The 60,948-nt window shown below is 52.3% G+C and overlaps 3 protein-coding genes, 1 long non-coding RNA gene and 1 other non-coding gene across 7 annotated transcripts; 4 read left to right on the top strand and 1 right to left on the bottom strand.

Moving 5' to 3' along the window:
- Window positions 1-2,369: 2,369 nt before the first annotated feature.
- On the top strand, window positions 2,370-18,909 carry EHD2 (EH domain containing 2). The gene is made up of 6 exons (XM_036885451.2): window positions 2,370-2,494; window positions 4,326-4,783; window positions 5,312-5,409; window positions 9,029-9,441; window positions 14,722-14,886; window positions 17,179-18,909. Exons 2-6 carry the CDS (start codon window positions 4,380-4,382, stop codon window positions 17,728-17,730), a joined length of 1,632 nt encoding a protein of 543 aa, XP_036741346.1. The 5' UTR covers window positions 2,370-2,494; window positions 4,326-4,379; the 3' UTR covers window positions 17,731-18,909.
- LOC130680923 (uncharacterized) lies at window positions 8,447-11,608 on the bottom strand. 2 transcript variants are annotated; one of them, XR_008993960.1, is made up of 2 exons: window positions 11,515-11,608; window positions 8,447-10,257 (listed from the first exon to the last, which is right to left on the bottom strand). It is a non-coding gene; the product is annotated as an uncharacterized LOC130680923 (long non-coding RNA). The 2 variants fall into 2 exon arrangements; XR_008993961.1 differs by having other exon boundaries at window positions 8,447-10,251; window positions 11,515-11,597.
- A 1,556-nt stretch (window positions 18,910-20,465) lies between the features above and the next one.
- NOP53 (NOP53 ribosome biogenesis factor) lies at window positions 20,466-29,137 on the top strand. Of its 2 annotated transcripts, XM_036885591.2 has the most exons (13): window positions 20,466-20,712; window positions 21,171-21,235; window positions 22,700-22,808; window positions 23,505-23,704; window positions 24,106-24,176; window positions 25,232-25,327; window positions 26,656-26,760; window positions 26,852-27,040; window positions 27,408-27,583; window positions 27,784-27,850; window positions 28,535-28,611; window positions 28,711-28,767; window positions 29,077-29,137. In XM_036885591.2, the coding sequence occupies exons 1-13, from the start codon at window positions 20,489-20,491 to the stop codon at window positions 29,081-29,083; spliced, it is 1,443 nt and encodes a 480-aa protein (XP_036741486.2). In that variant the 5' UTR covers window positions 20,466-20,488; the 3' UTR covers window positions 29,084-29,137. The 2 variants fall into 2 exon arrangements, with proteins under 2 accessions (XP_036741486.2, XP_036741487.2); XM_036885592.2 differs by lacking the exon at window positions 29,077-29,137 and having other exon boundaries at window positions 28,711-28,771.
- LOC118912675 (small nucleolar RNA SNORD23) lies at window positions 27,897-28,007 on the top strand. Its single transcript, XR_005024866.1, has one exon. It is a non-coding gene; the product is annotated as a small nucleolar RNA SNORD23 (small nucleolar RNA).
- Window positions 29,138-44,368: 15,231 nt separating the features above from the next.
- On the top strand, window positions 44,369-48,589 carry SELENOW (selenoprotein W). The gene is made up of 6 exons (XM_036885594.2): window positions 44,369-44,553; window positions 45,967-45,991; window positions 46,072-46,125; window positions 46,287-46,361; window positions 46,460-46,558; window positions 48,256-48,589. Exons 1-5 carry the CDS (start codon window positions 44,507-44,509, stop codon window positions 46,538-46,540), a joined length of 282 nt encoding a protein of 93 aa, XP_036741489.1. The 5' UTR covers window positions 44,369-44,506; the 3' UTR covers window positions 46,541-46,558; window positions 48,256-48,589.
- The last annotated feature ends 12,359 nt before the right edge of the window (window positions 48,590-60,948 follow it).

Below are 60,948 nucleotides of genomic sequence, written 5' to 3'. Positions count from 1 at the left end.
TAGAATAATGTCTTTAAATGCATCAAATAAAACCCACAGGAATACAAAGGAAACCAATGATATTTAAACACAGTTATCAGTGTCTTAAAAAAGCCCCACACGTCTCTGACAGTGGACAGGGCCTGCTGCTCCAAGGTGTTAATTAGAAAGAGGCGGTGGGCTGGCCGGCAGTACGTACACAGTCACTGCAAATCTCCAAACAACGGCCATGTGCTGAAAACATCCACAGTCCCGCCCGGTGACAGTGACACAGTCCTGCTGATACTATCATGCTTCGTTGCTCCTGTTCATGGTTGACAGAAACAATGAAATCTCAGTGGAAAATCCAGATGTCACTTTTTTCCATCCAAGTTCACAGTTCCTCCTGATTTTCATGAGGACACACAGCAGGATAAGGAGCCCCGGGGTAGAAGGGACAGCAAAGCTCTGCTGCCAGGCAGCGCAGCTCAACTCCATGTTCTTCCACTCCTTGGGCCAGAGAGACTCTGCTTCCCTGTACCTCAACTTCCCCATCTGAGACATGGGGTTCACAACGGTAACAGCAATCATAACAGGACCTTGCCTCCTAGGGGAAAGGGAGGTGATACATGGCAAGCTTTTAAAATAGGGCCTGGCTCCGAGCAGTAATGACATGAGTTATCGCCAAGCTCTCAGCCTCTTCTTTTATATGTACTATATATGCCATTATATATTATAATTACGTATACCATACATTATATACATATACCACTTTATGTATAATATATATAATATTTATATATATATATATTGGCTTTATGGAGGTATTTCACAAGCCATATTGTTCACCCATGAAAGGTGTGCAATTCAATGGCTTCAGTATATTTGCAGAGGTATATTTACAACTATCACCACATTCAGTCATAAAACATTTTCATCACCCAATTCCAGACACTGTTGCATTCAACCAATTAAATATTTCCTGAGTGCCCGTTGTGCCACCAGGCACCGTTCTGGGCACCGGGGCAGCAACAGTGAACAAAACCGTCCTGAGTCCCTGCCCTCCAGGAGCTGACATTCTTGCAGACAAGTTACATTAAAAATAAATGCTAAAAATATATTTTTTTTAAAGAAGTAAAAATAAGGGGCATAGGTATTGTGGCTGACAGTGATAAGGGCTAAAACAAAAATGAAGTGAGGGAGGAGTGACAGGGCAGAAGGGTCATGGGGTAGGGCACAAACACCCAAGGGAAGTGGCTCTGTGAAGCAAGACAGATCAGGAAACTGAGGCACTGTCGCTTCTCTGGGGTTCTCTAGCAAGCTAGTTGCAGGGCTGGGTTTGATATTCAAGGCCTTGTGAGCTCTGAGGCCCCTGCTGGGGGAAAACCCTGGCTCGGACCTGGATGCTGAGTGTGTTTCGCAAGCACCTGCTATGGGCCAGGTGCGGTGCTAGGCCTGGAACAATCTCTCTGTGTTTTCTGAATTCACTTCCCCAGAGCTCAGTTGTGTCATCTGTAAAATGGGGATAACAATACCTACTTCTCGGAGATATTCTGATACCTCAGGAAGCTAATATGTGTAAAGTGCTTAGAACGGTGTCTGCCTATAGGAAAATGTTGAGGATTAATTCAACAAACGTCTAACCAGCCCCTTTGGTGTGTCAGACACTGTGCTAGGCTGGGGACACAGTGGGAAACCACCCAGTGGGAAAACCCTGTTCTTGAGAGGGAATGAATCACTTAAGCAAGGAATGCAGAGTATGTTGGGTGCTGATAAGAACTGTGGTAAAGCAGCGATAATGAATAGATGATGCATTAAACAGGGAGATCAAGGAGGGCTTCTCTTAGGAGGTGACATTTGAGCAGAGACCTGAAGGAGGGGAGGGAGCAAACCATTTGGATGCCTGGGGGAAGGGTGGTCTAGGCAGAGGGACAGCAAGCGCAAAGGCCCTGAGGCTGGAAGTTTGTTGGTGCGTTGGAGGAACAGCAAGGGCGCCAGTGTGGCTAGAGCAGAGTGAGCGAGGGTAAGGAGGAGGTAGGTGAGGGCAGAGGGAAGGCAGATCCGGCAGGGCCTGGTGGGCCCTGGCGAGGGCTTTGGCTTTTACTTAGTTCTAGAGAGGGTGTTGTGAGCAGAGGAATTTTATGAACTCCCTTAATTTTTCAAATTATTAGTATTATTATTGCTGTTGTTTCTGCTAGTATTATTCCCATGTTAAGAAGGGAAAAGAGAGCGGGGCGTGGCCCGACGCCCCAGGTGGAGGCGGGATTTGCACCGGGGATCGGAAGCCCGCGTTCTCTCCATCTCTCGAAGGCGTCCTGCCACTCTCCACCAGGGGGCGCCGGAGGCCGGGCGCCCGGTTTGGGGGTGGGGGGGCCTCGTCCCGCCCCCCCGCCCCTCCCTTCCCTCTTCTCGGCTCCCGGCCCCACCCGGCTCACAGCGCTCCGGACGAGACCGTGAGCACAGGCCGCTCCTCGGGTGCCTCGGATCCCCGCGGGACCCCCGCCCAGCCCGGCCCAGCCGCCTGCACGCCCCACCGGTGAGTGGCCTCGACCGCCGCTGTCACCTCCCAACCCCCGCCCGCGGAGCCCTAGCGCCAGCCCTGGCTCCCGACTATGCCCCTGCTCCCCGAAGACCCTCAGTCCTCGCCCCCTGCGATGTGTAAAGGTCTCCCCGGTGTCCACAGTAAACTCCCCAAACCTCCCTGTCTCTCGCACTGCTCCCGGCCCCCGCCAGTCTGCAGCGGTGCCCTCCACTCTGCTTGTCCCCCCCAGGCCTGCCCGGTTCCCCAGACTCCTCCAATCTGAACCACTAGCCCCCAACCCCTCCTCCGCCCCTCCTGTCTGCCAGCCAGAGGAGGTCCCCTCCTTGGGGTCTCCCTCCACCACCCTTGTACATCTCTGGCCTGCTTCATTCTTTCTCCCACCCAAAAGCTCCTCCCCTGCCTCACCAACCCGAGCCCCCCCCAAACATCCTCCTCTGCAGATGTCCCCCCGACCCCTCCCTGCCTAAGCCACCATCCAGGTCCCACCTCTTACCGCTCCTTTACCACTCCAGCACTCCTTCCCGACTCTGTTTCATCTTTTCCTCTTTTTTAGAGTTATCATTTTGATTTTATAGATTTTAACGTATTTGATTTGCAGTTATTTTTGATGTGTAAAGAAGCATTTTTGACCAGTGGGAGTCCCCTTCAAGCCAGGTCCTGTGTCCCTGTGACATGCATGCCCCATCCGTCTCTGAGCACTTCCCCACTAAATAATCCAAGCTCACTTGTTCTTTCCCCGCCCTGCATCCCTAACCAGCCATTTCTCCAAGAAGCCCCAGTTTCTTTTAGTGGAAAATGGCATTTAGAGACTCTAGTCTGTCCAAAGCTGGATCTATGAAAAGATGGATATAATCATAAGCATCTACTTAGACTGATCAAGGAAGAAAAAGAAAAAGACACTAATGACCGACATCAGGAATGCGAGAGAGGACATCACTACAGGTCCTACAGTGAATGAAAGACTAGCCAGGGGACATAGAGAACACAGCCCGTGCTGGGAGTCCCCCTGCAACTCCTTAGACCTATGATGCAAGCACAGGCTCTGGGGTCCCAGCGGGAGCACTTCCTAGCTAAGTGATCTTGGGCAAACTGCTGCCATCTTCTTGAGCCTCCATTTCCTTGTCAGAAAAGTGGGGATAATACCAGCGCTACCTTACAGGGTTGTTATGAAGATCAAATGAGTCTGAGCCGTGTTCATCCATACATTTCGCAGCTCCAGGCATTATGTGCACATACCATCCGCTTTGCCTAGATGCCCTTTTCGTGCCAAATATTCAGGGAGCAACTCAAAAGTTAGCCCACCCGGAGCTTGGCTGATGCTGTGGTCAGTTCATTATGTTCCCACTGGTGCCCACAGGTTCACTGTATGTCATTTCCCAGGCGTGACTGACTGCTCGGTGCCCAGGCCCTCTCCTCGCCGGGGGCTCTGAGTGGGTGAGGGCTGGTCTCTGGCCCGTTTCTCTGTCCATTGCTCCCGACGCATGGAGTGATTTCAGTGAAAATGTGTGAAATGATGGAAGCAGGGAAAAGAGGAAGAAATGAATGAAGACATGAATGAAGGAATACAGGCGGCCTCTGCATCCTTTCGGCTGTCCATCCCACGGCCTTCCACCACTAAGCTCCCTTCCTCAACCATTCCACGGTTCATCTTCTCTTCCTCTAGCAGGACTAATCCTCCTCCTCCCCCATGAGCCACCACCTCCTGCCCCCCACCATCGATGCTCTCGCCCCTCCTCCTGCCGCACTGTTCCACCTGCTGCTTCTTTTCTTTCTCCTCCTCCTCCTCTGCCAAGCCGTTCCCCCAACACTGTCTGTTCCCCTGCAGGCACCTCGCCCCCTGGCATCTCCCCCCCGCCAACCCAGCAGGCCTCGTGCAGCCATGTTCAGCTGGTTGAAGCGGGGCGGGGCCCGGGGCCAGCAGCCCGAGGCCATCCGCACGGTGACCTCGGCCCTCAAGGAGCTGTACCGTGACAAACTGCTGCCTCTTGAGGAGCACTACCGCTTCGGGGCCTTCCACTCGCCCGCCCTGGAGGACGCCGACTTTGACGGCAAGCCCATGGTGCTGGTGGCCGGACAGTACAGCACAGGCAAGACCAGCTTCATCCAGTACCTGCTGGAGCAGGAGGTGCCAGGCTCCCGCGTGGGGCCCGAGCCCACCACCGACTGCTTCGTGGCCGTCATGCATGGGGACACGGAGGGCACCGTACCAGGCAACGCCCTTGTTGTTGACCCAGACAAGCCCTTCCGCAAACTCAACCCCTTCGGGAACACCTTCCTCAACAGGTGTGCGGTGCCAGCCAGGGATGCATCTTCCCGTCCCTGGTCCCCATCTCTGTCTCCTCCCGGCTTGTGTTTCTCTCTTTCTCAGCCCAGTTCCCTTATCTCTACCTGACCTTTCCCCTTCCTGCCTCTTACTCTCCTGCCTTCTCTAGGGGAGCAGGTAAGCCTGAGCCAACCTGCCTGGGTTCAACTCCTGTCTAGCTGGGTGGCCGTGGGCAAATGACCCAACCTCTCTGTGCCTCTCTTATCCTCATTTGGAAAATGGGTATAAGCATAGTCCCCACTCCATAGGGATTTGAGAGCTAAATGAATCCGTATAATGTGCTTAGAATAGCACATGGCACAAAGTAAGTGCTCAGTCAACATCAGCTCTGACTTTCATAGTTATTATTCTCTGTCCTATTGCTCCTTGTCTCTTTCAGGGTTCTTCCCTTCTCTGTATCTGATTCACCCTCTCCATCCTGTTCCCTTCTATGTGCCCTGTCCCCCTACCTCTCCCTGCACTGACCCCTGGCCTTCCCTCTGCCCCAGGTTCATGTGTGCCCAGCTCCCCAATCAGGTCTTGGAGAGCATTAGTATCATCGACACGCCGGGCATCCTGTCAGGCGCTAAACAGAGAGTGAGCCGCGGTGAGTGAGGCCCGACTGCCGGGCTCGGAGGGGGGCGGCCCAAGGCCTCTGCTCTGGCCTGGCCGGGCCCTGGGTCAGCTGGCCCTGAGCTGCCTGGGAGCAGAAGGGAGGTGATGGAAGCTGTGATTCCGGTGGGGGCATGGGGGGGCATGGGGGCAAACACGTGTGAGTGGGTCGCCGCTGCGCATCTGCATGTCTGGGCGGGTCTGAAGGTTAGAGGAGGAGAGATCAGGAAAGAGACAGAGAGAGATGCACAAAGTCAGAGACAGCGAGACTGAGAGACACGAGACCCAGAGAGGAGGCTGGGCCGGAAGGGAGGCCCCGGGCCTCAGGCGAGCTCCTAGCTCCAAGTCTGGGCCACAGACGGGGCTGAGAAGGGGTTGGGAGGGGAATCTGGGCAGGGGCCAAGGCTGGCCTGGAATTTATAAACAGCCGTGCAGGGGGAGCAGTGGGGGGTGAATTCCAGCGGGCCTCCGAGTGAGCCAGCCCAGCCCGCTCAGCAGCTGCGCCCCCACCCCCACCCCCAGCCCAGCACTGCGTCCCGCCCGCAGGGCCTCCGAGGCCAGCTACTGGGGCAAAGGAGACTGCAGTGCGGGGCAGAGGGGACTAGAGGCTGAACCACGCGCGGGGCAAGCGCGCCAGGGCCTGACGGTGTTCCTGGCTGTGGCCCAGCGGGTGCGCCCCCCTGGGAGAAAGGCAGTGGTTGGTGGGGGGACGGCTCCAGCCCCGGGGAGGCAGGAGGCTGTGGGTGGGTGTTCCTGGGACACAGCCCCAGGGCTGGGCCTGGGAGAGTGGGGGAGGGGGCACCGGGTCTCCAAGCCTGGGCAGGGGCTGCCTGTTGGGGACCCCAAGGCAGTGCAGAGGGGACGGAGTGGAGAACGGGTCTCCTTCCGTGCAGTGGGGGTAGACGAAGAGGAGGTCTGTGCCTGGCGTCTGGGAGTCTGTCCTGGGGTCGCGGCTGGGAGGATTCTGTGTGACTCTGAAGGACCCGGTAGGCTGGTGGACCGTGCATTGTGTCTCTGTGTGTAGCTGTATTGTTAAATGTGCGTGTGTGTGTGTGTGTGTGTAAGGGAGTCCTTGGTGTAACTGTGTGAGTAATTCAGTGTGTGTCTGGGAAAGTGTATAATTGTGGGTGTGACTCTGTGGCTATGGGTCTGTGTGTGTTGGGGCTCTGCCTGCAGTTGTACTTATGTATGTTTCGTGTGGCCGTGTCGGATTCTATGGGCCTGAGGGGATTTTGTTGGACTGTGTGTGTGACTGCATGTGATTGGAACTCTGTGTACAGTTGTGTGCTTGGTGTGCAAGTGAGAGTGTGTGTGCACATGCAGGAGTGTATCTTTTGTGGCACTGTGATTGTATCTGTGTGGGTCCCTTTGGATCTGGAAGGTGGTTGGAGTTGTGTGTGTAAATCGTGTCTCTGCAGGCGGGCAGGAGTGCTTCTGAACTTGTGTGTTTATGCTGGTGTCTGACTGTTACTTTGTGTATGTCTTGGTATCTTTGTGATTGTGTGACCGCCAATATCTGCAGGTGGCGAGCAAATGTGTGTCTGGGAGTGTGCATCTTGTAGCGTGTGGCTCTGAGTGTGTGTGTGGGAGGAATGTGTGGCTGTCTTCTTGGGTAGTATCTGTGACAGCCATGTGTGTGATGGTAGCATAGTGGGGCCCTTTGGCAGGGTTCAAATCTGGGCTCTGCTGTTTTTAAACTGCCTGACCTTGGGCAAGCCAGTGAACTTCTCTGTGCCTCAGTTTCCTCATCTGTAAAATGAGAATAACAGTATCAGCCCCATAGGTTGCCCTGAGGGTTAAAATTAAATGTCAAGACATGCAAAGCAATCAAAACAACATGTGGCACATGGTAGGAGCTATGTAACTGCTAGCGAAGACCACTTTTCCTGTCTGGCTGCCTCTGTGCGCCTGGGTTCCTCTCTGCCACGTTCCCATCCCCACGCTGACTCAAGCTCTCTCCCTCGGTCCCTCCCTGCATGAGACACACTTTCCGAATCCTGGCTGGTGTGTGTGTTTGTGTAGACACTGGGTGAGGAAGAGGCCCCAGCTGCCGTCCCCCTGGTAACCCAGCCCTTTGTCTCCCCCAAACAATGTCCCCTACCCCCTCCTCGTCCAGTCCCCAGGGTCCACAAGGAGCCTGCTTTCTCCTTGGCAGGACGGGCCCAGCACCAGCTCCCCAGTGGAACGTGGGGGTCCCTGGGGCTCCTACCCTGTCACCTCCCACTGATGTGTCTTGAGTGGATCCCTTGAGTGCTCTGTGCCTCAGTTTCCTCATCTGGAAATCGGGGTCATAAAAGTTCCTGTCTCCTGGGGGTTGTTTTGAAGATTCAACAAGTTGCATCAGGGAGAGCATGCAGTGATGTCAGGTGAATCAGCAAGGGCAACTCTCTCTGCCAGCTAACCCCTCACTCCCCGGGGAGCCACTCTACATTACCTCCTCGCAGATGCCCTTCCTGCTCCCCCAGGCTGGGCAGGTGCCCCGTCTCAGCTCCTGCAGCTCCCTGGGCTCCGCAGTCCCAGCCCGACTGCTCTGGGGATGGCTGTGTCCCCAGAGGAAGGTAAGCCCAGTCAGGACAGGACTGGGCTGCCTGAGCCACCGTGTGTCCCAGTACAGCACAGGCTGCTCTGTGGATGGTTGCACCATGACTAATACTCTTTGAGCACTTACCACACACCCAGCACTGTTTTCTTTTTAAACAGTTTTATTGAGGTATAATTTATATGCCTAAAACTCATTTTAAGTGTGCATAGTTGAGTCCAGGGACTGTTTTAAGCTCTTTATGTATTAGCTCAATTTATATTATTTTAATCTTCACAGTTGTTCTAGGGAAGTAGGTCTGTCAGGGTTTCTGTTTTACAGAAGAGGAAACAGAGGTTCAGAGAGGTTTCCTACTTAGGGTCACAAAGCTGGGATTCAAACCCAGGTTTTCCAGACTGCCAAGTTAGGGGGTCTCAACCATTCCTCTGTGCTCTCCCAGGCATCACTCGTTAACGAGTGAATAAATGAATGAATGAACGAACAAGCAAAAGGGTGAATTGTATGCATGAATGTATTAGGAAAGGAATGAATGAATGAATTCAGGAGCCAGTTGTTGGGATAGGTGCTCCCCAAAGGCCAGGACCTTATTTGTGTTCTCTGTGGTGGGGCCTGGGGCACAGAAAGCTCTCAGTAAATATTGTTAAATAAACTAAAAATGTTTAACACCTGCTACGTCAAGAGCATAGCCAGGGCCAATGTGATCTCTTTAGTTGCTGCACTGTGGGGACACCCCACAGGTCCTGGGGAGAGGCCAGGGTGGTGGAGGCATTTGGAGGACTGGGGAAGCCATAGAAGCACAAGGAGTCTGTGAAAACTTCAGTATTTTAACAACCTGTAGATCCAGGGCAATACACACTGCTGATACCTGCCTGGTGAATGAATGGAAAAGGGGGAGGAAGGATTCCGAAGGTTGGGGTCCAAAGCAGTGGATACACACTTGGGTCTTGACTATTCTGCATAGACAAGGATTTTGATAGGACAACCTGCCCATCTGTACAGTCCAATATCAGTGCAAAGGACTGGCTACTTCCGGAGGGCAGGAGGCTGGGGGCTGACCTCTGCTCTTTGTGTCCAGGCTATGACTTCCCAGCCGTGCTGCGCTGGTTCGCGGAGCGTGTGGACCTCATCATCCTGCTCTTCGATGCGCACAAGCTGGAGATCTCTGATGAATTCTCAGAGGCCATTGGCGCCCTGCGGGGCCACGAGGACAAGATCCGCGTGGTGCTCAACAAGGCAGACATGGTGGAGACGCAGCAGCTGATGCGCGTCTATGGGGCGCTCATGTGGGCGCTAGGCAAAGTGGTGGGCACGCCCGAGGTGCTGCGCGTCTACATCGGCTCCTTCTGGTCCCAGCCCCTCCTTGTGCCCGACAACCGGCGCCTCTTTGAGCTGGAGGAGCAGGACCTCTTTCGTGACATCCAGGGCCTGCCACGCCACGCTGCCCTGCGCAAGCTCAACGACCTGGTGAAGAGGGCCCGGCTGGTGCGGGTGAGCAGGGGTGGGGCGGCCCAGCATGATGCAGGGCGGGAGGCAGGGCAGCTCTGGCCTGTCCTCTGGGCCTCCGCTACTTGGCTGCGGTCACTGACTTATCAGCTCTCCGATTAGTTAGTTCTCTAATCTAAGAGTGTTCTCCAAGCTGGGCCATTCTGGCAGAAGGTGGAGGGGCTGGGGAGCAGAATTACATGGAAAATTGTTCCTCTGCCGCTGCATTTCTTTCTGTTCCCGTCTCCCTGTCTCTTTTCTGTCCTGTTACTCTGTCATTCATCTCCCACCACCAATCAGGCTGTTATCATGTCCTCCTCTGCTCTCACCCCAAGCAGGACTCCTGGCTCACTCAGCAGAAACCAAGCCCTCCGTGTGGCCCATGGCCGTCCCCTTCCACCCTCTACCTGCCTCCCTGCTTTCCTCTTCCTTCCCTCCCTGCCTTTACAGCTGGCCTCCTCAGCCCTACCTCAGGGCCTTTGCCCTTGCTGTTCCCGCTCCCTGGACACTTCCCCTCTTGGCCCATCTCCCACCTGGCTATCCACAGGGCTCACTGCTCACCTCCTTCATGTCTTAACACAAATGTCAACCATCAGAAAGGCTTCCCTATCCTCCCTTTTTGTGACTATATTCCCCCAAACCCGCACCCCAGAACCTGTACCCTGCTTCATCTCTGTTGTGCTTTTCTTCATTGCTTTCATCACTGCCTGGCCTTATGTTATCCATCTGGATGTCTGTGTTTCTGCCTGTCTCCATTCTCATTTATGTTCCAAAGAATCCGGGATGTTTGTTTGAATTTGTTCATTGCTGTATCCCCTGCACCTGGAACAGAGTTAGTGCTCAGTAAATATTTATTGAACACATGACATTGAACAAACACTCCCATTCAACAAAATCTCTGTGGCTGGCCCTGTGCCAGGTGGTACTGGGGACATAGTAGCAACCAAGGCAGTCCAGGGGAGGAGACAAACCCGTCCTCAGACAGTGATAACCCAGGGTGGTAAGGGCTGGGACTGGGGAGCCCAGGGGGAATCAGGGAGGGCTTCTTGGAGGAGAGGGCATCTGAGCTGCAAACTGGAGGACGAAGAGAACAAGGAGGGGAAGGGATTTTAGGTAGTGGGACCAGCAAGTGCCTGGAATGGAGATGAAGCCATGGCCAGTTCAAGGAAGAGGAAACATGTCAGTGCTGAACCCCGTGTAGACAGCGTGATTAGGCTGGGGAGGTGCACTGGGGTCAGATCCAGAGGTGCGGCCAGGAATCTGGGTTTTGTCTCGAGAACGGGGAGCCATGGAAGGGTTCAGGGCAGGGGAGGGACCGAGTCACAGAGTGCAGCCGCCCTCTGTTGGGTGGATTCAAAGGCCGTGAGACTGGGGCTGGAGACGAGAGAGGAGGCCGAGGGCAAAGCAGCAAGGAGGAGTCGGGATCGGGACAGGGCCTCGGGGCGGGGAGGGGAGCACTGGTTTCAGAGCGGTTTTGGAGGCCGAACGGAACATTCACGGGGGAGGCTGCCAGCGTGGAGGTGGGGCAGGAAGCTGGGCGGGCCGAGAAGGCTGTGGGGGGTGGAGGAGCCCGGGGCGCCTGTTTAAGGAGCAGCCGAGAGGGGGTGAGTCAGAGTCCCCCCCAGGCATCCTCCGTGCGAGGGAGTGGCCTCTCCGAGGCCTTCAGAGAGGAACCCACCTCTGCCCGGCCCCCGTCTCCTCACCTGCACCCCTTTCTCGGCGCCCTTCTCCTCCCGTTCTTTCCTGCTCGCTCTCTCCCTTTCCCTCTGCCTCTCTCTCCATCTCTCCATCTCTCCCCACGCCCGTTCACCCTCCCTTACTCTCTGTCCCTCCATTTCTCCCTCTCTTCCCCCACCTCTGTCCCGCCCCCCGGCTCTCTCAGCCTCCCCCCGGGGCACCCTGGTCCCCACGGACCCCGGCTCCTCAGGCCGCTTGGAGGAGGCAGCCAGCGGCGGGAGCCGGGGCCGGGGGGCGGCGGCGGCCGGACACCTGGAGCCCCCGCCCGGCAGGAGGTGGCTCCGGAAACCCGGACAAACCCCGGAGTCCGGGACCCGCGCCCCGGCCCAGCCCGCCTCCCACCTTATCTCTTCCTGGCACCTTCCCCCGCTTCCTCTCTGGAAAAGCCATCAGCGCCCTCCGGCCTCCCTTCTTCAGGGTCCCCACGGAGGAGCCCTCAGGCCCCGCCCTCTCGCCCCATTGGTCTGCCCTCGCACGCCCCGCCCACAAGCCCGACCACACCCCTGCACTGATTGGCCCCTCAGGCTGACAGACCACTCCTTCCCCTTCCTCTCGCAGATCCATCTATGGCTCCCCATTACCGCTCAAGGCCCATGGTCCACTGGGATCAGCCTCCCTGCCCTTTGCCTGTCACCTGCTCATCCCTCACGATGACCCCTGCCACAGTTGGTCCAGCCATCAAACAACAGCCCACACTTTACCTCCCCATGTGCTCTCCCCCCAAACTACAAGCCATTTCTGGATTCTTGTAACTGCCCTTCTGTGCCTCAGTTTCCCTGTCTGTACAGTGTAGGGTGTGGATGAGTCCTTTGGCTCTGCCCTTTGTGAAAGCGATAGATGACGTAAGGGGCGATTTCACCATGCTGTAATGCTGGAGGCCAAGGTCTTAGGAGGGTCCGATTCTAAGGAGGCCAGGATGCCCTGAACCTTCACACTGAGCTGCTTAGAGGCGGCACAATGACGTTCCTTCAACAAACAGTTACTGTGTGTCTACAACACGCTCCTGTGCTGTCCTAGGCCCTAGGGATACCGCAGGGAACAAACCAGGTAAAATTTTCTTCCCTTGTGGAATTACTTTTAATGGGGAAGTGGGTATTAAAGAAATGAATCTGTAGTAATGTATTTTATGTGGTAAGGATTATGAAGAAAAATGAAGCAGAGGAAAGGGAAGCTGGTGAGGAGCTATTTTAGGGACATCAGGGAGGGTCTCCTAGAGGAGGCTGTATTTGAGCAGAGACCTGAAGGAGGGGAAGGAGTGAGCTCTGGGGGAGACGCTACCAGGCAGAGAGGGAACAGCAAGTGCAAAGGTCCTGACGCAGGGATATGCTTGAACAAGGAGTCCACGGTGGTGGAAGTGGGAGGAGATGAAGATTCAGAACCAGCCAGTGGTCACCAGAATTTTTAGCATTCTAAACCTATGAATCATGAAAAGACCTTTTTAATGAGTGCTTTTGATGGAAGATTTAAGACCGTCTCATGGTAAAGTGTTCAAGCTCTGTCAAACCCGCTCCCTCCCAGCCCTGACCCCAGCAGCTCTCAGGTCCTATTCCCTAGAGGCAACCCCTATTTGTAGTTTCTTTTGTTTTTTTTTCCAGATGTATTCTATTTTTACTTAATCATGTACAGTTAATTATTGAGCTTCCTATTAAAAAGTAGGACATACAAATGCTCATCATTCTGCTCCCCTTCTTTTGTTTTTTGATGATTTAGGAGATTCGCTCCCAAGTTCATTGGCTTATTCCACAAATATTTCTTGAGTGCTTTCTGTGTGTGTGGTGCCAGAACTGGGGACAGAGGGAAGAGGTAAGGTCCCCGCCCTCCTGGAGCTCACATTCTGATGGAAGGAGACAGGATAAGTTAAACACCAGATAAATAAAGTAATGATGAATTGAGATAAACATTGTGAACAAAACAATAAAAGTGAAGATAGAAAATAATTGGGTGATGGTGGTTAGGTCACTGCTTCACATAGGATGGGCTCTGTGAGGAGGAGACAATACAAAGAACTGAGGTAGCTCTCATGGGACCTGAGCAGAGTTCCAGGCAGAGTGGCACATGCAAAGGCCCTGAGGTTCCAAGAAGGTTGGCATGCTTGTAGAAGAAGGAAGGCAGGAGAGGAAGCTGGAGGAGTTGGTGGGGAGAGAGAAAATTGGATGAAGCAGTAGGAACTGAATCATGAAGAGCAGTGGTTCTCAAACCTTTCAGTCTCAGGACCTCATCATTACACTCTTAAAAATTATTGAGCACCCCAAAGAATTTGTACATGGATTAAATCTGTCTATATTAACCATACTATAAGTTAAAACTGAGCAAATGTTTAATATTTGTCTCGTAATATTAATTAACCAACAGTAATTATATAACTTAATATGTAGCATCTAATGATAAACGTTGAGTTATCAATAATTTATATAAACAAATATTGATAACTAAATTGTCATTTAAAATAACAAGAACCTACATCTCATGTTTTATGAAAATTAACTATTTTCCAAACAAAAAATATTAGGAAGGGACATGATTGTTTCACATTTTTGCAAATCTAATGTCTGGTCTCAGAGGAGACATCTGGATTTGCATATCTGTTCCTGCATTTGGTCAGTTACAGTATCACATGTCTCCTAGACTAAAGACTCCACTGCCCACTCAGGAGGAAATGAGGGTGAAAAATGATAAATAGCACCTTAATATTATTATTAAAATAGTTTTGATTGTGCAAACTGAAAGGGTCTCTGGGACCCCCTTGGGGTTCCCTGGACCACACTTTGAGAATTGCTGCTGTAGAGCTTTGTCAACTATGGTAGGAATTTTGTACTTGGATAAGAAGAAAACAGACTTTGGAGCAGTGTCTCATAGGCTGGCGTTTGCTCTTAAACAAACAAACAAAAAACCTGGCTCTGCCGCATGGAGATGGGACTGTAGAGGCCAGAGGGGAAGCCAGGAGACCAGTGGGGTGACTAATGTGTCTCCCCAGGTGAGATGGTGACAACCAGGATAGGGGTGATGGCAACCGAGGTGGAGGGAAATGAAAAAGTTAGGGGAGAGATTTAGGAGGCACAAAGAAAAGGCCTCGCTGATGGATAGGATGCAGCCAGGGGGTGAGAGGAGCAAACCAGGGCTTCCAGATTTCTGGCCTCACATGGGGAGGCAGAGGTGGAGGTACGTCTGTGTCCGGAGGTGCGTGTCAGGGAGAGTGACGCGGCTCTGGGGGCTGAGCCCGAATTCCACTGAGGGCGGTGGAAGGTGGGGCTGTCCAGGAATGTTGACGAGGAGATCAGCTCCGTGTCCGAGCTCGCAGGAGAGGCTTAGGCTGGTACGGGGATTTGGGAGAGGGAAGCCATGGATTTGAGATTGCCCAGGAGAGGCCGAGCCCTTCCAGCCTGGCAGCAGCTGCAGGAACAGCGCACATGGAATTGTTAGAAATGCAAATTCTCAGGCCCCGCCCCGGATCACATGAATCAGAAACTCTGGGCATGGGGAGCGCAACCTGTGTTTTACCAGCCCGCAGGCTGACTGACACAGGCTCAGGCAAGCCCTCGCCTCCCGCAGGTTCACGCATACATCATCAGCTACCTGAAGAAGGAGATGCCCTCTGTGTTTGGGAAGGAGAACAAGAAGAAGCAGCTGATCCTCAAGCTGCCTGTCATCTTTGCTAAGATTCAGCTGGAGCATCACATATCTCCCGGCGACTTCCCTGAGTGCCAGAAGATGCAGGTGCGGGGCTGCCAGGAGGGAGGTGGAAGGGGTCAGCTTCGGTGGGTGCTTAGATGGTGCCTCACAAACGGGGGGGATGGTGGGTCCTGGAAAGCACCTCTTGAAATAGTTCCCTGGGACCATGGTTTTATAAGTTAGGATAAGGAAGTGAAGAGAAAACTCAAATACCTATGGTTTAATTAAGATGGAAATTTTTTCTGTCCTCCATAAAAGCCATGGAAGTTGGTCCAGGGCTGGTTGGTGCTTTACAGAGCCAGGGACCCAGTCCCCTTCTGTCTTAGTTTTCCTCTAGGTCTGGCTTCCAGTCCCAAGAATCCCTCATGGTATAAAATGGCTGTGGAAACTCCAGCCATTGTGTCTGCATTCCAGCCAGCAAGAAGGGGGTGTGGGGCATGGTACAGTCTCTCTCTTTAAGGACACTTTCTAAAGCAGTGCTGTCCAATCATACTTCCTACAATGATGGAAATGTTCCATGATGTGCTGTCCAATATGGTAGCCACTAGCCACATTAAGACTGCAAAGTTTAGGTTTTGTTTAAATTTGATCACCACATGTGGCTACTATATTGAATGGGCAGTTTGAGTTGCACATGCAACTTGTGCCGATCTCCAGTTGTCCAGAAATTAGCCACATGGCTAGGGTTACCTGCAAGGGAAGCTGGGAAGTGTAGTCTATTCTCTAAGTGGCCAAGTGCCCAGGTAATGTTCAAGGGGTCCAGTAGTGAGGAAGAAGGGACAAGTGGATACTGGGAGACTGCTGGGAGGCTCCTTGCACGTCCAGGCCTAGGACAGTGCTGGGGAAGTCATTGTGTCTGGGTGTGGCAGCCTGGGGTAATGAAAAGCTTCTGGCAGTAGTGACCAAATGGCTACGGGGACAGAGGTCCAGGCCCAGGCATGGAGGCGGGGACCTGTCCTGAGATTGCATTAGGCTGATACTCAAGGCCTGTGCCCTTTGGGTCTGAGATGTTTCTAGCCTGAGGGACTATGATAGAGTGAATTTCATCTGGGCACTTAATAGCTCTGTGAATCTGGTCAAGTCACTCACCTTTTCTGAGCCTTAGTTTCTTCAACTGGGAAAACGGGCATCATGATAGAATTGACCGACTTCCCTGGGTGCTGGCTCAGCGAGCATTTGCAGTGCCCTTAGAACGGGGTCTGGCGTAGAGCTCGGTTGAGCTCCAGGGTTCCCAACCTTGGCACTACTGACATTGGGGGCCAGCTTCTTTGTTGTAGGGGGGCTGTCCTGTGGACCGCAGCATGTTCAGCCGCATCCCTGGACGCTGTGCACTAGATGCCAGCAGCACTTCCAAGTTGTGACCATCAAAAAATGTCTCGATCTTGCTGAAGGTTCACTGGGCTGGCTGAGAACTGCCAGGCTAGGTAAAAGCACAGCTGCTAATACTAAGCTGACGTTTACTGAGCACTTCACCAGGTGAGCTCATTGAGCCTTGCCGCCCCTCCCCCCAACAAATGAGGGAGGTGCTAATGTTATCAATCCATTTTATAAATGTGGAAACCGAGGCCCAGAGAGGTGAAGTCACTTGCCCAAGAACACACAGCTCCTAAGTGCAGAACTGGGTTGGAACCCAGGCAGCCAGGACCTGGAGTCCCTGCCCTTTTATGTCCTGATCAGTGGGCCTCTTTGCCTTGACTCTGGAAATTCATGTGAGGCTGTGAAATGGATCCATCTTTGCTGTAACTCTCCAGGCACAGGCGACTGAGAGCTGCCTGTGTGAGAGGCAGGGTGACCCCAAGCCCACCTTGACAGCTGCTCTAGCACAAGATGATGTCCTAGGAGTCCCAGGATCTCTAATTAGCCCTTTCTGTTGAATGAGGTAACAGCTAACAGCATCAGAAACTGAATTTTCTTAACTTGCATAATGGTGGGGTGCTGGCTGGGCGGCTGGAGTGCCATAGAAGGGGCGCAGGGCCTGGGGCCGATGGGTGTGCTCTGGAAAAGCTGTGGCTGACGTCCAAATACTGAAATCTTCCTCTACCACGTGTAAACGGCTACTGCTCTGAGTCATTGGAGGGACCCCAACATCCTTAGCACCCAGCGATTCTGGGGGTACGCCTGGCACGGGGCAGGGGCCTCTGAGACCGTGTTGGATGGGTCTCTTCTGAGCAGTGGGTGCCCCTGTGGAACAGGTTGTGCAGATGCTCACATACTTCTGCACCTCTGGGTAAAGAGCTGCTACTTGAGCGGCCCAAGTGGCCTGGTGCCACCAGAGAGCTGGGAGGCCCCAGGGATGGTGCCCCCTGACTTCTCCCCTCTCTGCCCTCCCCCCAACAGGAGCTGCTGATGGCTCACGATTTCACCAAGTTCCACTCCTTGAAGCCGAAGCTGCTGGAGGCGCTCGACGAGATGCTGACACACGACATCGCCAAGCTCATGCCCCTGCTGCGGCAGGAGGAGCTGGAGAGCACGGAGGCGGGCGTGCAGGGTGGCGCTTTTGAAGGCACCCACATGGGCCCGTTTGTGGAGCGGGGGCCTGACGAGAGCCTGGAGGACGGGGAGGAGGGCTCAGATGACGAGGCCGAGTGGGTGGTGACCAAGGACAAATCCAAATACGACGAGATCTTCTATAACCTGGCGCCGGCCGACGGCAAGCTGAGCGGCACCAAGGTCAAGACCTGGATGGTGGGTACCAAGCTCCCCAACTCGGTGCTGGGGCGCATCTGGAAGCTGAGTGATGTTGACCGGGATGGCATGCTGGACGACGAGGAGTTTGCCCTGGCCAGCCACCTCATCGAGGCCAAGCTTGAGGGCCACGGGCTGCCCACCAACCTGCCCCGCCGCCTCGTGCCACCCTCCAAGCGGCGCCACAAGGGCTCTGCCGAGTGAACCAGCCGTTGCCTGCTGGCCCTTCCTCCCATTGCCCTGCTGTGGCTCCCCAGCTCAGTTGACTGCATGCACGCTCCCACTTTGGTCCTCTTGCACCCCATCTGCCCACCCTCCCAGCTGTATGGATGGGGGTCTCTCCATTCCCCCGCCACAAGACAGTGGGGCCCAGAGAAGAGGCAGGGCTTTGCTGCCCCTCCTTGCACCTCTACCCTCATGCACACTCAGGCACAGCACACTGACCCTAACACAGAGGCATCCATTCATATACCAGTCATTCAAATATTTATTCAGCACCTACTATGTCTGGATGTTCGAGCTCTTTCTAGGCGCTGCGGATTACAGCAAAGAGCAAAAGAGACACATATTATCCGCCCACATTCAGTCATCACACACACAGACACACACCCTGCCCTACCAGCTGGCCCCTCACTCTGAGCAGGACCCCTCGCCTCTCCCTGTGAGTGGCCGTGCAGTTGAAATAACCAGCAGACAGGACCCTTGCCCTATTTCCTCTTCTCCAGCCAGACCAGGACGCCCCGCCCCACCACTCTCAGGTCTCAGGACCACTCGGGATCTTAGAGGGGGATATAACCCCCTGTTTCCTCAGATGGACGACTTCTCAGCATCTCCCCCAGCTCTGGCCACACCCCTTTCTTCAGTAAGTCTCCTTAGAAAAGTCCCTTGCTCCTCGGTCCTCCTAACTGCACCCACTTTTAGGTATTTCTGTCCTCCCACCTGCCCTGGATTGAAAGCCCAGCCTGTGCCCTCCACCCCAGGCTCCCAGCAGCTGGTGATGTGCAGACAGTGAAGCCCAGCCTCCTCTGCCCACCATTAGGCGGTGTTTTTAAGTGGAGCGCCTACCAGATATAAAGGCTTCAGGGCTTTTGTCCCCTTTTCAGGGATGTTGTGGGGGAAGGGGTTCTTGGTGCTACAGCCCTCCCTCCTCTTCCCTAAAGGAACCTCATACCCCACCCACCCTTTTCCTGCCTTCATCACGTATCAGTGCTTAACCCTGGTGGGGGGGCGCCATGGAAAAGATGGGGAAGAGTGAGCAGCTGGGGACCATGCCCCCCTCCAGGGTGCTCGCTGGGATTCCCACCCCCACCATCCCCCCACCTCAGAGGGCCTGTGAATGGAATAGTGTCCCCACAGAGCAAATAAAGCCAAAGCTGCTTTCCACACAGGAGTCAGGCTGTCTTGGGATGCGCTTTTGGGGGGGAATCACTCTCTTCCCCAATCCCACTCTGCCCCGGACCTCTGGGAAGTACTGGTGGGGGTGTCCCCTCCAAGCTCAGGGGTCGGGGGTGGGGAGTGGCATGACTCAATGCAGCGCAGCCTGATGACTCAGGCCTGGGCTGGGGCCCAGACCGACATATTTTCCGAAGAAAAGTTACTCTGAGGCCGTCCCTCCGGGACATCCCTCCCTCCCACCTCCCGCCGCGGGGGCCTGGGAACCAAGCCCTGGGAACCAACCAAGTGGGGTGGTGTGTGCGGGCTCGGGCACAACGTGTCCCCGCCCGCCAACGCACCCCCACACAACCGGGGCACACAACTCCTCACACGTAACGCCAGGGACGAACGAGCTCCTCCAGGGGAGGAGGGGACGCTGCCCACAAGGACCACCAAGTGTGCGCACGCGCGCGCTCACGTCCCGGGAACTCCCGACCCAAGCTCTGCAGCGACCCGCTCGCGGTCCCACCGGCCACGCCCACGGCGCCCCGGGACCAAGGGCAGCGCTCCTCCCGCCCATGCGCGTCGGACCGGCGGCTCCCGGCGCCCCCTGGCGGGCACTCAGGAACTGGACGAGCTGGTCCCCGAAACCTCTGTGGGAGGTGGTCGGTGCTCAGGTCCCCAGTGCCTGTCACCTTCCCAATGCTCTGCGCAAGGATCCAACTGAGTTCCGCGGGGTGTCACCCTGCGTAGCACCGTCCCTCTTTACTTTTTTCTGTTATGAGTGGACAGTGGGATCTCTATGGATAGTTGCCAGCTGTTGAGGGCCTCTGAGCTTACTTCCTTATTTGTAAACAGCAAAGATGAGGTGATTCTAGTATGAAATCTCAGGGGAACGAGGCAGTTACAATAGCTAACATTTAGATGCCAGGCACAATCTTAAATGTTTTATGTATATTACCCCTCTTAATCTTCTGAATAATTTATAAGGCATATGTACCATTGTCATCCCCATTTTACAGATGAGGAAACTGAGCCACAGCTAAGTAGCTTGCCCAAGATTAATGATTCCGAGGCTGCGCTTCTCCGGGGCTCTAATACTGTGTGTCTAACGTTCCTCGTATACAATGTCCTGTGCTTCCTACCTACACATTGGGAAAGCTCTTTGATTTCTAGGATTTTAGGATTGTGACTTTGAGGGGCTAAACGTTATATGAGATTGGAGCGTGTCTGCTGAATCTGTCACTATTGGGTCTGACTTATCTACAAAAAACAAATTAAAAGATAATCAGCAAATGATAAATGAAAAATAATACTCGGATTAAAAGAAAATTTCTGGGTGGCCAGGAAAAGTGTTCGCCTAAGGTTAGGGCAGAGAACCCACAACCAGCAGCCGAGAGGAATCCGCAGAGAGAGGAGGAGACGTTTACCCTTTATCGATTTGGCAGTTCCCGGCCCTTTGTGATTCCCGCCACCTTACCAAGATGGCGGACACCGGAAGTGGGTCACGGAGAGGGCGGGGAATCTGCGTGCGCATGCCCCAAACTGGGTCTCAAGGCGCCGGCGACGGAACACTTTCTTTGGCAAGATGGCGGCGGGGAGCAGCGGTGGCGGCGGCGGGGACCGCTCGAAAAGCGAGGCCGATTCCGGCTTTCTGGGGCTTCGGCCCACTTCGGTGGACCCGGCGCTGAGGCGGCGACGGCGGGGCCCAAGAAATAAGAAGCGGGGCTGGCGGCGCCTCGCTCAGGAGCCGCTGGGGCTGGAGGTGGATCAGTACTTGGAGGACGTGCGGCTGCAGGAGCGCACGAGCGGGTGAGTGGGCGGGACTTCCGGCAGCCGGGTCGTGTTCGGGGGGGCCGGGTGCGAAGCCGAGAGTGCTTGAGGTAATGGTGTTCTGGTCGGCCGGGACCACCTGTCGCTGGCACCGGCGGGGAAGCCGAAGGATAGGCTAGGGACCCAGGGTGGGAGGCTGGGGGACTTGGTAGGTTACCAGATATAGGGCTCCAGTTAAATTAGGTTAAGGTAAACAGTAAATGCCCTTCTGGTATCCATACATCCCACGCAGCCCCCCGAGTTCAGTGCGTTTTAAATATTAAGCTCTGTAAACCTTCGGGGACGGGCCGTAACCTGGAGTGGTCCATGGCGGGCAGAGCGTGCTCGAATGAGCATAAGAGTAAAGTTGGGCTCCGAGCGGGTGAACCTGCTCCCTCCGCAGCATCTTGCACCCTCCCCAACATCTTAGGCTGACGTTCTGCATTTTCCTCTCGCAGTGGCTTGGTATCAGAGGCCCCGAATGACAAACTCTTCTTCGTGGACACAGGCTCCAAGAAAAAAGGTGAAGAGCTTTTGTGGTGGTGCGTGACCGGACACTAGCCCACCTCATGCTCGGAGAGGGTCTGTGTTATTGACGTGGCTTGGATGTCATATACCTGCTAAAAACGGTCTTTACTGTAAGCAAGGACTTGGAATGAACAAACAGTAGACTAAAGAGGAATTCGAAGAAGTCAGATTTTCTTGTTATCAGAAATCTCAATGAACAGAAAAGCTAGAACCAACTAGTTCTTCTGCCTTGAGTAGATTAGACATAGATTATTAGCATGTGTCCTAATAACTTGCAGAGAAACAAGTTAAGGGCATGCATTAAGAAGTCTTACCTGTTTTAGTTAATATATGCTTTGATAAGAACAAGGTGGTTCACTTAATGAGTAGTAAATTCATCTTAACCTGCTTGCTTTAATTTACTAAAATGCAGGGTGAAGAAGTGCTTCAGTGAGTAGCAGAATTTATGTCGATATGTAAAAAAACATAGACAATCTGCTTTAATGAGGGGGAGCAACAAAGCCACAGGGTCTGCTTTAGTGGAAAAGGTTATAGCTTTAACAGCAGGACACCCTTAAGGAGCATGTTTGAAATCAGTTAAGGAGTCTTGTTCTAACAAAAATGAGAGGACCTGTTTTAGTGAGCAGAAAAAGAGTGAAAGAACTTGCTTTGAGAAATAGGGGACTTTGAGGAGTAAGTAAGGCCTTATTATTAAAGTTGTCGACTTTCACAGAAGTGAGTAGATCTGGTATGTAAGCCAACACGGGAAGTCTGGGACCTATTTAGTGAGCAGGTGAGGAAGAAGTGAAGGCCTGTTGGCCTGTGTGAAGTCCCCTGGGGAGTGGAAGAGAGGCAGTTTATGGATTCTGCTCATAAGGGAAAAGATAACAGTGACTGTGTGATCATGGTGCTTTATGCACTTGAAAAAATTCCACGTTCACTGTGACCCTCTGGGTTAGGCATCAATGTTCTCAACACGGAACCACAGAGGAGCAGAGTCACTTTTGTGAGGTCCCATAGCAAATGGAAGGTTACAGATTCTGTCCCGGGGTGTTTTGCCCTCAAGTTCTTGCTGTTTACTATCAGGCTTTAGAAGTAAAAGGCAGAAAACCCTCTGCGAATCAGCCATCTTGGATCCTGAGTGCAGATTCCGGGGCTTGTGCTGCCGAGATGCCTGCTTTCTTGTTGGCATTACTGGTTCTGTAGCCATTTTCTGGCTTTGGAAGCGCCTCATGTGCAGGGCTGTGTGGGTCTGACTCTGTCACCCGCACGGGGCTGCCTCCAGCTGGCCCAGGAAATGGATGTGTGGGGGGAGGGTGGGGACTGGGGCACTTGGACGCAGGACTTTGGGGGCCTCTTCCTTCAGGTAGGAACCTGGGGGCAGCCTGGGTTGTGGGTCTGAAGTGAGGGGGTTGGGGAGTTAGTCTTGGAAACTGAGGAGGCCTGAGGGCTTGATTCCTCTCCTTTGTCCCACTCCCAGGGCTGAACAAGAAGAGGACCAAAGGCCGGAAGAGGTCACTGCTTCTCAAGAAACCCCTTCGGGTTGACCTCATCCTAGAAAATACATCCAAAATCCCTGTCCCCAAAGAGTGAGTGTCCTGCCATCCCCGGCCCCTTCTTTTCTGCTGGACCCCAGCCTCATGCCTTTTCTCTGTAGCAGCCCCCACTTATTTCTTGGTCCTAATGGAGTTTCTGGGGAGGTAGTGTGGTAGGTGTGGGTTGCTCAGAAGGGAGGGATGGGGTCAGATTCGGGCTTTGTGGAGCAGATAGGAGGGAGTGCGGTGGGGGGCCAGGGTGTTCTGGCTGAGGCCGGCAGGGGTGGGGCTTGGGCCTGGCCCTGAGCCCTGACAGTGGAGATGAGGTGGGGAGGAGCTGCCGGCAGGAGGCAGGTCAGGCAGGGGCTGAATGACTGACGCCCTGATGGGCGGAGGTTAGGTGGGTGATGGGGTAAACATGGGAGGAGCAGTGGCTTTTCAGGGTGAAGCTGAGGTTGGCTTTGAAGTGGTGCATGAGGTGCCTGGGAGATGCTCGGCGCAAGCGCCCCAGAGCTGTCGTGTTGTTGGGCCTGGGGCTCAGGAGAGGCCGGGGTTGGCGATGGACCTGGGTGGTTGCTGGGTTGTTGGACCGAGTGCGGAGCAGGAGGAGCTGGGAGGAAGTTTGCCCGTCGGGGTGCTTGGGAGAGAAGGTGCTAGGGATGCGTGAGAGGGGTCCGACTGGGAGGAGCGGGGGGCTTTCTCAGGCCTCTCCCTCACCCACGTCATCTGTGCCGCTTCTCCCCAACCCAGCGTCCTCGCCCACCAGGTCCCCAATGCCAAGAAGCTCAGGCGGAAGAAGCAGCTATGGGAGAGGTTGGCAAAGCAGGGCGAGCTGCCCCGGGAGGTGCGCCGGGCACAGGTCCGGCTCCTCAACCCTCCCCCACCCAAAGCCAAGCCTACACCCCAGGACACCATCGAGCGGCCCTTCTATGACCTCTGGGCCAAAGACAGTGAGTGCTGTAGCTGTCACCTGAGGGTGGGGACAGGGCTGCCACGGGCAGTTGTGCCTGTCGCGTACTACACGAGCTCTGTGTCTGGGGGGTGCCCCGTGAATGTTGCTTTGATGATCTTCGGCAGTTAGGCGTCTTGGCAGTGGCTCTTTCCCCTTCATGCCCCCCTTTTCCGAGTGGGCTTTCCTGAGGGCCAGCTTCTGACCCTCAGCCTGGGGTCTCTTCTGCTTTCTGGACCCCGTCCAGCTGCTCTGTTGCCTGGCATTCAAAGCCCCTTGGGGTCTGAGCGTCAGTCCTTCCCTCGCCTGTGCTTCGGTGCTGCCTGTGAAAGCGGGAGGGAGCAGAGGGCCCTGCTGGCCGTGCGGGGGAGCCCCCAGCAGCCGCCCTCTCTGCCGTCACAGACCCTCTGGACCGGCCCTTGGCTGGCCAGGACAGCTTTTTCCTGGAGCAGACCAAGAAGAAGGGCGTGAAGGTGAGACTGAGTCACGGGGCCTGCGGCCCAGACCACACGAGTGGGGGCCAGGCAGCGGCTGGTGCTGGGGAGGGAGAGAACCCGGGGGTGGTGGGTTGGTGGGCCGCACTTTGGGGAGGTCAAGGACACGTTACTGAAGAGAAGCACTTAACTGCTGGGCTTCAGAGATGGGAGGGGAGAGCCTCCAGGCAGGAGAGCCGCCTGGGCAAGGCTGTGGCGTGGGGCCGGCCTGGGGGAGAGGTGGGTGGTGGGAGAAGTCCCCACAGAGCTGATTTTGGAGTTTGATTCTATGTGTTTGCACTGACAAGCCATGCGGTCTTGCTGGCGAAGAGGTGGGATTATGGGGGGGGGCAGGCACAGCAGTGTGGGACAGAAGGTGGGTGACCCAGGACAGAGTCCTTGGGTAGAAGCACTGGGACTGGCAGGTGTTGGGTGTGGGGAGGGGCAGGGGGCATCCTGGGTGACCCCTGGGCTTCTGCTGGAGACTGAGGGCCTTTGCTGAGGTGGCGGTCAGCCGGGCAGGGACGAGGAAAGGCCGGAAGCAGAGGTGCTGCAGGCTGCGCCGCCCAGACCTGAGCGTGCGCTGGACTCCCCCAGGGTCTTGTTCACATGCCCAGGCTGATGTGTTGGCCCCGGTGGACCTGGGATATTCTTGGGTGCTCCCAAGGGCATCGGGGGTCACACTGTGCGTGTGTCAGCCCTTTGTCGTCTGTGTTCTGCTCTGCCAGACACTGCAGACTTCAGAGGGACAGGCTGGTGACTAAAACCAAGACCCACTGTCCCATATGGGGTCACAGAGACCCTTCTCAGGAAAGGTGGCTGAGTCCTGCCTGTAGGGAGCTTGCCTGTCCTGGACATGCCCCGGGGTAGGGGTGGGGGGCCAGCAGGTGCCATCGTTCCAAATGCTGGATCCCAGGGGCACCTCCCAGCAGGAAGACTGTGGGCCACACCCAGGCCTCTGCTGCCTCCCTGCCCTGGGGTCCCGGTACTGAGTCTGAGAGCCTGAATGGTGGGGCTCCCGGGCCTCACCCTGCTGTGGTCTTGTCCTCTTCCAGCGGCCACTGCATCTCCACACTAAGCCCTCCCAGGTGCCAGCCGTGGAGGTGACACCCGCTGGAGCCTCCTACAATCCGTCCTTTGAGGACCACCAGGTACACAGCCCTGAGCAGGCCTCTCGGCCACCTGGCCACTTGGTCAGCGTGTCTTCTCCAGGCACTTCCTCCACGCCCACCTGGTGCTGGAGACTCAGCAGTACCCGAGACAGCCCTGGGCCTGCTCTCCTGGGGCTCATGGTGCAGTCAGGGAGATAGACCTGTTCCCAGAGAGAGATGACCAGGGTGGGCAGGGCTGGGCTGGGAAACTGGGGTCATCCAACCCAGCCTTGGTGGTCAGAGAGGGCATCTTGGAGAAGGGGACGTCAGAGCTGAGACTGAAGGTGTGAGGAGGAGTGTGCTCTGGGAAAAAGGGAGCAGATGTTCTAGGCAGGGGAACAGTATGTGCAAAGGCCCAGAGGTGAGTGAGACCGTGCTACTTTTCAGGAAGTCCATGGAACCTGGATGCAGAAGGCCTTAATGAACTCGTAGGAGGCCAAGTGAGACTTATCTAAGGGCACAGATAGTTTAGCAGTGGGAAAACCTGGCTGTGAGAGTCCCCGTGTTTGTTTCACAGACATCTGTTAAGCACAGGTGTGAACAGGGGACAAGCTCCCTGCTTCACGGAGCCCAGGTTCCTGGAGAGAAATCAAGGTCATTGCGTAGATGCAGGACACTTGAGTGAGTGCTGCTCGGCACCGTTTACGATGGGTGGTCTCTGAGCCCCCCGGGAAGAGAAGGCAGCCGATACCCAGGGTCTCAGTAGCAGTGCTGGGACGCTGAGTGTCAGAGGGGGGAGGTTGGCTGCAGCAGAGGAGGCTGCTCGCTGCTGTGTGTCCCCCTCGACTGGCGCAGGCAGCATGGGTGCCGAAAGACCAGTCACCTTTTTTTTTTAATTGCTTTACAGAGGTGGTAGGATTTGTCATGTGATTTTCCCATTTACATGTATGGCTCATGGTGTCCTCACAGAGCTGTGCGGCCTTCCCCACCGTCACTGTCGGAGTGTTTCCATGACCTCTGAACTACATGCCCAGCAGCCATCACACCCCGATTCCCTGTCCCTCCTAGTCTTGTGCAGCCATAACTCTCCTGTTTCTGTGGATTTGCTGCTTCATGTTCCATGCAAATGAAGCTGAGCAGTGTGTGTAAAGACCAGACTGTCCCCTGAGAGAACTGGCAGAGCAGATAGGAGGTTAAGGATTTGAAAGCCCTGTCCGGCTGCTTTGGGGTGGGTGGGGTGAGGCTGTGGCTGGGAGGCCAGGGAGAAGAGGAGGGGCCCGGACTGGGCGCTGGGGTTGGGGCAGATGGGAGGGAGGAGGGCGGAGGCTGTAACTCCCCAGGGGAGACCCCTAGGGATGGCTGCTCACCCCTTCCCCACCCCCTCCCAGACCCTGCTCCGCGCAGCCCACGAGGTGGAGCTGCAGAGGCAGAAGGAGGCCGGGAGGCTGGAGCGGCAGCTGGCCCTGCCTCCGGTGGAGCAAGCCGCCACCCAGGTGAGCCCCGCCCCTCCCCGCCCTCGGCGCTGCCCCGCCCTCCGGCTTGCCCAGCCCTGGCCCCTCACTCGCCTGGCCCCCTCCCCGCCAGGAGTCTGCCTTCCGGGAGCAGTGCCAGGGGCTGCTGGAGGAGTCCGATGTGGAGGAGGAGCCGGGCGAGGGCCAGGACGAGGGGCTCGAGGCTGGGGGAGCCGAGGCTTCTCCCACGCCTGTGCGCCTGGCCACCGTGGAGAAGAAGACGGAGCAGCAGCGACGGCGGGAAAAGGCCGCCAGGACGCTGGTGAGCACCGCGGGCTCCGGTCAGCTTTCCCTGCTCCCGAAGCCTGCTTTCTCCCCTCTTTGGCTGCTTTTCCTCTGGCCTGCTGTTCCGTGCTGTTCGGGGTCCTTGCAGCTGCTGTGTCAGCTGTGGCCTGTGTCCACTGCCCTCTGGGCTCAGAGGATGCAGCAGGGAACACGCTGTGCCAAGTTCCTGCTGCTTGGGGGCTCGTGTTTGGGGGTGGGGATCTGGACCACAGACCGAGACAAATGGATAAGGAAGGTCAGTTCAGAGAATAGCTGCTGTGAAGATGAGCAGCTGCCAGGCGGTGGCTTGGGATTGGCCAGGGGTGGCGCCGGGCTGAGCCCCCCGGCCTTGCCTGTCCCTGCAGCGGGTACAGCAGGCTGCAGTGCGGGCCGCCCGGCTCCAGCACCAGGAGCTCTTCAGGCTGCGAGGGATCAAGGCCCAGGTGGCGCAGCGGCTGACAGAGCTGGCACAGCGGCGAGAGCGGCGGCAGGCGCGGCGGCTGGCCGAGGCAGACAAGCCCCGCAGGCTGGGGCGGCTCAAGTGAGGCCCAGCTGGGGGCTCTGGGGAGGCTGGAGGGGTCCCCCATCTGGCACCTTCCTACCTTCACTCGGCCTGGCCTCCTCCTGGAGACCATCTCTTCCCCCCGAAGGCCCGCTGCTTAGCATGCTGTTCTGCACAAGGGGCCTTTGGACTCTGCCCTGGGCCAGCTGACCTGAACGCACTGCCCTCGTGTTCTCTAGGTATCAGGCCCCCGACATTGACGTGCAGCTGAGCTCGGAGCTGTCCGACTCACTCAGGACCCTGAAGGTACTTGCCCATCTAGGGTGATGTGATGCTCCCAGGGAGAGCCTGGTGCCCAGTGATGACCCCCATCCTTGCTCCCCGTGCCCCCTAGGGGCTATGGGTGACATCATGGCTGCCTCCAGGCTCGGCCGGTTGGGCTGATGCCTGGGGGCTGAGGGCACAGGGTCTTCACGGGTGAGGGGCCAGGTGATGCAGTGGTTGGAGCCTGTGACCCTCAGAAGGCCTTTCCCCACTGCCAGCTCCCAGCCCCATCCACTCTCTCAGACCCAGATGGGTCTCTCTAAAGCTCAGGACCTGCTGTGGCTCCCGAGTACCCCTGGCAGGAAGCCCCACTCCTCACCACAGCCACGGGCCGTGCGTGGTCTGGCCTGTCTAGGGTCTCCAGCCAGCTGTGCTGAGGAGCCAGCCACGCACCCTTCATCCTGTGACCCCGGCCCTTGCCTCTGCTGCTCCCTTGGCCCTTTGCCTCTTCTTCACCAGCCTCCTTCCTGTTCACTCCACACCCAGCTCCAAAGTGGCCCGTGGGTCACTACCTACCACCCCACAAGCCTGGTGCCAGGCTGAGTCCCTGGTGCGCATGAGGGCTTGGCTGGCCGGGAGCCTGCAGGGGGCTGAGCTTCTGCTTGATCCTGGCTGGACCCCTGGAGAAGTCAGGCCCCTGCTGAGGCCTCCCCCTCTGTTCCACAGCCTGAAGGCAACATCCTTCGAGACCGTTTCAAGAGCTTCCAGAGGAGAAATATGATTGAGCCTCGGGAGAGAGCCAAGTAAGGGGCCCCTGGGGCTGCTGTGGGGGTGAGGGTACGGGGAGCCTTCTTGCCCACTGTGGGCTTGCTGGTCGCTGACCTCTGCCTTCCCTTCCCCAGATTCAAGCGCAAGTACAAAGTGAAGCTTGTGGAGAAGCGGGTCTTCCGTGAGATCCAGTGAGTGGCCCTCCCCTCCCCTTCCCCTGCCAGGCGCGTTGATCTCTTGGCTGGGACAGAAGCACGACTCTGACCTTAAGCAAAAAGAAACGAGCTCTTCTTCCTGGTGGTATCCGCCAGTCCCAGGGCCCATCCCTTGGCCAGACGCAGGAGAAGGGCAGCCAGCCAGGTCACCTGAACCCAGAGTTAGGTGGGGAGGCCCCCATAGGGAAATGGAAGGGCCCAAACCAGAACGAGGGTGTCAGGTGGGTGAGGACTTGGGCCCCTGCTCCCCACCTGCACCCTCAGCCCCCTCTCCTCTGTCCTCAGGTTATAGCCACTGTGGGACAGCGGAATCCCCAGCCTTCAATAAAGCACCTTTTAACCAACACCCTGAGCCTCGTGTGCCTTTTCTCCCTCCTGCAAACAGCTTTTCTGTTCCCCCAGCACACGAGGGTGTGGGTACCAGGACCTTCATCTCCACCAAAGCCTGCTGAGGACACAGGGTGAGGCCCCTTCCAGCCGTGGCAAGGTGGGCGGCCATCCCGGGACTGAGGAGGGTCTCCCTCAGGCAGAGGAGATACTGTGGGCTGATTGCTGGGGCAGGGTGGGGGTGAGGAGTGCGGAGGTGAGGCCCACCTCACCTCTAGGGAAAAGAGCCCCCTTCTTTCTGCCCCAGGTGACAGGGGCAGTTCTTGGTTACAGCAGTGGTGTAACCAAGTCGCATTGGTGGTGAGCACCGACTGTGCTCTTAAGCAGGTGGATTTGCATTGAGCCCTCACTTAGGAGAGCTAGGATTGTATTAAAAAGGGGAGGGGACAGGGACATCAAAGGAGGTTAATTTTCCTCCCCTGTACCTATTTAAAAAGGATTTTTTAAGCCTTTCTTCTGAGGTAATAAAGGACTTTGTTCTCATCGAAAGTCATGAATATAGTACAGAAAGATACCAAAACACCATAACTGTCCCCCTTGACATTTGCCCTCCATTTCAAACCCACTCCCTTCTCTATTGAGCAGCTGTCACTGCAGCTCAGTGCGAATGATTCCACTGTGTTCTGTGTGCGAGTCTCTGTTATGCACAGGTACATGTGAGAATTGTTCTCTGCCTAAGGATAGTTCTGTAAGGTGCTGTTTAGTGCATCTTGGAGGGCATTCATTCCCTCATTCTTTTTCACAGCTTCATTAGATCCACCGTATGGGTGCTGTCATCTCACGTAGTCTCATCATGGTCCTTGTAAAGAAGCTGAAGGGAATATCCATCTGTGTCATTCACATGTATCAGCGGGACAAGTAGCTGGAAGTGAATGTCTAGGTCAAAGGGAAGGTGTATGTAGAAGGTCATTAGATGCATTCAGCCAAACTCCGTGTAGGCTCTGCTGTTTCCCCTCTGACATCATAGGGGCCCACTTGTTTGCTCATAGCTTTCCTACGAAATCTGTTTTTATTTTATTGTGCCTGATTACTAGTGAGGTTGGTTCATGAGATCACTGCTAATTTCTTATATGCCAGTTCCAACCTTTTGATCATTTTCCTTGTGGGCTGTTTATAGCATTTTCTTATTTATTTGTAGCAGCTCTTTATTTTTTTATAGCTCTTAAGTCTGTCATACATGTTACAAATGTTCCAGGTTGTTACTTTTTGACTTTGTAGATGGTATCTTTTGTCAGAAGAGTTCAGTGTTTTTAATTCTGTGTTAGTCTTTCTCTATTTTTTATTGTGACCTTTGGGAAAGTTGTTGTAAGACAAAGTATTTATAAAAAATAGAGCAAGCAATTTATAAAAGAAGTGGATGAAGGGAAAGACTCATGTCAGAGCCTCTCCCTTTCCCCTACATCCCGTAAATCATGACTTTAGGGAACTGCTCCTGATCTTCCTCCCTCCTCCCATCTTAGAAAGGATTGTTGTACAGACAAGAAAATGGCTGTTTGTGTATGTGTGTGAGGGAGGGGGCAGGGCACAGTAGGTGGAGGTGAAAGTGAAAGCCAGTCTGCTGAAGAGCCCTACGGCCCTGCCTCTGATCCACCGTCCATTCTGGGGCGGGAGCCTGAAGGGGCCTGCGTGAAGAGCAGAGAAACTTAATGCCCAGAGGTGGCCATCCGCACATGGGTCAGATACACAGCTCCCAGGGGGCGGGGTGGGCACCGCTACTCCAGAGCAAATCCTGCCGCCGGGGCTGCGGGAGCCCTCAGGAAGTTTGTGCTGCTTCATTGCTTAGGGAAATGCGTCTGTTCCAAGTTTCCCAAGTGTGCAAAAGGGTGGGTGGAGGGTGTCTGTGGCAAAGGCACATTTTTCACAGAAATTACATCTCACATCTGAATTTTAACATCAAAAGGAAAAAAAAAATTCTGAACCCTGAGGATTTGCAAGCTGAAGTGGTGTAGTGATGTCTGCGACTTCCTTTGAAATGCATAAACAATGGGGTAGATGAATGGACAGATGCCCAGATGCATCTCAGAACAAATACAGTGAATGTGGGTGGTAGGATCTGGGTGGTGGGGCATGTGGAAAACTGACTGCACTGTTTGAAAATTTTCCTAATAAGGGGAATATGGCACATTTGGGATTTGCTGTGGTAAATAAGTTCCCTTCCAAGACCCTTTTGAGTTTTTAATTTACTATTTTCCCCAAGGCAGATCTCTCAGACTGTAAAAGCTTCAAGCACTAAAAAATGCAGCTCTGTCTCTGGTTGTGATGGTTAAAATGTATTTACCAGGTAAGTAATGACTGAAAAAATGATGTATGTCTGTACTACCGAATGAGCATGACTTGACTGTTCAGAAGGCTGGAGGCCGTTTGTAGGCAGCAGCCTAAATTTGTTAAAAGCATTGGCTTGGGAGTTGGCATCCTGATTTCAAATCCCAGCCCTGTTGCATACATACTAGGTGTGACCTTGTGAAGGTTCCTCAACCTCTTGGTGCCTCAGAATTCCCATCAGCAAAGTGGACATGCGATAGCGCCTGCCTCACTGAATTATTCCAAGGATTGAGTCGGCACATGTAAGTACGCAGAACAGGTCCTGGCGCAGAGTAAGCCCCAGATGAGTTTGCTAGTAAAACAATGTTAGGAAAACAAAAATGGTTTTTTGAAACAAAAGTGTGGAAACTTGGCGTCTGTGCCAATGATTCCTCAGAACTGCTCTTACCTCTGACCCACGGATTGCACCCTTGGGAATGTGCCCTAAGGAAAATGGCCGGAAGTTTAAGGAAGCGCATAATGTAAGGCAGGCCCATTGGGGTCTGTGCAGAATGGGAGGAAACGAGGTTATGGACGTGGGCAGGCCTGGGCTCCGGGCAGGGAGGCCTCCGCGGCAGAGCGAGGGGTGGGACGCACGTGTGGTAACCGGGACGTGTTTGCCGTTCTGATCCTTTGTGGAAAACAGCAAACAGGAACCTGCCGCCATCCGCGCTGGAGCTTGTCTCACAAACCCCGCGCCCACCACAGTCAACTGGACAGTGGATTCCAGAGGATTCTCTCACTTTTTCCAGCTTCTCCTTATTTTCTATAATGGAGAGAACTTTTTAAAATAGGAATTCAAATTGGACGATTCCTCAAAATACGTAAACCAGCAATAGAAAGTGTCCAATTGGAGAACACAAAGTGGGAGTTTGCCAGCGGGCGGTCTACACTCGGATCTTTCACCACCGTTTCTGAGAAGGCCTCTTTAGGAAGGACTTTTAATGATGTGGGGGAACACTTGGGGTCTGCCTCAGGGAGGACCCGGTGTGGTCCTGACTAGTATGCGGGGTGAGGAGCGCCAGGCAGGGGGCGGCACGCGGGGCGCGCGCCAGTGCGGCGGGGCTGCCCTCGGGCGCTGAGCCGCGGAGGAGCTTGGTTTCCTTCCCCACGTCCGCTTTTCTGTGTCTTCTCCGCTGCCCCCCGTGTTCACCGCGCAGGTGCCGGTGGGCCCGGCTGACCCCCCCGCGCCTGGCCGCGCAGGCAGGAGGCAGCAGCTGCACCTCCCAGACGTCCTGGCAGCTGGATTCCGGATGTAGCCCAGGTTCCAGTGCGTCGACTCCCTCCAGAAGCAGAAGTGCCCCAGGGTCACAGCCGGGATGGGCGTTCTTGGGCCCAGCGGTTCCGGCGGCGGCCTCGGAGGCAGCAGCGCCCCCCGCGGGTGGGTTCTGTGCTGCCGTCCCGGGTGTCACTGCCGAGGGCCGGCGCAGAGCGGGCTCCAGCCTCCCCGCCCCTCATTCCCCTTATTAAGCCCCTTCCTGCTTAGAACTCCTCGGTCTGCAGTCCCTGCCGGAGACAATCATGCATTGTTCTTACACTTAGAAAAATCGTTTCAAAACAGATTCTAAGAGCTTTCCAAGGTGTGCATGCAAAGTTGACATGTTTGCTGTGTCAGCAAAAGAGATGACCCAGAGAGGACAAGGGGCTTACCCAAGGCCACACAGACTTGCTGAGAGTTAGGGTCCAGCCAGGACTTTCTCCATTCCAGTCAGGGAGCCCAGCCTTCTATGAAGGAGGCACAGACAGAAAGACAGACAGATGGCTGAGAACGCTTCCACCCCTTGTGCCTTACCTGCCCCACGTGTTCCCAGGTGGGGGTGGGGGAGCATGCCGACTGAGGATTGAAAATCCTCCATTGACCCAAACTCCAGACAGTGCTCCCATAGGTCCTCCAGGCCGGAACCTGGCAACACCATGTATTCCTCCCAGCAAAAATGTTTCAGGCAGAGGGGAGAGCTAGTGCTAAGGCCCTGGGCTTGAGAACTTCAGGAAGAGCAAGGGAGACCTGGGTGCCTGCAGCTAAATGAATCAGAGAGTGTGGAAGGCGAGGCCCACGAAACAACCTGGGACCAGATGGTGCAGGGAGGGCCCCTCTGGCTGCGGGTGGGGAACAGAGTGTAGGGGGCAGGAGATGAGGCTGGGAACCCAGCGAGCAAGCCTTGGCAGCAGAGTAGGCGGGGGGGTGGTGGTGGTGCTGGACCGGGGGAGGGGCGGAGAGGGTGGGGCACAGACAGGCTAAGCGCTGCTGCCTGCGGGTGTGAGAGGGTTGGGGGCGGGGGTCAAGGATGGCCCCCAAGGATATTCTGGGCAAAACATTTGGACGGATGGAGGTGTCCTCTACTGAGAGGGCATAGATGGTTTTGGAAACAAATTCCAGAAAGTAAATCTCTAACGCCTTCGGCTGGTGGGGAACTACAGAGGGAGGCAGACAATGGGTGAAAACTGAATAAAAGAGTGGAGGGCGCAAGAGTCAAAATCAGGTCAACTGAGATGGGGACAACTCAAGCGGGAGTGGGCTTGGCAGAGAAGTTCGGACTGGACTTTGGCCGAATTAAGGCCGAACTGCCTATTGGGCTTCTAAATGGTGATGTGGTGGAAGTGACTGGACTCCGGGGCTGCAGCGCGGGACCGGTCGGGGAGGGGCTGGAGTGGGCAGTGTGCGCGGCTGCCGGTGGTGCTTGAAGCGGCAGGAGTGGGTGCTGGCGGGGTGTAGACAAAAGCGGGAGGAGAAAAGAGAGGGAGGTGGCAGAGGGAGGACGCGAAGGAGGACAGCAAAGGGGACTCCGTGGAAGCAGCCGGGGGGTGGATGAACCACCCTGATCCCGCAAGGCTGGAAGTACCCCCAGAAGCAATGGCGACCAGGAGGGCGGGTCCGGGCATGGATGGCCGGGAACTTCCCGGGGACCCAGGACAGGGACGCCCCTGGCGACCGTGCCTGGAGTGGTCCTGCTTGAACACTAACGTCCCCGCGAGTCTGAGCGTGTGCCGTGTGGACCGTCAAACGCAGCGTCTCCCGAGTTCAAGGGGAAGCGGGGAGAGATGCGGGAGAGACAGTGGCCACCAGGGGGCGCCGAGAGCCGCTCCCGGATCGTGCGGGCGGCGCGGGGGGGGGGAGGGGTCCCCGCGCAACCCTGAATGCGCAGCCACCCCTGCTCGGGACCTCTCGAAGGGCCACCCTGCAGCACGCAGGACAAAAGCTAGACCTGGGGGGAGGGGGCGGTAGCGCTGCTTTCTGACTGGGCCGGAGAAGATCTGAGGAGGAGCCTCTCTAGGCCTGGTCTGAGGGGCTCCTGGGGTCGGTGGGGGGCTGCAGGATGGTACTTGAAGGTCCGGGCCAGTCGATGGGACTTGATGAGTATGCCCACTCTGGGGACAAGCTCCCTCCTCTCAGCTTGGACGAGGACCTCGCCCTGGCGGAGTGGCGGAGCGGCGAAGAGCAGGGGACTGGGATTTGGAGAGTTGGGGGGTAGGTGAGGGTCAGCGGGGAGGGTTAAGAGGCCAAGGATCCCATCCCCCGAGAGGCGTGTGTAGGTCACTGTGGGGCGAGGCTAGAAGATGCAGGGACCATTGCTGTCCAGGTCCTTGTCACTTTGCAGTAGACAAGGGGTGTCAGGGTCACTTTATCCATCCCCCTGGCTTCTCTGCCTTAAGCCTTCCCTCAAGAAAGACCTTACCCAGACCTTATCTTGCCAAGCTGAGGCCTTTCCCAGAACCCCTATGGACGCGCAGGCATCATTTCACCCATTCATCCATCAATGGATGGATCTATCCGTTACCGGGACTCCCAAAGACCAGGTTCTTGAGTTTCAGTGTTACAGAAATGAACACTGACTTCGAGGGAAAGAAAGCAGGTGGAGTTTATCGGACGTGGCTTGTATACGAGGGAGCCCATCAGAAAGAGAAGTCGGGCCCCTGGAAAGGGGATGGTGTGGGGTCTATAAAGGTCCAGGGGATCGGAGGCATGACAGTGTTGATCTTGATGATTTCAAGCCAGTAGTCTCTGGGTGAGGCACTACTTTGATGTTTAACAGATGTCAATTTATAATCGCAGTCTGTTAGTCAAAAGGTTTCCTTTGATGCCCTAGAACAGAGAGGCTTTCAGGAAAAAAGAATATTAATAAATTGTCACAAGTCAACCTAACACTCGGGCTTGATCAGGTGCTAGTCTAATCTATAGGTGACTAATTGTATAATATTACTTATTATAATATATATTCCTAATATATATTATAATAATGATATAATTAATCCCTTCTCTGAGAAACTTTTCTAAGAATGTGTTTTCAAATTAGGTGTGTGTCCCAAGATGAGGTTCTTTCCAAAATGGAGACCGTCTTGGTCTGCCCCTGCCTGCCTCATATCCATCCATCAGCCCATCCCCTTATCCATGCCGCCAGACAGAGTGTGCATGCTGCATGACTCCATTTATATGCAGTCCTAGAAGAGGCCAAACAAATGTATGGTGACAGGTCAGGACAGTGGTGACCTTTGTGGGGAAACTGATGCATGCAAGAACTTCCTGGGAAACAGAGATGACCTGTATCTTGATCTGGAAGGTGGTTAAATGGTGTTATACATACGAAAAATTCACCAAGCTGCACACTTGAGATCTGTGCACTTTACTGGGTAAAATAAAAAAAAAGAAAAAAGGACAGTCAAGGAAGGCCTCACCAAGGAGGTGACATTTGAGTAAATACCCATGTCACCAGTACCACTGAATGTGCCCAGGCTCCTCTATTCCTTGGTGTAGTCCACACTCAAAAACTTGCCCTAGCACCTTCAGGTTCCATATTCACCAGAATAGGTCACACCGGATCCCTGCCTCCTACCGTTTGCACCTGTGTAGGTGGCGCAGCATGCCCTCATGTAAATAGAAGACTGACAGCAACCTCGGTGGGACTTGGGACAAATCTGCCCCCATTGGAAGACGAACCCTTAAACCCTACTTTAAAACATTTAAAATCTGAAATATGCCTTTCCCTTAAAGGATGCCAATTGTTTCTTATCAGCAGGGCAGGTCAGAAAGAAAATCACCTCACCCCACCCCATGCAGCTTGCCTGAATACTGAGTGCCTGGTACTTGCCTAGAAAGAGATAAGAATTTTCTCAGGGAGAGAAAGATTAAGAATCCCTGTGCTAACAAATGCTTTAGCTGGCTTTCCTGTTTCACTGACAATTTTTACACAATTCAGTTGTTTTGAATATTTGTAAACATTAAAGTGAATGACATGTTTTAAAGATGCTTTTTATGAAAGTTAATGATGTTCACAATTATAACCATTGATACAAGTGACTCAACTACAAAGTCACTAAATATTTTCTTAAAGATGCATTTAGCTGATCAGTATTTACTGAGTGCCCGCTATGTACCACTCAGCACTTTAGATGCTGGGCACATCCCAGGGAGGAGGACAAAACAGAAAAACGTGGAGCACACATTGTAGTGGGGGAGGCAGTGAACAACATAAAAAAATCATAGTAAACAAAGACACAGAGAACGCCAAGGGTGTGAGTGCCATGAGGAAAAGGGGGTACAGAGGACTGGGGAGGGGCTGCAATTTTAAACAGTGTTGGGGAAGAAGTGACATTTGAGCAAAGATCTGCAGGACGATAGGGGAGGGCCCTGTGGGAAAAGTGTTCCAGGCAGAGGGAACAGTAAATGCAAAATCTTTGAGGTGGGTATGTGTCCCATCACAGATGAACCTGAAAAAACATTGTGCTAAATCAGACACATTATTGTAAGATTCCATTTATGAATGAAATGTCTAGAATAGGCGAATTCATAGAGCCAGAAAGCAGCTTGATGGCTGCCAGGAGCTGGGGGATGGAGGAGGAAGAGGGAAGTGGGGAGTGACTGCTAACAGGTGTGGGCCTCCTTTGGGGATGAAAATACCTTGAAACTAGAAAGACGTACTGTTTGCACAACATTGTGACTGTACTAAATGCCCCTCATCGTACATTTTAGCTTATGTGCATTTTACCACAATGAAAACACAGCTCCCATCTCCCATCACCATGATTTCCTATAAAAATGATGGCTCAGGACCATTTTAAAAATTAGAAAGAAGCTTTGTGGATGTACTAAATGCTACTGAATCGTGCACTCTAAGATGGCTAATTTTTTTTTGTGGTAGTTATGTTTTTTTTTTAAATTCATTTTATTATCATTAATCTACAATTACATGAAGAACATTATGGTTACTAGACTCCCCCCTTCACCAAGTCCCCCCAACAAACCCCATTACAGTCACTGTCCATCAGAGTAGTAAGATGCTGTAGAGTCACTACTTGTCTTCTTTGTGTTGTACAGCCCTCCTCGTGCCCCCCCATTATACATGCTAATCGTAAGGCCCCCTTTCTTTTTCCCCGCCCTTATCCCTCCCTTCCCACCCATGCTCCCCAGTCCCTTTCCCTTTGGTAACCGTTAGTCCATTCTTGGGTTCTGTGATTCTGCTGCTGTTTTGTTTCTTCAATTTTTTCTTTGTTCTTAAACTCCACATATGAGTGAAATCATTTGGTACTTGTCTTTCTCCGTCTGGCTTATTTCACTGAGCATAATACCCTCTAGCTCCATCCATGTTGTTGCAAATGGTAGGATTTGTTTTCTTCTTATGGCTGAGTAATATTCCATTGTGTATATGTACCACATCTTTATCCACTCATCTACTGATGGACACTTAGGTTGCTTCCATTTCTTGGCTATTGTAAATAGTGCTGCGATAAACACAGGGGTGAATCTGTCTTTTTCAAACTGGACTCCTGCATTCTTAGGGTAAATTCCTAGAAGTGGAATTCCTGGGTCAAATGGTATTTCTATTTTGAGCTTTTTGAGGAACCTCCATACTGCTTTCCACAATGGTTGAACTAATTTACATTCCCACCAGCAGTGCAGGAGGGTTCTCCTTTCTCTGCAACCTTGCCAACATTTGTTGTTGTTTGTCTTTTGGATGGTGGTGATCCTTACTGGTGTGAGGTGATATCTCATTGTGGTTTTAATTTGCATTTCCCTGATGACAAGCGATGTGGAGCATCTTTTCATGTGTCTGTTGGCCATAAGATGGCTAATTTTATGTTACGCAAACTCTACCTTAATTTAAAAGAAAAGAAAACCCCCAAAACTCAGAGGAAGTGGTGTGTCAGATTTGTACTGGAAAGAGCAGAGGCCAGTGTAGCTGGAGCAGAGTGAGGAGAGGGTGACATCAGAGGGATACGGTGGAGCTAGAACCCTTGTGGTCCATAGTGAGGACTTACGGTTGGTCCCTGGGGGAGCAGGGAGCCATGGAGGGTTCTGAGGGGAGGGCTTGAGCTGCCATCACTGGGGATGGGCACTCCCTGGCGGTTGTGCAGGGAACAGACTGTGGGGGACCCAGGGCTGGGCAGGATCCTTGAGTCCCAGCAGAGGGGCTGGCAGGGGGAAGTGGAGAGGGGTGAGTACATCCAGGATAGTTTTTGAAAGTAAAGCCGCCATAACTGGCTAATGTATAAGGAAAAAGAAAAAAGCCGATGGGCCCCAAGGTTTTTCGCCTGGTCTGGAGTTTCCATTTTGAGACAGGGAAGAAGGAGGGTCCCAGAAATGGGGAGGAGGGACTCGGGTCTGGGGCAGTTGCCCCAAAGCATGTATTACGTACGCAGTTGCATGTAAAAACGTGGAACCCAGGGTTGCATGTAAAAATCTCGAATTCAGGGTCTGGGAACATGCATTTGCATTACAGCCCCAAGCCCGTGGAAAGTGCCCATTCTCTCCCTGTCTAGCCCAGTAGAAGTTTCACTTCAGAGAGTGATTTCCTTCAGCCCCCTCAAGCCCAAACAGAACAGAACAGCGTGGGATGCTTTGTGCTTTAATGATTTCTTCCATATTCTTCCTCCCGCCTCCCCTTGGGGTCCAGTCAGAGTGACCAGGTGTGTCAGGGTCCCCAAGCCACCCCCGTGTTCTGGAATTTGCTAGAAGGCCCCACAGGAGTCATTATATAGTGGGTTTAGTATGGTGACATAGAAAGGGCGAAGTCTGGAGGAATCTGCGCACAGCGTCCTGATGCTGGGACCTTCCCGGGAGGGGTCACACAGAGCAGGCTGCCTCAGCGACAAACTGCAGCAGGGGCGTGTGATGTTCCTGCCTAGAGAAGCTCATTAGAGACCCAGGACCCATGGGGTTTTGAGGGCCCTGGTCCCACAGGCACACTCTGTCCAGCATGGACCCAAATTCCAGACTTCCAGGACAGCAGGTGTCAGCGTAAACCATACTGTTTTGTACAAACAGCCCAGGCACAGTGAGCCTCCTTATCATTTAGGGAAGTTTTATATTAGGGGAAGGAAATGTTTATCAGCCAATTTCCCTGATGCAAAAGGCAAGGGGCAACCTGGGCAACAGGCCTTTCTAAGGATAGCAGGCCTGAATCTGCTAAATTAACTGTAATCTTCACACCAACCTCCCTTCCTCCCCCTGATGCCTGAAGGCTAATCTTGATCTCCTAGAGGCCAAGCGGCAATGATTGATTTGAAGGAGATAAGCCGGATAAGGAAAAAAAACCCTAAGAACTAAAACGGAAGAGCTAAAACCAGCGCTAAAACTGTAACACTTAAGAAAACATAAGAGGACATCTTAGCCGCCCTACTGACGTTGATACACATGACACAAAAAAGTATGATGTATAATCAAAGAAAAAATAAATTGTATTTCATCAAAATGAAAATCTTTTGCCCTTCAAAAGACACTTGGAAAAATGAAAAGGCAAGCCAACAGACTGGGAAAATGTTTGCCAAACATATCTAACGAAGGAGCTTGTATCTAGAATATATAAAGAACTTAGTAATTTAGAAGAGAAGCAACCCAGTAAAAAATGGGCCTTCGCACAGGCTGGTCCCATGAATGGTGGAGACAGTCCTCCCCAAACAGGCTCAGTCTGCAGGGGCTCAGGGTCCCGTCCCCCTAGGGTGGGGGATGCGAGGGGCCACAGCCTCAGGGAGGCACACCTCACCTGTGCCCACGTGCTGAAGACATTCAAGAGCAGGAAGGGGTCTCCCTGTTACCCTCCAGGGCGCCAGATTGGACACAGAGCCCCAGCACAGCATCTTCCCTGGGACGGGGATGAGGAGAGACTGGGCCTCCTGGCCTTTCAGAAGTCCAGGCCTGCTTCAGTCCTCGGAACTTTCTGGGTCCCTGACACCCCCCCACCCCACCCAGTCTGCCCGCACCTTTCTCCATGTTGCCCATAGGAAGGTGGCTCAACGCGCAGGCTTCGCAGCCAGACAGCCAGGTTCAAAGCCATGCTCTGGGCTTTATGTGACCACAGGCAAGTGCCTTAGTTTGCCCATCCGTAAAATGGGCTAATCATAGTTCATGACTCTTTAAGTGCTGGCTACTCTTATTAATAATATAGCTGCTTTCCCTGGTCTATTTACAACCTCCCCACCCCAGCACTCCCCACCACCCTTCCCGGCTTTCTTTCTTTTTCTCCCCAACAGTCCCTACACCCTCACAGAATACATATTTATGTATGTTTTCCTGTGTCCATCTCTCAGATCATCCCACGAGCCCCAGGATTCAGGGACCACATCTGCTTACTGCATGTTCCCTGGCCCTAGGCAGGGCCCACTGGGTGGCTGTGGGAGGGAGTCCACGCGCTGCATAACTGAGTGGCAGCGTCTCAGTCTGCGTGTGTCTGAGGCATTGTGTGACTCTGCATGTGTTGTCGTGCTATGGGGGCCATGTCCAAATGTGCCAAGTGAGTTTGTGTGGGAGCGTGGCTGGGTTATTGTGTTAATGTAGAGTGTGTGTGTGTGCGCGTGTGCACGCGTAGCTCCGCTGTTGTGTGCCAACGTCTGCCTCCAAGTGAAGCAGTGCGGCTGCACAGTCTCACCGTGTGACTGTCCCTGCATGAAGGTGTATGCCAGCGTTACTGTGTCTCTTGCAGATGGACTTGTGTTGCTGTGTGTTGGGGAGCACACCAGTCGGCATTAACGGTCTTGTCTGGGCCTGTAACTGTGCTGTTGTGTATCAAGAACTGTGACCAAATTCGGTAGTGTGTGCTTTGTCTCTGTGTCCCAGGGAGCTGGATCCCAGGGTGACTGTCATGTCCCTGGCTGGATTTGTGTGCGTTACTCTCGCGTGTGTGGGATATGGTGGGGTCTCCCACCACGCGGCCGGGAGGGGTGGCTGCTGTCTTGTTCCCCACCTGCCGATGTGGTGGGGAGATGCCGCCTGGGCTGTTGCAGGGGCTCCTTATGTGGCAGAACGGAGGTGTGTGTTGTTGTGTTGTGTCTCTGGCTGGGTTGTGCCTTTCCTGGACGTGTTGTGTAGCCAGGTGAGAGCAAGCACCCTTGGTCTAGGTGTATGTGTTTGTGAGTGTGTTTATGAGACAGAGAGAGAGAGATTTCCAGCCCAAGAATAATTACTTATTCCTCCAGCCTCTCCCACTTATAGGCAACAGAGACCCCTTTGTTCTCAGTGCCGGAAGGGGCGTGTGTCTCTTCACTTGAGGCTCCTGGCAAGTTCTAGCAAGTTCTGAGCCCTCAGCCTAGTCAACAAAACATCCTCTAAGCTTCTGCTCTGTGCGCAGCCACTCACTGGGTCTGCTGGGCAAGTCAGTGGGGGCACCAGACCCCAGCAGAGCAGGGTGGTTGGGGCAGTGGAGGACGGCTCAGGGGGACCCCAGCCCAGCCCAGCCCAAGGAGCCGAGGAGGACTTCCTTGAGGACGGTATTGTTACAAGATGATTTTTGGAAAAAAAGGGAAAATTATGATTCATACCAGATCTAAAAGTGAACACATGTTAAAGATTTGACTTAACAACGGTGAGGTGTTACAACCAGGTCAAAGGAGAATCATTAAGGTATACTTACAAATCAGGAATACTGAAAACAAATGTTCAAATGGAGGCAAACCATTTGGGGAGGTCCTTTAGTCTGAATGTGTGGATAGACTGAAGATTCCTATGGCCAGGATTCTCACCTGGCCCTGCTGGGCTAGCTCCCTACACAGGTGTGGATGATAAGTTGTTATTGACTCCATATAAAGAGCCCTGCCCAGTGACCTGCGCTACAGGGTAGCATGGCTGCAGGAGGGAACCGAGGACAGAGACGCCCAGAGGCAGAGATGCGCTTGCTGCATGCACACTCCCTCTGAGTGGACAGGATTCTAGTGATTGACCTGCCACCTTGGGAATAAAGTTGCGTATAAACACTTTCACCCCAAGAAAGTTCCACTGTCATTTCTTTGGTCTCATTGAATCCATAGTAAACTTGTCTGGGGCTGAAACCCACTGGTAAGACAGTTTGTGTCCCCCCAGAATTCATGTTGAAATCCTCACCTCCAAAGGTGATGGTATTAGGAGGTGATTAGGTCATGAGGGTGGAGCCCTCATGAATGGGACTAGTGTCCTTATAAAAAGGACCCCAGAGAGCTTCCCAGTCCCTTCCACCATGTGAGGACACAGTGAAAAGGTTATGAAGTAAGAGGGCTGTCCCTTGACCATGCAGGCACTTTAATCTCAGACTTCCAGCCTCCAGAACTGTGAGCAATACATTTCTGTTGTTTATAAGCTAGTCAGTCTATGCTGTTTTGTTAGAGCAGCTCAAATAGACTAAAGCAAAGTTGCCCCTCCAACGAGACGGAATTCACTCACATTTCTGTAGAGAAGAACTATTTTGCACTGCTGTCACTCATCTACAACCCACAGGAGTTGTAGAACAGACCGCATAGAATCAGGTAACTGAATGATTTGCTCTAGGTTGAATTATGTCCCCTCCCCTAAATTCTTATGTTGAAATCCTCACCCTCAGTACCTCCGAATGTGGCCTTATTTGGAAATCGCTTTCTGCAGAGTAAATCAGTTAGGAAGAGGTCCCGCTGGAGGAGGGTGGGCCCTAATCCGACATGACTGCCAGTCCCTAGCAAGTGGGGAAATTTGGACACAGAAGCGCACACAGGAAGAAGCCGTGTGAAGATGAGGCGGAGGTCGGGTCAGTGACCGCACACAGCCCCGTGTCAGGTGCTCTGCATCGCAAGCACATCACGCCCTTCCAAGACCAGCGGGATCAGAGGTCATACCGCCCCCAGCAGAGGTGGGGTGGGACTTGAAGCTGGTCTTCACCTGCCCTGAGACAGGGTTTCAGCTAAAGGATGCCCGACGACGGAGACGCCCTGCGGACGTTAGCGCAGGGTTCGAGCAGGTGAACCAAGATCCAGGGGGCGAGGGCAGAAGCTGCGGGCAGGAAGCCCTCGACGCGTTCACCATTACTGAGCTGGACCCATGTGCCAGCGTGCTCGTTCCTTCAACATGTACGAACTCATTTTACACGCGCATCAACCCCAGAAGGGAAGGGCTGTGTTCATGTTGCGTCATACCCCTTGTCCCCACCTCCTCTCCGCCCAGCTCACTCCCACAGGGTAAAGGACTTTTGGTCATTTTTTCATCGCTGTAACCTCGGAACCCGCGGGCTGCAGGGTGTACAGTACGTCTTTGTTAAATGGGTCCATGGTCTCTGAAGGCGATTACTCCCATCTTCCAGACGGGGAAACTGAGGCTTAAAGAGACGCGGCTGAGCCTCAACGAGAAGCCAGTTTCCAGCACTTTCTACAAACCCCTGGCCCCCGCGTCCACCCCGAATCCTTTCGGATCCATTTCCCTCGTCTCTCCTGGCTCCTCCATCTCAGGGCCGCTTTTTCAAACCTCTCCCTCGCCTGCAATTCCGCTTCCAACCCGCGCCTGCCGCCGGGAAGCCCCGCCCCTCGGGCCGTACCATTCCGGCCCGGAGGGGGGACCCGGCAGGCGACTCGCGGGCCTTCTGCCGGCACTCCGGCTGCCGAGGCGTGCCCGGCCCCTGGTCGCGGGGCGAGGGGACGAGACCGGCGTGGAGTCCCGAGCGGCGGGCCCAGGGCCCCTCGGGCCCCGCGGTGCGGCTTGCCCGCCCTCCGTCCCCCCGGCGTTGGTTCGCGCCGCCGAGCGCCGGGCCCGGTCTCTGTGCGCGCGGCCCGCGGGCGCATACTGCGCGCTGCCCCCCGAACCTCCTGGGCGTCCGCGCTTTCGCGGATGCTGCGCTCCCGAGTCATGGCTCTCGCCGTCCGCGTCGTTTACTGGTAAGCCCGGCTGCCCCAGGCCCGCGCCACGAACCCCGTCCCCTGTCCCGACGGCGCGGGGCGCTGGGGCCGCACCCCGGGGACCCTCCTCAAGAAGAGGGGCTCCCGTGTGGGTGGGGTGGGCGTGAGACGGGGCGAACGTAGAGGGCGCGGCCCCCTCCTGGTTCGGTGACATTCGGACGACTCGGGAGTAGAGCGCAGAGCTGGGGGAGACGTGCGGCCTGTTGGACGCCGACCCCGGGGCTCAGCATGCGGGGCTGGTGGGGTCCGCTTGGGCCGGAGAGGAGCTTCCGTCCCGCGGAGGGCCCCTCCTCCCGTGCGGTGAACAACTACGGGGCGGGGACAGCCCGACGAGCAGGTTCGAGAATGTTCCGGCGTGCTTTTGGAAGGGACTTGAATGTACAGATGCCTTGCGGCTGGTAACGCCGCTCCTTTTCTGGCCTCAGTTTCCCCATCTGTAGAGGGGGAGAGAGCGATCTTACGGGCTGGAGTGCTGTGTTGGTTCTAAACGCGTTTGATCCAGTTCCCCCGCTGGAAGGAAAAAGCCCCAGGTCGGCAGAGATTTTTTGTCTTGGTGACCGGTCTGTCCCCGCTGCCGCCTAGGCCCGTGGTGGCACGCATAGGCACTGTAGGGGCTTAATAATTACGCGGCCAGCGCGTTTCTCCTCCTAGGAAGCCCTTGAGGGAGGGAATTTTTGCTCCACCTTACAGGTGAGCAAACCGAGGCTGCGACTGGGGTAGAGGCAGGTCAGTAGCTCGAGGTCCACACTGCAGATGGCGGAGGTTGCTTGAATCTGCATTTGCTGGCTGTGGTGTCTGAAAAGCCCAGGGCGGAAGCCAGGGGTTTTGAAAGGCTCAGATCTGTGTGGGTGCTTTAGAATGCCCCGGCCTGCTCGGGCAGCCAGAGAGTGGAGTGACATTGCGAGCCCCCCCACGCCCCAGGAGGCCTGTGACCAGGATCCAGTCCAGAAATAGCCTCCCGTGGGGGTTGAGGAGGCGTTTGGATTTGGTCCTCAGAACTGGGAGGGCCTTGGGCTCCAGGAGTGACGGCATGCCGCTGTTTCTGGAGTTCTTATTCTAACCAGTTTTCTCCTTTTCCCTCCCTCTGTCCTCGGTCTCATACTTGGGGTCTCTTCTTGTCACCCCCTTTTCTGTCCCCCTGACTCTGTGCGTTTTCCTTATCTGGGTGTCCATGCTCCGTGTCCTTGCCTCCCTGTCTCTATGTGGCTTTCCAACTAACCCTGTATCTTCTCTCTTGATGGCGTTTGTCCCCTTTCGGTTTTGTCCTCTGTGTCTTTATAATCTCTGGCTCCATCCCCTCACCCTGCCCCCCTCCATCTCTCTCCCCTGCCCCTGCCCGGATCCCTACTTTCTCTTCTCCCCGGGACGCTCTCTCCTGGACTCTCCTACCAGTGGCGCTTGAGGCTACAAGTCCAAGGTAAGCCGAGTGGCTGGCCCAGGGGTGTCCCAGGGAGGTGCGGGAGGTGGCCCCTGTTGACACCTCCACCCCTTTTTTAGTATCTTCAGCTCAAGAAGAAGTTAGAAGATGAGTTTCCTGGGTGCCTGGACATCGTGAGTCTTGGGGACAGGGAAGGAATCAGGCTTGGGTCGCGTCTGCCCTCAGATCTGGGTGGCAGTGGGCGTGGTTTGGGTCGGCCATGCTCTCTGTCCCCTGGGAAGGGGCGGGTGTCCCAGGCATCTCAGGCCCTCCGGCGTCCTTCTGTCCTCCGCAGTGCGGCGAGGGGACTCCTCAGGCCACGGGCTTCTTTGAAGTGATGGTAGCAGGGAAGTTGGTTCACTCCAAGAAGGTATTTCTGTCCCACCTCGTTTTTGGGCTAGTGGGGAGTTGGGGTGGAGGTGGTGTCTTGGTCCCAGCTCACCCCTTGTCTCATCCTCCTACCCCCAGAAAGGCGATGGCTACGTGGACACGGAGAGCAAGTTCCTGAAGCTGGTGGCGGCCATCAAAGCCGCCTTGGCTCAAGGCTAATGCACCCTGAAGGCAGAGGTGAGGGGGTCCCAGCTCCTGAGCACGAGTTTGTCGTTTCTGATGTATTCCAAACCTAAGTCCAGTCTCCAGCCTGACACAGCCTAGGACAAGTAGCAATTTCTGTATTCTCTGGGTGGTATAATTGCTTTTCAGCATCTTCTGGCCTGATTTCTAATTTCCAAGCCAGTATGTTCCAGTGGAGTCCCAAACCTAACCTGTGCTAGAGCAGTCCAGAGCCAAGTTCTGGCTTCTGACACTTGAGAACCTAGAAGCACCCCTGCCACCCTCTAAACCTGAGTGCCGACCCCCACAAGGGCGTTCTAGAACTGAGTATCTCATCTCAGTATACTGTGCACCCGAGGACCTGCCCCCAGAATGCTCTGCATTGGAAAACTGGTTCTCAAGATGTTTTCAACTCAGTTCCGTTTAGTGAGGTCCCATTCAATGTGAGTTGGGACTTGCAAAATTGAGTTAGTGCAGTACAAACATACAAATAATGTTTTGCCTCATGGGCAGGTCTGAAATGAAGTGAGTCTCCCCCATTTAAAAAACAGAAAATCAAGAATTGGATAATTCCAGAGTTGCAGGAGCTGAATAAATTGTGGGCTTTTGCTGTAAGGAGGAGAAGGTGGGGGCCACCCTGGCAGGATTTGAATACTTGAAGGCTTAAATGAAGCACACCCCCTGCATAAACGTGCCATTTGCCACTTCCAAATTGGGAGTTACTCAAAGGTGTTTACGTGAATTGTTGTTTTACGTGGAGTCTGGAGAGGTCCATCAATAGATGATTTCATCCAACATGAGAAAAAGATGGGAATGAATACCAGAGAGAGAGGGGGGAATGGTTCTCGTTGGCATGTTTTGTGAGTACGATTTCAGTGGTCCCCGAGATCACCTTCAGGCTCAATGATTTGCTTTTATAACCATTTATACCCATGGTTAGAGTTTATTACAGAGGATAGAGCTTGAAGTCAGCAAAGGGAGGAGGCACAGAGGGCAGGGTCCGGGGGAGGCCAGGCGCCAGCTTCGAGGCGTCTCCCACAGGGTTCAGGCAGATGGCGCTTATTCTCCCAGGTCGGGAGTGACAGCACGCACAGCGTATCACCGACCAGGGAAGCTCACCTGAGCCTTGGTGTCCAGGGGTTTTATTGGGGTTTAGTCACATAGGCATGCCTAACTTGTGTGGCTGACCTTTGTCTGTAGCCCCTCCAGAGGTTGAGAGCTGCTGATGCATGGCCCCAGGTTCCCACCCTAGTTACACTGTAGCATAGACTAGCCAGTGTGGCCCAAGGCCCCAGGTAAACCAAGATACTCTTCCAGGCAGGCATTCCCAGGAGCTGGGGGTGAGGCAGACCTGTGTTGGGTAGGGTGAGTCCTCTTGCACGATGGATAACTAGCCAGTGGGTGACTAGCAAAGAGGTCTGTCTGGGACATAGAGAAATCCCTTCAGTCGACAGCTTCTCTGGAAACAGGTTCCCATGGGCCTGTGTGCAGGTGTTCTGTGAGGTCCATGCTTCCCAGCAGCACCTCCCCAGCTGCCCATATTTCTCAGCAGTGTCTCACTACAGCTAAGCCCAGAACCTTGTTGGCATCCCATCTTCCTCGGTTTCTCCATGGGGCTGCAGTTTCCCCATCTCTCTCCCCATATCCGGGGCCCCCAACCCGGCCTCTTTCCTCGGGAGCTGAGCCTGCTCCCACCTCTTCTCTCTGCACAGTCCAGTGACCTTGGTCCGGCCCCTGTCGGCAGACGCTTCATGACAGGAAGGACTGAAATGTCTCACTGACGCCTGGTCTTTCCCTGATGTTCTCGCGGCCGCCGGGCGGGGCGCATACTGACGTCCCTGGTCGTTGTCTGTGGGTGTGTGTGTGTGTGTGTGTGTGTGTGTGTGGCCCCCGGAGTCTAGCTTTGCACTCTGGACCTGCCCCTTCCTCTGTCTCACCTTTTGCCATCCCCCTGGGGAGCTGAGAGAGGGATCCGGATGAGTGAGCCTCAGATTTCGGCAATGTTTGCAGCAGTTCACGACTCAATAAATACTAGATGTATCTGTGTCTGCGTGTGTGTTTGACCCCTGGAACCTCCTCCCCACATCTCAGCCCCGGGAATCAGCAACCAGGCGCTGAGCGCCCCTGAGCCAGGAGTCTTGCTCATCAGCAGGCACTTTATAGCAGCTCTGGGATTGTGTCGATGAGGAAGCACTGATGCTAATTTAAATGAGACCCAGACTCAAAAGATGCTTTGCTCAAATCTTGCGATGGCTCCAAACTGTTAGACGCCTGTGTTAGGTTACTGGGGTGGTCATAACATTACTGCAGACTGTGGCCCACACAGCAGACCAGTCCTCGGCGCTGGAGGCTGGAAGGCCTAGACAAGGTGTGCACAGGTTTGGTTTCTTCGGAGGCTTCTGGGTGGTTTGCAGGTGGCATCTTGATGTGTCTTTAGGCTCCACTCTGCATGAGCAACACTGGTAACCTATGGGTGTTCAAATTTCCTCCCCTGAGAAGGATGCCAGCCAGATTGCATTAGGGCTTCATTTTAACTACCTCCTCAAAGGTCCAGTCTAACCACAGTTAACAGTCTGTGGTCCGGGAGATGGAGATGAGGGTGTCCACGTCAACTGGAGGGCCCACGGGACACCACTCCTATGGAGAGCACTGGGGCCTGTGGCTCTCCCTCCGCATCAGGTGGGCTGTGGGTCCACTAGTGGGCTAGAGGTTCCCTGATATATCCCTGTGGCCAGACAGCACAGCTCCCTGGGTGCGAGCCCTGGCATGTGCATGAGCACTCCCTGGGCACCCGGCTTGGTGGGAGGGTCCCCACGGTGGTAAGAGTGCACACGCTTTCCAGGCTTTTGTGTGTGTATCACTCTCAACAGTCCATCTGCTGCGGAAGCAAGTCACGGGGCTGAAGCCAGTCAAGGGGACTTGAGTCCCGAGCAGAGGCTTTAGCTCTGGACAGCTAAACCCAAATTAGGAATTGGTTGGGTTTCATTAGCCCCCCCTAGCAAGATGAGGGAGTGTCATTGCTGATGAAGCTTGATGACCCAGTCGGTGGCGGACACATCGCACTGCCTCTGGGTCAGCTGCGAGAGCCGCCCATGCCGAGGATGGGGTCCCGGACACCCTCCATCGCTGCGCTGGAATCGTTTCAGGCAACACCAGCTACCACGTTGATATTCCTGGTGGGAAGTGGCCAGAAGTCTCACAGGCCCACTTACTATTTTTAATGTAGCAAGACGGTTTGTAAGGGGAGTCTGGCCATTCTTGGCCTGCTTCTGAACAAACCTCTCCTGTTTGTTTTCCAAGAATTCCATTTTGACGTCTACCCCAGCTGATTGTGGATGATGATAGGGGCCCTGAAGATGTGGATGAATCAGGAAAGTTTTAAAAACTTCCTTGTTAATCTGTTTAATAAAGGGTAGGTCCTGGTGGCTCTGTAATAAAGATAATTCAAAATTAGGAATAGATATTTCAGATGTCACTGTGGTTTATTTATATCTGACATCTAACTATGTATCCTGAAAAAGTTGATTCAGATCATGAAAACACATGAACAAAATTTCATTTGTATAAAATCCTCTGGTATATAAAAGGCCTCCAAACAGGAGGCCGTTACTATTTCTGTTTTGACAGCTCTGACCTTAAGCGCAGGCTGACGAACTGGGAGCTCTAACGATCCTGTGAGAGAAACTCCGGGAAATGTTGGGGCAAATGGGTCAGGCCTAATTATACCTCAGCTCCCTGTCAGAGTATTTGAGCCCGGCCATTGGGGCATGTGGGTGAGGAGAGGAAATCTAGACGCTACAAGGAAGTGTCCAGACGCAAAGTCTCAGCTCCGAGGCTTCTAAGTTGGGGACTCTGAAACCAGGCCTGGGGGAGGCAGGTCAGTGCATGAAGAGGAAAAGTGGCTGAGAACTAGGAAAAATCACAGACTCAGAAATGATACTAAAAAAACACTTTGTTACGATGTAATTCACATGCCCTACAATTCACTCATTTCATGCATACAGTTCAGTGGCTTTACTATATCCACAGGTATATGCAGCCATCACCATGGTCAATTTTAGGGCATTATCATCACCACAAAGAGAAGCTCCCATACCCGTTGGCACCCCTCCACCAACCAGCCCGGAGCAGTCACTAATCTGCCTTCTGTCTCTATGGACTCGCCCAGCCTTAACTGGAATCATACAACATGTGGCCTTTTCTGTCTGGGCTCTTCCACTCAGAATAATGTTTTCAAGTTTCATCCATGTAGCATGTAACAGTGCCTCATTCATTTTTATGGCTGAATAATACTCTACCGAATGGCTCTACCTTTTATTTATCCATTCACCAGTTGATAGACGTTTAGGTTGTTTCTACTTTTTTGGCTATTGTGACGTGCTTCTGTGAACATTGGTGAGCATGTCTTTGAACACCAGTTCTCAGATCCTTTGGACACATACCTAGGAGTGGAAATGCTGAGTCAGCGGCAGTGGTATTCTGTAACCTCCACAGCAGCAGGTCACACGAAGACCATTGGATTGCCTCATAGCCAAAGAACCCTCAGTGTTTTTTGTGATTCCTGAAAGCCTCTTGCCTCAAATCAAATACAGTTCTAACCTGGTGAACTTGCAAGCCTTGAGCTGCTCATTCTAGGAGGACAGAAATGAAATAGATCATCCCCTAAATCAAATGCTGATGACCTGTGAGACTGCCTGTATTCCATGGATCTATACCAGTGACATCTGGGAAAAGCCTCTAGATAGCCATCAACAATCACAACAAGAAACAAAAGCCCCACTTGTCTTTCTTTGTTTCTTACTAAAACAGTTGTTGGGCAGTTTAGTTCTAAGCCAGGTAGAGACAAACCACAGAGAGACACCAGTGAGCAACTAAGACCTGATGGACCTTGACCTTAGCCTCAATTTACCAGCTCAGCTCATACTGGGGTTTGCATGGTGTTATCTTCAGCTCTCTGCTCTGGTTCAGTGTTAAGCCACCGGTTGAGAACTGACATAACGAGACTTTTAAGTCCTTTTCTGAGGGAAGAAATCTGGTGGGTCTAGCTAGACTGGGTTCAGTGGAAATAAACCCAAAATCCGAATCTCATTGGGTTAACACATGGAGAACCCTCTGCAGGGCACCTGTCCTCTCTGCATCTGTTTAGCCATATAAAACACCAATGTCCTGTGGTATTTTCTGTGATGATGACTTTTTCTATATCTGCTCTGCCCAACATTATAGCCACTGGCCACGTGGTGCTGCTGAGCGCTTAAAATGTGATGACATGCCTGAGAAACTGAATGTTTTATTTTTCTTTATTTAAATTTACATTCAAATGCATGTGACATGTGGTGAGTGGTTATCTGATTGGGCAGTGCCAGTCTAGCCTGACGGAGACTCCTATGCTGCGCCTGGATCTACAGCATCCTTAGTCCACATGGCTGGGAAGGAGCATTGAGAATCAGATCCATGCCCTTAAAGGTGTCAGGCAGGAAGTGACATATATCACCTCTATCGCAGCCCATTGGCCAGAACAGTCACATGGCCCGCCCCTCCCCAGCCACCTACGGAACTGGGCTGGGGACCAGTTTAAAGAAGGGAAGAAGATCCTGAAAAATTGGTGAGCACTAGAAATATCTACCACGGTCCTTTTATTTTAATTTTACCTTATGCTTGGAGAAGAAAGAGAAAATGCCATGATCCCATTTTGGCTTAACTAAGGCAATTCACACCTCCAAGGAAAGAATTCAGCCAGAACGTCAACTGCGGCCTGGCCTTGAGACAGTGACTGCTTTCCAACAGCGACACCATGTGGCCAACGGTGAGAACTGCACCCTCCCAGAACACCTTGGGTTCCTGGCGCATCCCCCTGGAATCACTTTGGTCACTGGGATTTAGTGTAGTTGAGGGAATCACCATTTTGGCTTGGTGACGTGACACTTTTCAAGAAAGTATAGAACAGGGAAAAATACATCTCATCCATCAATTTTTTTCTCTCTCTAGTAGACCAAAAGTTACAGCCTCAGAAATGGTACTTTTACAAAGAACTTTATTGAGATATAATTCACATATCATACAACTCACCCATTTAAAGTGTACAGTTTAGTGGTTTTGCTACACAGGTATATGCAGCCATCACCATAGTCAATTTTAAGGCATTTTCATCACCACAAAGAGAGGCTCCTGTACCCTTTAGCACCCCTCCACCCCCAGCTGTGAGCCACCACTACTCTACCAGACTAATCTGCTTTTGACCATTTTAACCATCTTAAAATGTACAATTGATTCAGTGACATTTAGGACATTTCTAATACTGTGCAACTATCGCCACTTTCTAGTTCCAGAACATTCCATCACTCCAAAAAGAATCTCTGTACCCATCAAGCATCTGCTCCTCTTTCCCACGTGCCACCAGACCCTGGCAACCACGAATCCACTTTCTGTCTACATAGATGTGCGTCTTCTGGATATTTCAGATAAATGGAATCATGCAATATATGGTATGTTGTGTCTGGCTTCTTTCACTCGGCATGATGTTTTCATGTTGTAGCTGGATGAATGTTTTAGAAATTCACTCATTTTTATGGAAGTATTATATTCCATTGTACAGATCTACTTTTTGTTCATCCATCGATTAGCTGATGGGCGTCTGGGCTGTTTCCACCGTTTGGCTATTGTGAATAGTGCTGCTGTGAGCATTTGTGTACGAGCTTTGCTTAATCACCTGTTTTCCATTCTTTGGGTTAATTTTTACTTTTTATGGCTACAAGGCCATTACTGTATCTAAGGAAATTAGCAATAATTCCTGCATATCCCATAATCCCTGGTCCACTTTTTTTTTTTCCCCTGGTCCACTTTTGAGTTTCCCTGATTATCACAGAGATGTCTCTTAAAATCAGTTTGAGTACAACCCCAAACAAGACAGAGGCATTGTGTTTTGTGCGTATGTTCCTTGAGTATGCTTTCATTATAAAATTCCTTGGTTTCATTCTTATTTTATTCTGTATAATTAGAAATGCCTGTCTTCAAAGGCTGTTGCCCTCTCTTGGTCGCAAAGCTCACCATTACCTCCGCACCTAAACGCAGTGGTTCTTAACCTCAGCTGCACACTGCAGTCACCTGTGTAGAGATTTAAAGACTCTCGATGTTCAGGTCACACCCCGGGGTAATTAATTCAGACCACCAGGTATAGGGGCGGGGTCCCTTTTTATTTTTCAAGAGTAGTTTTAGGTTCACGGCAACATTGAGCAGCAAGTCGAGAGCGTTCCTGTACACCTCCTACCCCAACTTGTGCACAGCCTCCCCCATTAACATCCCCCACCAGGGTGGTACGTTTGTTTTAATCAGTGAAGGTGCCCTGACACCTCATTATCACCCAGAGTCCAGAACTGACATTAGGGTTCACTCTTGGTGGTGTGCATCCTGTGGGTTTGGACAAGTATGTAATGACTTGTGTCCATTATTGCGGCATCATCAGCGTGTTTCCCCTGCCCTCAACATCCCCCGAGCTCCACCTGTTCATCCATCCCCACTAACTTCTGGCAACCTCTGATCTTTTTTTACTGTCTCCACAGTTTTGCCTTTTCCAGAATGTCATCACGTTGGAATCATGCATGTAACCTTTTCCGATGGGCTTGTTTAACTTAGTAATATGTGTTGAAGCCTCCATGTCTTTTTTATGTCTTGATGGCTCAATTCTTTTTAGTGCTTCATATTCCATTGTCTGGATGAACCACAGTTTGTCCATTTGCCTACCGAAGGGCATCTTGGCTGCTTCCAAGTTTGGCAATTGTGAATAAAGCTGCTATGAACATCTGTGAGCATCTCTATTTTTAAAGCCCTACCCCTGCCCCAGGTTATTCCAATGTGCATCCAGGGATTGGGAACCGCAGGCCTGATGGTTTTAATACCCATGGATGGTGACTGTCTGACCCGCACAGTCCAATATGGGAGCCACTAACTACGTAGCTAGCTAAGTTAATTAAAATAATCTGAAATAGAAAACCCAGTTCCTCAAATGCAATGCCACATTTCGAGTGCCCAATAGCCACCTATGGCCAGTGGCTCCTGGACAGTGCAGATACGGACTATTTCTGTCATTCCAGAAAATTCTACTGGGCAGCACTGGTCTAGACCCCTTATTTCACAGGAGATGCAAAAAGAGCTTCCCGAGGTGATCATTCTGTCTTCAGTTCTGGGTTGTGGCTCTTGTACAAGGAAGAGATTTAGCTGTGTGTTTACAGTGAGTCACAAATTCCACAGGAAAAGCAGGAAGCCTAGATGACTCTCCTGAATTTAGCCTTCACAACTTTCCCTAGTTTTTTTTTTCCTTTCTTTTTGAGGATCATTGTGAACCCATTGTTTTTTTTTTTTTTTAATGTCTTTGACGTCTTTCAATACATCGCAGACACTCTGCTTTTGAAGCTCCCATTTCCTCACCTTGGTGTCTTCGCCTTGGCCCCCGAGTCCTCGGGCAAAAGAACCCCACAATCTCTGCAGGATGTTCCAGGCTTGCCTGGATTTTTCCTGCCTCAGACCTGGAGTCAGTCTTTTGGCAAAAAAAAAAAAAAAAAAAACAACTCAGGTTACTCTCAGAGGGAAATTATATTTAGAGACAATAATCTGTGCCCCTAGAAATCTAGGTGAGGGATAACAAAATCCCCCAGCCCTCAGGGGTCAAGATGCCCAGCACTGCCCGGCCATGGGTGGGTGGGAGATACTCATCTTTTCAGGGTCTCTGCCCCTCATCTCCCCTCTCTGCGTCTGACTTTTCAGTGTGCTTCTGTCTCTGTCCCTACCAGGCTCTGGCAGATAGGCAGGAGGAGCTTCTGTTATCTCCTGGTAGCCCCCAGGGCTGTCACCCGTTAGACCTGCCCCCTTCCTCCCACTCCGTGACTTGTCATGTGTCCCCCCGGCCCCCACCCCCAAATCTGATCTAATTCTCTCTCTGCTTGGCCAAGGCTGGTCTGGCCTAAGAGGACTGGAGCATTTGCTTAAATGGGACCAGGACAGAGTCACAGTGCCAGCTGTGGGAGGTGCCAGGGGCGAGGATGGCCTCGGGGGTGTGGCAGAGGAAGTGGAAGCCAGGGAGATAGAGACAGAGGGGTGAAGGGTGCTCCCACCTGAGATGCGGAGAAACAGAGGGAGAGGGAGGTGTGGAAAGAGGCGACGTGCTCCCTGGCTGTGACGAGTAACAGTATTTACATGATCGCCGGCTGGGTAATTAAAAAAGAAAATAAGATACGGCATAAATGAAGAGGGTGTGAGAAAGGGGGGCATGGAGGAACTGAGAGACAGAAGAAACATCGTCTGGAGTGTCAAGCAGTCCGTGCCAGTCATGGTGCCGAGAAGCGGGCCTCATGCGTGTAGGCCTGAAACAGTAGGAGTTGAAAGAAAAGCATACAGTTCTCCCATGCAACCTTTTACACCTTCACTTAATCATTTTAGTTTTTTCCAAAGTAGACTTTTATTTTTTTAGGAAGATTTCAGATTTACAGAAAAACTGAGAAGATAGTACAGAGAGTTTCCATTTGCCTCGCACCGGATTTCCTCTGTTATTAACATCTCACATTAGTGCGGTATGTTTGTTATGGTTAATGAACCAATACTGATGCACTGTTATTCACTAAAGCCCTCAGTTTATTCAGATTTCCTTAGCTGTTCCTTCACGTCCTTTCTCCGTCCCAGAATCCCACCCGGGGCCCCACCTCACATTCAGTCACCATGTGCCTCAGGCTCCTCGGGCTGTGGCGGGTCCTCAGACTTCCCTCGTTTTGGATGCGCCCTTGGCGGTTTTGAGTAGTAACGGTCCGGTATTTTGCAGGAGGCTCCCCTGTTAGGATTTGCCCGATGCGCTTCTCATGATTAGACTGGGGTTATGGGTTTTGGGGCGGGAGGCCCCAGAAGGAGTGTGCCATTTTCATAATATCGGGTCATGGATGTGTACTGTATCCCCTGGCCAAAGCGGTGTCTGTCAGGTGTCTCTCCTGTAGTTACTTGTTTCTCCTCCTTCCCATGATGTGCTCTTTCGAAGGAAGTTCCTATGTGCAGCCTGTTTAATCCCCACTTTACAGCTGAGACTGCTGAGGCTCAGCAAGGTGTAGCGTCCTGCCTTAGGCCACACAGCAGATGCCTGGTGCTGCCACGAGGTGCTCCAGCTCTGAGTTACTCTATACCACAGAGACTCAGGGTGTGAGAGATACTAAGAACCAGAGATAAGAATCCAAAATGAGGAAGGGGAAAGAGGAGGTGGTTGAGGAAGGAGATGGGAACCTCGGAAGAGATGAGAGGCAGATGGAGACTTCCAGACAAGAAGACCATGAAAGGATGTAACAGACAGAGGGACTGAGACAGAGACAGAGAAAGGGACCAAGACAATTCTTTATGTGATATAATTATCAGCCATCATAATGGCAGCTACCATTTGTTGAGCACTTACTATGCTCAAGCTCGGTTAAGATTTATATGATTTGGTTCATTTACTCTTTCCCAAAGCCCTCCTTTCACCTTCAAATCCTTCATATTGAAAACTCACAGTTCTAAAAGATCCTCCCTTAAACTCTTTAAGTTGATATTTAATTTACGTTAAATAAAATGCACGGGTCTTAAGTGTTTAGTATAATTGAAGTGATAAGTGTGTACAATGATGATATCAGCACCCATCACCCCAAAACTTCTCTGGGACATTTTGAAGTCCTTTTTGCTCCCCCTTCCCCCAACTCCCATCAACCACTGATATGCTTTCTGCAATAGATTTGTTTTGCCTCTTCTAGAATTTCATATAAATGAAATCACTCAGTATATAATCTCTTGTGTCTGGCTTCTTTCACTCAATATAGTGAGTGTGATTCTTCCATATGATCGTGTGATTCCTTTCTACTGCTGAATGGCACCCCCTCATATGGATGTTCCATAATTTGTTTATCCAGTCCCTTGGGCTGTTTCTACTTTTGTCTATTACGTATAAAGCTTCTATGAACATTCTTGTACAAGTCTTTCTGTGAATATTAGTTGTTTTCATTTCCCTTGTATAAATACTAGTAGAAGAAGTTCTGGGTCATATGGTTAAGTCATGTTTAACATTATAAGAAACTGCCAAATGGTTTTCCAAAGTTAACTAAAGTTATGCCATTTGCACTGACTGGTAATTCACAGGAGCCCTGGTTGCTCCACATCCTTGACAACTCTTGGGATTGTCAGTTTTTCTGATTTTAGCCATTCTTGTGGATGCAATTTGGTGCTTATTTTGGTTTTAATATGCATGTCCCTGATGATTAATGATGTAATATGCTTATTGAACTTTTGCACATCTTTTTATGAGGTCTCTTCAAGTCTCTTTGCTCATTTTTAAAAATGAGGTTGTTTGTCTTTTTATTGTTGATGTGCATAGGATTTAAAAAAATATATCCTAGATGTGACTTCTTTGAGAGATATATGCACTGTAAATGTGTTTTCCAAGTTTGTTCCAGTAACAGTCTTTATTAATATTCTTAATGATGTCTTTTGAGAAACAAAAATTTTAAATGGTGACAAAGTCCAATCTGTCATTTTTCCATTTTATGTTTAGTGCTTTTTGTGCCCAGTCTCAGAATTTTGCTCACTCCAAGGTTGTGAAAATATTCTTCTATGGATTCTTCCAGAAACTTCCTGGTTCTAGCTTTTCCTTTGGAGTGAGGTGGGCACCAGGGTTCATTTTCTCCCACACATAGATATGCAGTTATTTCAGTCCTATTTGTTATGGCCTCCCCCCACACTGAATTGACATGATGCCTTGTGCAAAGTAAGTTGATTACATATGAATATTTAGTCCTGGATATTCTCTTTTGCTCCACTGATCTATTTGATGACACTCCTGTAGCCCACCTTCATGGCTGCTTCAGTTTTATAATAAATGTTGAAATTCTATAGTACAAGTTCTCCAATTTTTTTTGTTGCTATTTTAGATATCTTCTGCATTTCCATCTAATTTTAGGATCATCTTGTCAATTTCTTCAAAAAGTCTTGCTGGGATTTTTATTGGGATTGCATTGACTAGGTGGATTGGGTGAGAATATCCATGAACATGGGATGGCTGTCCTTCTGTATATGGAGGTCTTCTTTCATTTCTCTCAGCAATGTTTTGCTAATTATAGATGTCTTGCACATCTTTTAATAGGTTTATCCCTAGGGATTTTGTTATTTTGTGCCAGACTTAGCCTACAATAACCAACGGGTGGATGAGCCCTTGTGATTCTTATGACTGCAAGATGTCCTTCACCATAGCCATCGGGAAACTTTGAAAAAATAAATGTTTATTGCTTACTGAACTGAGAAATGTATTACTTACAGGACCTGGCTCCCCAGCGAGGTTGTGGTGGAGACAGACAGAGCACAAGTATGGACTGGGATTCTGCTTTGATTGGGGTTGAGGGTGGGGGCCTAGGGTTTTAAAGGCTTACTCTTTTTTTTTTTTTGAGAGGGCTTCTCTCATATTTATTGATCAAATGGTTGTTAACAACAATAAAATTCTGTATAGGGGACTCAATGCACAATCATTAATCCATCCCAAGCCTAATTCTCATCAGTCTCCGATCTTCTGAAGCATAATGAACAAGTTCTTACATGGTGAACAAATTCTTACATAGTGAATAAGTTCTAACACGGTGAACAGTACAAGGGCAGTCATCACAGAAACTTTCGGTTTTGCTCATGCATTATGAACTATAAACAATCAGGTCAAATATGAATATCCGTTTGATTTTTATACTTGATTTATATGTGAATCCCACATTTCTCCCTTATTATTATTATTATTATTATTTTAAATAAAATGCTGAAGTGGTAGGTAGATGCAAGATAAAGGTAGAAAACATAGTTTAGTGCTGTAAGAGGGCAAATGTAGATGATCAGGTGTGTGCCTGTAGACTAAGTATTAATTAATCCAAGCTAGACAAGGGCAACAAAACATCCACGGATGCAGAAGATTTCTCTCAAAACAGGGGGGGTGAGGTTCTAAGCCTCACCTCTGTTGATCCCCAATTTCTCACCTGATGGCCCCCCCGTGACTGTGCCTGTCTTAGGTTGTTCCTCCCTTGAGGAATCTTACCTGTCTCTGGCTAACCAGTCATCTTCCGGGGCCATACAGGGAAATGTAAAGTTGGTAAGTGAGAGAGAAGCAATATTGTCTGAAAAGGTTAGCTTTTTACTTTGCAGATTTATGCCCTGTGGCTTCTATGCCCAGCATTTGTCTTGAGGTATCTTTACCACTTGGAAGAATTATGATACTCGGTAATTTCGATATGAGGCATGAATTCTACTTAAGGGTTGTAATTAGGAAGGAAGAAGAAAAGCTATAGAGGTAGCAGACGGAAGAAAACATGGGAAGGTTGATTATTTCTTTGACATATCTTCTTGTAGAGTAACTTCAGCATGTATAGGTTTTAAACTACTAATTAAATTGCGCACACACACTAACATAATAGGAATACAGCTACATAACCAAAGCAGACCTACAATTACCATCCATCTCCAGTGAAACCAAGAAAACCAGTTAGGCACCCTAGGCATTTGTGAAAACTTATTAATGATATGATGGATATTGTCTAACTGAATTTGAATAGTTTGAGAAAAATCAGACAAATGAAAACAACACATTACTGGGAACTGTTCACATCCCATATGTTCTTTTAACAGTAGATAGTCTGTAGTCGCAAGATTTTGGAGCACTGCAACTTGCACTTCTCCTAATTCTTGGTTGAGTTCCGACAGTATAGATCCAGTCAAATTTGTTGTTTTACTGTATGCACAGGCCAGCTTAGATATCTCCTTCTTCATTCCCATGGCAAGTCCAGGAACCGGTGGGATGAATGCAGCTACAACTGCAACAGCGCCAGGATCTTTGTTGAAGTTTTTTGATGATCATCTGGCATGACTCTTCCAGAGAATGTTGATGTTGGAAGTTCTTCTTCATATCGTATCTTAGTTCATTTTCTGGGTAGCCAAATTAGGCTTTGATCCTCTGTATAAACACAAACAAACCCTTTGCCCACACTTTGATATGCCCTTTATACCATTGTGAAGAACTTATTGGAGATCACCACACAGGAACTGCTTTTTTTTTTTAAGAGAAAGGAATATTATCAGAAAAATGTATTTCCATAGCTGATCATCTGACACCCTTTAAATGATCAAAATTAAGGATATTTAAAGCATGCATTAATCGTTGATTTACAGTTAGCTTTATCCTATCAGGGAGTAATCCCCCTTTTCTTTCTTTTTTTTTTTGTTATCATTAATCTACAATTACATGAAGAATATTATGTTTACTAGGCTCTCCCCTATACCAGGTCCCCCCTATAAACCCCTTTACAGTCACTGTCCATCAGCATAGCAAAATGTTTTAGAATCACTACTTGTCTTCTCTGTGTTGTACAGCCCTCCCCTTT

The sequence above is a fragment of the Manis pentadactyla genome, chromosome 15, assembly GCF_030020395.1.
Source record: "Manis pentadactyla isolate mManPen7 chromosome 15, mManPen7.hap1, whole genome shotgun sequence".
Lineage (NCBI taxonomy): Eukaryota > Metazoa > Chordata > Mammalia > Pholidota > Manidae > Manis > Manis pentadactyla.
This window is presented reverse-complemented; position numbering and strand designations above follow the sequence as displayed.

Coding starts and splice junctions, on each gene's coding strand:
- EHD2 (XM_036885451.2), top strand. CDS start 4,380: ATGTTCAGCTGGTTGAAGCGGGGCGGGGCCCGGGGCCAGCAGCCCGAG. Junction 9,442..14,721: donor AGAGGGCCCGGCTGGTGCGG/GTGAGCAGGGGT, acceptor CGCCTCCCGCAG/GTTCACGCATACATCATCAG. Junction 14,887..17,178: donor CTGAGTGCCAGAAGATGCAG/GTGCGGGGCTGC, acceptor TCCCCCCAACAG/GAGCTGCTGATGGCTCACGA.
- NOP53 (XM_036885591.2), top strand. CDS start 20,489: ATGGCGGCGGGGAGCAGCGGTGGCGGCGGCGGGGACCGCTCGAAAAGC. Junction 20,713..21,170: donor CTGCAGGAGCGCACGAGCGG/GTGAGTGGGCGG, acceptor TTCCTCTCGCAG/TGGCTTGGTATCAGAGGCCC. Junction 21,236..22,699: donor CACAGGCTCCAAGAAAAAAG/GTGAAGAGCTTT, acceptor TCCCACTCCCAG/GGCTGAACAAGAAGAGGACC.